Genomic DNA, 70,900 nt, shown 5'->3' on the forward strand with positions numbered 1-70,900 from the left:
TGGAAGCTTGTGACTAGCATATCCTTCAGCTTCTGCCACGATGTAATTGTTCCCGGCCGAAGAGAAGAATACCAATTCTGAACCACACTCCTGACTGCCATGACGAGGACTTTGCCATGACAGCAGTGTTGCCACCATATGATGATATGGTTGCTTCGTAGCTCATGAGGAATTGCTTCAGGTCGGAGTGTCCATCATACATGGGGAGCTGTGGCGGCTTGTATGAAGGTGGCCATGGGGTAGCCTGCAACTCTGCTGCCAGGGGAGAAGCATCATCAAAAGCAAAATTACCATGGTACAGATCATCATACCATCGATCATCGTTGATTGGAGTTTCTTGACGAAACTCTCTGTGTTGAGGCCCTCGTCCTTGATCGTCCTGCGCGATGTGGCACATTTCTTCAGTTGCTTCATCGATCTTCCTTTGAAGTTCGTCTAACCGAAGCATCTTTTCCCTTTTCCTCTGCACCTGGTGATGTATAGCTTCTAAATCCCTGATCTCCTGGTCCAACTCTTCCTTCTGAGGTGTTGGGCTGGTAGCCTTTCTCTTCTGGCTCCTAGCTTCTCTCAGTGAGAGCGTCTCCAGATTGGTGTCCAGTGGCTGCAGGGCAGTCCCTGGTGTTGTTGTCTTCTTCGGCGGCATGATGAAGGCTAACGTTTGCCGAAGGTTGTGGAAGTGAGTTCACCGGAGGTGGGTACCAATGTTGGTCACTTGTTCTCAAATGTTGTGAATCAAGAACAAGGCAACACAATTGTTAAGTATTAAGGACCTTCGTCTTCCGAAGCATCATCTCCTCACAGACATAATGATTATCAGACGGAGGTCATGAAGGACATGCCTTCATCATTTTATAGATAAGCGAGAATACAAAGAGACGAAAACAACAAGTATCCCATTAATTCATTCATATTAGCATTTCACAAAATCATACATGAATATTAACAAGATTTATATTACAATGATACCTTCGGCTTGCTCAAAGGTGTTGACGCAAGGGAGATTACAAACCAGCGTGAACAGTACGATGCTACTTTTCATCTATTTATAGGCACGGAACGCAACCCGGGTAAAAGTACATTTATGTCCTCAATATTCACTTATGATCGTAATACAAATCATTAAGGACTAAGTAGTCTTTTCCCCCTTCGGATGACATTATCATCATATTTTATCTCCATTACGAGCTGAAGCTGTCAATCTGGCGATAGCTTCGACGTTCATTCTTGTCATCCTTAGATCACATGTTCATCTTGTATGGCTTCATCATAAGAAAAAGACTTGCATCCTGAAGATGAAGCTCCCTGTAATAACTTATGCTAGAAACAACTGTTTAATTATATTTTTGAGGACCTTCAGAAGAGGAAGGCCCTAATAGTGGACGTAAAAATAACAAAACATAGAGACTTATTTGCAAAATGACCTTCTTCCTCCTCTAGCCAACATTGATTAGAGAACCTACCAGCAAAATTAGGGAAGCTCGACGTGGTCGAGGTGGATTTGGGGATCTTGGGGAAGTAGTCTTTGGTGCTTGGGAGGCTTAGGCCATCTGCAACAGTCTACCCATAGTTTACCAAAAACATTGTTTTGCACTGTTCTGCACTGCAGACTGCACTATTCGTAGAGTGGAGTTTGAATATGGGTATAGGGATGGGCAAGCTGTTGGAGATAGTCTTAGGAGCTTCTCACAATCGACGACAACATAGTCGCTCGGACTGGTGTTGTGGTGGCTAGGCTCGGCATTGACATGAGGAAGGGACGAAGTTGCTATTTATAGGGAAGAGGGTGGCGCCACCAACCAGGATAGGAAGAGTATGTGATGACTTAAATGGCCATTAAGAGCATCTCCAACAAACTAGCTAAATGACTCATCAAGCTAAATTTTGGTTATTCAATGGCAAAATAATTCTCCAACAGATTAGCTATCTAACTCGCCAAGTTATCCGACTCTCCAAATTATCTCCCTCACTAGCCAAACTTGGCTAGCTACCTGACTAGCCAAGCTAGATAAATAGTCTGTTGGATTAATGAGATGCTACATATAAAACGTAATCTTATGAAAAGACAAATAAAGAGTCGAATAGAGGACAAAAAATGAAGAGTCTTTTGAAGATGCTCTAAGGCGTTTGTTGGGGACTTGTTCTCAAATGCTATGAATTAAGAACAAGGCAACACAAAAATGTTAAAGGTTAATGCCTTTCGTCCTTCGAAGCATTATTTCCTTTAAGATATAATGATCTTCAGATGAAGGTCATGAAGGACATACATTCATCGCAGTATATGTTAATAAAAGAAGAAGCATATGAAATATGAGAAACAACATAAACAATCATATAACATTATTAATTCATCTTAATTATATTATCACGGAGAAATAGAAACAATATTGAATTATATTTGTACCTTTGGCTTGACAGAAGGTGAAAGTACAAGTGTGACGCACAAGCGAGTACAAATCATCGTGAACAGTACAGGGGCATTGTTCATCTATTTATAGGCACACGACGCAGCCTGTGTAAATTTACATTCATGCCCTTCATATTTTCTATTGACTTATGGACAACCCAATGGGGACTAGATAGCTTGGAAAGCATTGTTAAATCATGTTTTTGAGGACCTTCGGAAGACGAAGGCCCCCAACAGTATCCCCTCGCAGTATTAATTTGTTAATATAACGAATTCAGACTGCGACATGGACGAAGGTCTTAAGACGAAGGTTCGAACAAACACCTTCCCTTTGCTAGAATAGCAATAATCAATGACAGATGGGGCCCTCCAATTTGCAGCGCACTGGGCGTATAAATAGGAACTCACACCAGCTGCATTTGATACGTTGTTTGTGCGATTTGCATTATTTTCTCAATTTTATAGCTCTTGCTCACTAGCGCTTGCTAGATTTTCAAGCTCTCTGAGCTTCGGTTCAAAAGACACGTTTTCACCATGTCTGGAGAAAAAATATCTCCGGAAGAGAAGGTTGCTGTGGAGACGAAGCTGACTGAAGAGGCGAAGCTGTTTGAGGAGAAGAAGGCTGAGGATCCTTATATTGCTGGATTTGTTGAGTCGATGGCAAAAACAAATACAGAGAAAATTACTAAAGAGATACTAGAAGGCTTATCTGAAGACACTAGCGACAACGATAGCTATGATGTGGAAAGTGGGAACGAAGACTCTGAGGATCGGCCCTGGAGGCCAAGTCATTCAATCTTCGAAAAATCGACCATCAAACAGAGTCATCTTGAAAACATGAGAGGAAGGTACTTTCGGGATATGTCTATTGTGAGGGTTGGCGGAGACAACAACGTCCCTGCCCCTGAGGAGAACGAAGTTGTGATTTACCGAAGCTTCTTCAAGGCTGGGCTTTAGTTCCCTTTGAGTAAATTTGTAGTTGAAGTGCTGAAGACCTACAAATCTTCCTTCATCAGATCACCCTCGAAGCCATAATAAGGATGGGGATTTTTGTCTGGGCAGTAAGGAGTCAAGGGCTAGAGCCAAGCGCGAAGTGTTTCTGCAGTATGCATGAACTTCTATATGAGACGAAGGTCATGGGCAAAGAACAGTATCACAACAACTTTGGTTGTTATGGATTTATCGCTCGCCTCAACGCAAGCCACCCGGTGCCAACATTTCGGAAGAGATGGCCCGGAGCTTGGATGGAAGAATGATTTTGTGTGAAGAATGATTTGAAAGTGAGGGAAGACATTAAGGAAGTCATCATGCGCCCCATTTGGTCCCGCTTCGGCCTCCGAAGGCCGAAGATAGAAATTGATGAGACAGTTGAAGCATGTCAGAGGGCCTTCAGCACTGTTTGCTCCTTTATTGGAACAAGAGATTTAGTTCAAGAACATATAGCCTTCAGGGTATGGCCACTTGTAGATAGCTGGGAAATGCCGAAGGTGACCATTACTGACTCCAGCGAAGGTGGTTTGGTCCGACTGAAGTATACCTTCAGGTTCGGAGATAAGTTTGATGAGCCAAATGATGACTGGCTGAAGTGTATCGAGGCCACAAGTGACGAACTGCTTGGAGCATATTCCAAGGCGGAAGATAATGCGCTGTCCGCAACCTTTGGAGGTCGGGGAAAGAAAAGACCGAACAGACTTTTTGACGCCATCGGCTTCGTATACCCCGACTACCGCTACCCGCTGCGGGGACAGGAGGTAAAAAGAAAAATTGCTGCTTCTGGAAAGGTTGCCGCTTCAGCCATCACAGCTGAGCCGAAGGGCAAAAAAGATGAAGGTTTTAACTCACCGGCCGCGTTACATTGAACCTGCCGTGATTCCTGAATTTGGCGAAGGGGCCTCTTCGGCTGCCGAAAAAGAAATTGTTCCTCCTGCGTAGAGGACTGAAGAGTCGGCTATAATGTCGAAGTTACCTTCAGTCAAGCTAGTTGAAACGAAGGTTGATAAGGCTGAAAAGCCAAAAATTGAAGAAATAGTGAAGATGCCAGAGATTTTGAGCCCTTCAGTAGAGGCAACAGTGCCGAAGGCACAAAAGGGTTCTGCCGCAACTCCTAAGAGGAGAAGAATGGCGAATGTGCTAGATGTTGTGTTAGAAACAGCAAAAACCTTGAGTCCTGCTCCTACAAGAAAAATTGTCAAAGCTCCCAAGGCACAACCCAAAGCTAAAACGAAACACGCAGAACTTGAGGTTGCAACAATTCAGGCTGAGACCGAAGCTGGGCCTTCAGTGCCCACCGAGATGGAGCTTAATGACCCGATAGAAAAATCAATAGAGCAAATTGCAACTGAAAAAACCGAAACTCCTGGCCCTCAAGCACCGAACAAAAGTATTGACTACATTATTCGTCATGCTTCGGGGAAGGTATTATCCCTAGAAGAAATGTTAGAAGTGCAACATTATGCCCAAAAATTGAAGTATCTGAAGGAGGCACTAGTGTTCAATGGTAGTGGCGAAGAAGATTTTTTGTACTGTCTCCTGGATAACAAAGAAATATCCGTTTGCCGGGAGATAGGTAAAAGCATCGGATTCCCGAAGCTAGAAGATGGTCTTTCGATTTTATCGAACGACGAACTTGCTGACAGCGTAGCATACAATAGCTTAAAGGTATAAAAACTAACTCTAAATTTGAAAAATGAAGTATTTTATTTGTCATACTTATTCTTTCCTCCTCTCGCAGGGTTTGATTCTTAGTAATGCCCTTAGGGCACAGAAAAATATGGAGGATGAAGGCTATACAATGGCCCTGAACAACCTTCGTTCAGAGGTAATTGAACTCAGAAACGAAGGTATCGAAAAAGACAAAATCCTATTTTCTCTGGTTAACAAAGTCAAAGAATACGAAGCTAGCTTCAAAGCCCAGACCGAAGCTCAAAAAACTGAAATTGAAGACCTGCGAAGGCAGCTGGCCGAAGTTAAAGAAAAATGCGCACTCGAAGAGGCTAACCGAGAAATCAACGAATATTGAAAAAATCATTTAGAGAAAAACGTTGAAGAACTTCGCACATCCAAGGAAAGGTGCTTTGAAAAATCCTTGGACTACGTGAAGAAAATAAAGACTAGCTTCGCCATCGTGGGCGCCTACTCTTCCGAAGAAAACTTCATACGAGGCGACCTGAAGGCGTTATTGAGTGGATAAGTGGAGAGGCCGAAACCTTTGAAGAGATTTTAAGTGATCGTGGGGATGTTTGCGCGTTTTCCGGTGCGTGGAGAATTTCAGCCATCCTGGAGAAGGCGGGATGCGACCATATCAAGACCCTGGCCTAGGCCGAAGCTGCCTTCTCCATGGATGATACAAAGGATCCCTCAGCTGAAGCAAGTTTAATGGGCGAGAAATTTTACAATGACATCTGGGTAAATGGTGGCCGAGAGATGGCTCACGAAATTATGAAGAAAAGTGAAAAAGACATTCACGACGCCCGAGTAGAAGCAAAACAGGCTGAAGAAGCTGCAGAGCGTGAAAAACGTATAGGTATTGTTTCGTGGCCTTTGGCTTCGGCATTTGTTTTTATGGCTCCGGACTAATTAATTTTTTCCTTCTTCGGCTAAATTATCTCTGCTGCCGGAACCCTTCGATCCCCTGGACGATCCAGAAACGAAGGAAGCACTGGAGATCATTAATATTGCCGAATCTATTGTTGACGAAGTCGTCAATAAATTGCTCAATGAAGTTACTGAGAAAATCTTGAAAGAAGACTAGCACTTATTGTAAAAACATTTTTAAATGGTCGATGTAAGAGACAATAGAATAAATATTATGCTTTTATTGCAATGAAGCTATAACATTTGATGTGTGTAACTTTAGATCGAATATGTAAATTATTATATTCTATTTCTTTACGATGCATGAAACTTAGATACATACTGTTTTTAAGCCTTTGGCGAAAAAACACATTCCCTTCTTTTCATGCGTCGTGAAGAAAAAGATTCATGCTTCGTAAAAATATCCAAGCTTCGTAAACAAGGGATATCTTCTTTTGTAACAGGGATGATGAAGTTGTATTTCTCAACTCTTATTTTGTGCCTTAGCACATTTTCGTTTTTACGAAGCTTTCTCCGAAGATCACCTTTGTATCCGATTCATGTCATTGATGTGATATGATGTATGATGTGATGCTATGCGGAATGATGTGATGATATGATGCAAAATGATGCTGATGCCGAAGGCACACACTCACACTTCCACACTGGAACACAATCTCTGCATTCCGTTAGGAACGACTGAAATCTCTTTGCTGTTTATTTTTCGGCTTCACCGTTTATTTTTCGGTGTAAGTTCTGCATCCCCTTAGGAACGTCTTTTGAACTTCTTCGCCTTCTATTTCGGCGGTATAAATCTGCATCCCCTTAGAAACGTCTTTTGAACTTCTTCGCCTTATATTTCGGCGGTATTTGGCTCTGCATTCCCTTTGGAACGACTTTTGAGCAGAAAACTTACACTGCGCTCCTTTATGAACGACTTTTTTGTAGCTTCGGCAAAACTTACGCTGCGCTCCCTTAGGAGCGACTTTTTTGTAGCTTCGACAAAACTTACGCTGCGCTCCCTTAGGAACGACTTTTTTGTAGCTTCGACAAAGCTTACGCTGCGCTCCCTTAAGAACAACTTTTGAGCTTCGGCAATTTTTGAGCTTCGTAAGTCTGTGAAGAATATATATTTCATTCTAATAGAAGTGAAATTATTACAAGGAATTAAAACTAGATTTACATTACTTGTTCCTTATTGAAAAACAAAATGACATAGGATATAAAAGTATTTCAGATGTAGGATATCGCTTAATAAATGTGCTTTGATTCTGGCACAGTACTGTTGACTGTGCGAGCTTCGGAGTCCTCCCTGAATTCCCATTGTTGTTGGGAGTTCTGGCGCCCTTCTGGCTGCTAGCTTCGGGAATAGGTAGGTTGAAGTGGTGGTGGGGGTGGGAGCTGTGGCCATGAAGCCTGTGAATGGCTAGCCGAAGCAACAGAAGCTGCAGAATGATTGCCCACATATTCTGGTATGTAGGGAGAGTGACACGAAGTAGTGTGCAAGCCCTGCTTCGGCTGATTCTGCCGAGCTTCGGCTTCTGCGATCTCCTTTTGCTTCAGAATGGTGATTTGGTACATTCTTGTAGTATGGCCCTTGTCCTCACCACAGAATAAGCAGTAGATCTTCCTGGGCTGATCCCCATATCTTCCTCTGAAGCCCCTGGCGCCTCTGTCCCTTGGAGCTGGCGGCCTGAAAGAGCTTTATTGTTGCCCCGAAGATTGTGAGGTGTATTGTGGCCTCTGAAGCTAGCTCCCCTTGTCGTCATTCTGACTGGAGTTGTGGATTGACCTAACATGCCTCGAGTGGATTCTTCCTCCGAAGCCCCTGGTCATTTCCGAGAATCTGTAAGCTTCCTCCCTTCTTTGGCGGAAGTCGTTGTCGGCCCAGATGTACTCATCCATCTTCTAAAGCAGCTTCTCCAGAGTTTGTGGGGGCTTCCTGACAAAGTACTGAGCCGTGGGTCCTGGCCGAAGACCCTTAATCATGGCCTCAATGACAATTTCATTGGGCATTGTGGGCGCTTGTGCCCTCAATCGCAAGAACCTTCGGACATACGCCTGAAGGTATTCCTCATGGTCTTGCGTGCACTGAAACAAGGTCTGAGCTGTGACTGGCTTCGTCTGAAAGCCTTGGAAATTGGTCACCAGCATGTCCTTGAGTTTCTGCCATGACGTGATTGTCCCTGGCTGAAGGGAATAATACCATGTCTGGGCCACGTTCCGGACTGCCATGACGAAGGACTTAGCCATGACAACTGCATTGCCTCCGTATGAGGATATTGTTGCCTCATAGCTCATCAGAAATTGTTTTGGGTCTGAGTGCCCCTAGTACATGGGTAGTTGGGGTGGCTTGTAGGATTGTGGCCATGTGATAGCCTGCAATTCTGCTGCCAAGGGAGAAGCATCATCAAAAGTAAAGGTATCATGATTAAAATCAGCATACCATCCATCTTCGTTGAATAAGCCTTCCTAACAAAGCTCCCTGTGTTGAGGCCTTCGGTCTTGTTCATCTTGAGCAAGATGACGCACTTCTTCAGTAGCTTCATCAATCTTCTTTTGAAGATCGGCCAGCCGAGCCATCTTCTCCTTCTTCCTTTGCACTTGTTGATGGATGATTTCCATGTCCCTGATCTCTTGGTCCAACTCCTCCTCCTAGAGTGTTGGACTAGTAGCCTTTCTTTTCTGGCTTCGAGCCTCTCGGAGAGAGAGAGAGTCTCCTGGTTTGTGTCCAGTGGCTGCAGTGCAGCAGCCCCTGACGCAGCTATCTTCTTCGGCGGCATGACGAAGGTCAGTGCTTGCCGAAGGTGGTCGAATGAGTTCACCGGAGGTGAGCATCAATGTTGAGGACTTGTTCTCAAATGCTATGAATTAAGAACAAGGCAACACAAAAATGTTAAAGGTTAATGCCCTTCGTCCTTCGAAGCATTATTTCCCTTAGGATATAATGATCTTCAGACGAAGATCATGAAGGACATACCTTCATCATCGCAGTATATGTTAATAAAAGAAGAAGCATATGAAATATGAGAAGCAACATAAACAATCATATAACATTATTAATTCATCTTAATTATATTATCACGAAAAAATAGAAACAATATTGAATTATATTTGTACCTTCGGCTTGACAGAAGGTGAAAGTATAAGTGTGATGCACAAGCAAGTACAAATCAGCGTGAACAGTACGAGGTACTATTCATTTATTTATAGGCACAGGGCGCAACCTGTGTAAATTTACATTTATGTCCTTTATATTTTCTATTGACTTATGGACAACCCAATGGAGACTAGATAGTCTTTTCCTCTTTAAGTCGGTTCCTTTTTCCGCAGTTGCGCCGAAGCTCCCTTGCGCGTAGCTTCGGAGCAGTATCAGTCTTCGTCTCGGTTACGCCTTTCACATCGTATATGGTTTTGACCCAAGTCTGAAGGTACCTGTTCACGTGTTACACTTGGAAAGTATTGTTAAATCATGTTTTTGAGAACCTTCGGAAGACGAAGGCCCCAACAGCTTTATAATTCAAAAAATAGATGCACTCTTAATGAAGCTTGAGCAATTGTCATCGCCATGACTGTAGCGGGCCACGCCCGAGCGCTCCGCTCCGTGATGTGCCCTGCACAATGCGCATTAGCGGATGATTTGCCCTGGCCGCTCGACCAGAGAGGAAGATGACGATGATTTATTATTTATTATTTTTAATAAAACAAAAATAATATATATAAATAATTTTCAAAACGAAAAAATTCAAAAAGTATTATTAACATATTAAAATACATATTTTCCAAAGATAATATTTTAACAACTTATTATTATTTTATAAAATGGGGGTTTCTCACAAAATTAAATCCAAAATTGTAAATTTGAAAATCAAATCAAACAAATTGTAAATTTGAAAATCAAATCAAACAAATTATATGCTTCAACATGAATGCATGAAACATCTGGTGAAATTTTATCATTTCAAGAACTATTTTTTGTCTCCATTTCATTATTTGAAAACATAATTGTTTTTCTTTCTATTGGAAACTAATAAATTAAATTGGGTTATTTTTAGGTGATGGATTTTTGCAATCCTCCATGATGAATAACTACATAACTTTTCACAGTTTTGGAGGGTAATTCATACAAAATATAGTATAAGTAGTCAGGCTGCATTGATGTTTGAAGTTCTAGACTCTAAACAGGTCAAGAAGTTTTGTCTCAAGGGGCACCAACAATGGCTTATTGCACCATGATAAGACAATCTAATTAAAAGTTTCAGTTTTGGTGACACCACTCCGCATAATTTACCTCCTCAAACTACCCCCTACATGTAGGGATGAGCATCCTTGCATCTCAAACAGGGAAAACCAATCACATATATCCAAACAAGACAATTATCAAACATACATCTAGATATGGTTACTTAGGAAAGCAATAAGACATAGACAACATTGTGGTGCAATACTATGTTGTTTTTGTTGCCGCAGATCCGGACGCCAATCACTGCGTTGAGAACCTGTAGCGGTGCTCTCTGCGGAGGTGCGGACGGTCCGCGGCCAGGGGCCGGACGGTACACGACCTGGCGCAGAGGCTGGTTCCCTGCCTGACAGGCCGGACGGTCCGCGCCTGAGGCCGAACAGTCCGCGCGTACCCAGGGCGGCGGAGTTCGCCGGCGGTGCTAGATCTCGCTGCTGAGAGTGACCCCGTCTGGGAGGAGAGGTACTAAGCCTTGTCTAGGGTCGACAGGCCACCCTAGACACCTCTAATCGACGTAGAGCCGAAGAGAAGCAGAGAATTTGGGGTAGGAAAGGCTAATATAGAGCTAAATTAGAACTACTTCTAATGTCTAAGGTAAAAACGAGATGTAAACTGATTATTGATTCGATTGATGAAGATTAATCGACCGTAGTACTCTATGTATATATAGAGAGAGGGTCTGGACCCGCTACAATCCGTACCCGAGCTAAATCTACGATTTTAGCTAACTAATTCTGCACGCGTGTGGACCATTCACACCATTAGTGCGGATCGTCCGGCCCTAGGGCCGAACCGTCTGGCTGCCTATTTTAGCGCCCTTGTGTCACTCGTGACCACCCCTCGAAGTAGCTTCGCTTCTTCCAGCAGGTTTATTAAGAAGAAAGTACATGCATCGTTTACATCATCCATAGAAACAAGAAATGTAAGTATTATTATACATTTACATGGTCATAACTCCAAGAGAAGAAAGTGTCACAAAGCATATCGAAATAATAATCAAGGATTTTCTTGTGGAAACTGCTATCACCATGATGTGGGTACAAATTGTCGATCTTCCTTCAGCTGAGACGTTGGTGCTGTCATCTTCGCATTCTATATTTACTCTTTAAAAAATAATTTGTACGATATTAATAATATTTGTTTAACATCAGTTAAATCTATTTTGATCTACGTATTTATAATAATATTACATATTTATCTCGTTCTGTATTTATGATTAATCATGGATTTTGCCATCACCATTGTACTCACGCCACCTACGGTAAAGGCCATGAACCGTTAAAAGGCTTGTTAAGTTGTATTCTGCGGTATCGCACCTGACTAAAAATGATAAACATATTACTTAGGGGGTGTTTGGTTGCTCCTAGGGCTGACAATGGGCTGTAAATTTTGCACTATAAGATTTAAGGATCAAGTCGGATTAGGATCGAGCTTTATTTCTACTCATTTTTGAACTATAATTTATTTAGGGCCTTGATATTTTGTGAAGAACCATATGGATCACAATCCATTCCCACCCTTAGTTGCTCCTGCTAAAGTTTAGCCTGGGTCACATCAAGCGTTTGACTTTTAAATAGGAGTATGAAATATAGACCCAACCAACTGGATTAGATTCGTCTCGTCTTTTAATCTTCGGCTCACAAATTAGTTTTATAATCTGACTACATTTAATACCCGGAACGGAGGTTCAAACATTCGATGGGATATGGGCTAAATTTTAGCTGGGTGTAACCAAACCCCCCCCTTATATAGGTGATGTGGCATCGGTGAACATGACAATAATGTCCTTATTTTGGAGCTCGCGCCGCCCGCCGCCCGCCGCCGCGCCCGAACGCAGCCATCGATTCCCCATTTCTTTCCCGCCTCCTCACTCCCGCCTCTTCTACTCCCAAAATCCCAAAACCCTAGCTCGCTAACGACCCCAGGCAGACGCGCCGTCCTCCCCTCCCCCATGGCGCTCAAGCAGAAGGACACCGACGCCGCCGCCACCGCCACCGGTACCAAGAAGCGCCGCCGCGTCTTCTTCTCCGACACCGGTACCAAACTCGATCTACGCATCACCCTCTCATTTCCGGCGATTCGTGCGTCTGGCTGCGAGTCAGGCGCTGCAGATCCCATTCGTGTTGTGACGCGCCTGCTGTCTTGTTGGGTTCCGGCGTGTGTTCATTTTTATGTTTATTTTGGCCTGGCGGCTTCCGCCGGATATGCCTGTGGAGCGTAGCCGAGAGGCTGCTGCTTCTCATTTAGATGTGTCTGCCTTGCTTAATTTGGTGGTTGCGACATTGAAGCGTGGGGAGTTTATTCTCTATTAGTAAAAAGGAGGTGGAAAGAAGTTGCTAAATTGTTAGGCTTTGCCCTGTTTTCTGGATCGAGGCTGTGCATTGTCTGTAATTTATTGCTTGTCTGCTTGTGGAGCATTGGATCTAACCTTTTGTTTGGTTAAGCCCCTGATGCATTGTCTTTAGAGGATTTGGATAGTCACACAGGTTAAAGTGTGATAAGGAAATGGTGAACCTCATTCTATTCATCTTACATTTTTCTTCATTTTGCTTTCTTTGTGGAGTGCACTTGACATAATTTAAACTGTAGACCTGTTTTGGTTTCTGCAAACCTGAAGAGATATCATGCTTTTGGGGTTCTATCAGTCCCATAAGGATTGCTCTATGAGATACAATCATACAGGTTAATTGCGCTGTGTGTTCATCTGTGTGGATGTCCCTTGCACGTTTCTGTGCCTTCAGCCGTTTTTGTTTATTTCCGACATACAGATGAACTGGTTAAGCCACTTTCTATTTCCTATTGTTGTGCAGATGCTGGTGTTGAGGCAAATGAGTGTATGAAAGTGTTTCTAGGTATGGAATTACTTTCAGCATCCCTCTGCAGATTGTAATTTTTACAAAATTAGATGGTTGGTTCATTTTCATGCCATGGAGTGGCATGAAAATGAACTGCTTTCTTACTTTTCAAAATTGGAGTGTCATATTTCTAATCAACCCTTTTAGCAACTATTACACCCCTTCTGTATGTACTATGTATGCTTGTCCGTTTGTCTCATATTCCCACTAGTTTCAATAACTCTTTTCACATATATACTTAGTGAATTTAGTTCCTTCAGAAAGTTATTTTTTTTCTTGCATTGGTTTTATGGCAGTATGGAATCCAGGCGAGGTGAGCTCTGTAGACTGCACTGCTATTCAGCCATTTGACCTAAACCATTTTTTTGGTGAAGATGGAAAAATATATGGTTACAAAAATCTTAAGGTAAAGGACTGTTATTGAAATAATACTCTAGTCCTTTCTCCCACCAGCCTGACATGTTAGTTATCCCACATGATTGTATTTGATGTGTTTGTTTGTTACAGATAAATGTGTGGATAAGTGCGAAATCTTTCCATGGATATGCTGATGTTTCATTTGACGAAACATCTGATGTGAGTACTAGTTTATCAAAGAATATTCAAGTAACTACGCTGTTGTTATGATCCATTTGTGTAAAACTTTGACTTCTTTATGGGTATAGATGTTTTTTGAATAAAACTTTTATCATGTTCAGTTACTGTGTAAGATTGCCAACTGTAATTGATATTCCTTTAAAACGCTTTCTGAATCCAAACTGCAAAGAAGTTGCTGATACTTCTGTTCTTTACAAACTTATCCTTTGTAATTGTAACCTTCAACTTGTTTTGCATTTATGTCTATTTCTTCGATGTATCAATGACACCTCAAAGAAAACATCTCGAACCTTCAACATAATTCCTCATCTTTGATGTCTTTCTTTAACATCTGAATATATTTGCTTCCGTGGTTCAATGAGCGGTGAAATGCAGATTTTAAATTTTTAAAATTTCATCTGACATTTATTTGTTAACTGTAAGTAATCCTTCCTGATTTTCTCAAGTCAATGACAAAACATTTTTACTGATATCTTCCAGGGAGGGAAAGGAATAACAGATCTAAAGCCTGTTCTTCAGGTTTGTTTTATCCACAATGTCTTATATAACTAGAGACAGCCTCTGTGCATAATGTTTCCTATCTCCTAAGCCTTGTTTATTCTATAATAGAACATTTTTGGAGAAAACTTGGTAGAAAAAGAGGAATTCCTGCATACATTTTCGAAGGAATGTGAATATATCAGGTACTCTTGTTTCTGAACGAGTACAGTCGAGTAGTATGCTGCAGCAGTATTATTTGTTGCTTCAGGAAGCATGATATGGTTACTTTCTCTTACTGCTACAGAACTGCAGTGACAAATGGTAGTGCCATTAAGCATGATGGCTCATATGAATCAGATCCTGCAGTTGAGGTAATCTTTTTTTCCTGTAATCCTATGCATTTGTGATTTGGATTTGTAACACTTATTTAACTTTGTTCTATGATTTTAACTCATCCAATTAAATCTGTTCATATGTACCCTATAAACTTATGACTATATTTTCTCAATCAATATAAAGCCCAATCACTTACTCTGTTAAAACACATGCATTTTCCATGTTCAGAATGTTTAATCTGGTATGTAGTATGAATACGTTAGATCCATGAAAATTTACATTCAGCATGTTCTCTGTTCTAAATGTTTTCCCATTCAGTTCCCATCAATTTTGAGATTGTTTTGTATATAATTCCCAGATTGTTCGAGTTGAACTCCAAGGTGCTGCTGCATTTCTTTATTCTCGTCTGGTACCTCTTGTTCTTCTTCTGGTTGAAGGTAACTGAAGGTTTTGAAATATGATAGTCTGTTTTACTCAGGACTTCTATTTGCTTATATCATTGCACTCTAGGTTCCACGCCTATAGATATTGGAGAACATGGATGGGAAATGCTTCTGGTAGTAAAGAAGGCAACACAAGAGGCTGGTTCAAAATTTGAACTGCTAGGTTTTGCAGCTGTGCATAACTTCTATCATTATCCTGAGAGTATTCGCTTACGAATCAGCCAGGTTGGTCCTCTTCCAGCTTTACTTTCTGTTTATGGGGGGTGTCCTGTATTTAGTCAATTTCCTTGAAGTTATTCCATGGCACTGCTAGGTTCTTTTTGCTTTTGCACCCATGGACAGTCTGTTGTTTTAGATGTTAAACTGACATTGACAGAGTTGCATAACCATATATTTTGGAAAGTAAAGCACACTTTCTGTCTGTCTAGGTGTTTATACGATTTTGTTGTATTTTTCAGATACTTGTGTTGCCACCTTATCAGGGTGAAGGCCATGGTCTTGGTCTTCTTGAAGCAATCAATTATATTGCACAGTCTGAGAACATTTACGATGTTACAATAGAAAGCCCTTCTGATTACCTGCAGTATGTGCGATCATCCATTGACTGCCTCCGTTTGCTCATGTTTGATCCGATCAAACCTGCACTCGGTGCTATTGTCTTGTCTCTGAAGGAGACCAACCTGTCAAAAAGGGCCCAAAGTTTGAGAATGGTTCCACCAGCTGACCTGATGGAGACTGTCCGTCAGAAGCTGAAGATAAACAAGAAACAGTTCCTCCGGTGCTGGGAAATTCTGATCTTCCTAAGCCTCGACTCTCAGGATCATAAGAGCATGGACAACTTCAGGGCCTGCATATATGACCGCATGAAGGGGGAGATCCTTGGCAGTGCCTCTGGAACTAACAGGAAGCGTCTGTTGCAGATGCCAACCAGTTTCAATAAGGAGGCATCTTTTGCTGTGTATTGGACACAGGAGATTGAGGATGAGGATGAACAAACTGTTGAGCAGCAGCCAGAGGATCTCAAGACGCAGGAGCAACAGCTCAATGAGCTCGTGGACATCCAAATCGAGGAGATTGCTGGGGTCGCCAAGAACGTCACTTCACGTTGCAAGGATAAGATGACAGAGCTGGTGGTTCAATGAATCTGGGTGAGGTTCCTACTTCAAACGATGTTAAAATGCTGTCGTAGCTTATCTGGTGAGGTCTCTTTTATGGGTTGGCTTCTTGGTAGAAAGGGAATGTTTGGTTATTGCACTGTCATCGTAGTGTTAGAACCAACACAAGCATAGGCACTGAGTAGATTGTCACGGCAGATTATTATGTACTTCAATTCTGGAATATTTGATGGGAATGCTATTTTAGATTGCTTGGTAAGTGGTAACCGCCTCAAATCACAGAAGTAGAACCAGCTTCTGATTCAGCCGGAACCATTTATTGAATTTTATGGTGATCACTGATTAGTAATCTGTTTCCTGAGCCTATTTTTGCCTAGCTACAAGGCTACTACGACCTGTACTGTTTACTGAATGGAGTTTGAAAGGATGCTGCTGGAGATAGCCTAAGTAACTAATATTGTAGCAATTCAGTGCTAGGTTTAAAATAAGAGGGGAATTTTAGCCCTTCCAATCTCTTTTGGTTGTCTTCCAAACTAGATTAAAGGAATAACACTCTAAAGGATTCCGTCCTCTGTATCTATAGTCTCCTAAATTTCGTTCTCTATATCTACAGTGACGACAGACTTTTTGAACTACTTTCTTTATTCTGTTCCTCAGTTTGCGTTCAAACTAAATTAGAACATAGTTATTTAATAAGAAAACTTATTCGGATTTTTTTGGTACAATTAATTCTTTTGTCATTTGTAGCAAAATAGTTTAATGTCCTTTTGTATTATAATAATTATCCAAAACTAGCAAAATATATCCTGTCTACCGAAATTGGGTTATGGACTACGTAAGATAAATTAATATCATATTGTACATTACCAATCATTTTAAGCATGATTAAATGGTCTACTACTGTATGTTCTACATCACGTACGTATTCGTAACATAAAAACATCTGCCGTACAAGTTCCTAACCTCACACTACACCATCTGGATCCACCACCTCAAGCTCATGTCCCTCATCCAAGTTCCTAACCTCACACTTGCATTGTAGGGCTAGTTGATCGAGGTCGGGACTCGATGTCAACGAGAGCATGGTTGAACTCATGGAGTTCGGATAGATTCAAGGATGGAAAGCTCCATGCTTGATGGCGGCACATTGAACCTCAAGGGCGCGCAGCATGGCAGCCAGGCGCCAGGGCCTTTCGGTGCTTTTTCGTTCTTCAAATCCATAGGCTATATAAAACATAATACTCCCTCTATTTATAAATATATGACACCGTTAATTTTTTCAAAAAGATTTGATCACTCACCTTAATTTTAAAAAATAATGAGCTATCATTTATTTGAATTTTATATTTTAAATAAATATTTTGAATAAAATAAAGTTTTTGAAAAAAGTCAACGGTGTCATATATTTGTTGGAGGTGTATATAGTCTATTGTTGGAGGTTTAGAGGAGATCGTCCTCCATTGATGGCGTTTGGTTCAGCAAACACGGTGGTAACGATAACGTAAAGAAAAAACAACGCTATTTGTTACAATGTAATGATTAACCGATTTTGTTTGGATGGGTCAAGTAACGCAATGATGTTCCTTTACACTGTTTGCTTTCCTCGCGTAACAACAATGTATCAAGTAACACAATAGAAAAATGGATGAGTCAAGTAACAACAGATTTTTCACAGAATATTGTAGCACATAATCTGTTGATAAAAAACAGATCAAAGACAGATAACTCCTCCAGAAATTCCATAGAATCTTTATAAGCATCCATTGATCAAAGTATTTAAAACATGCATACATAAATAAAAACTTCTAGAAGTTCACTGCATACTGGACATCCACAAAATCAGGAGAACACTCTTCACCAAATGCTCTTGAGATTCTTGAGTGATAATTTGAAGTCACTTCCTTTGAGCTTCATCTGAAGAGAACAAGTATAACACATGAGTACAAGAACGATATGTAATATGCACATTGAAGATAATTATCTTTCTATCATTAGAGTGAAAGATAATTATCTTTCTATTATCAGAGTTGAACCGTACATAATTATCTTTCTATTATCAGTAATGTCTCATGTCACAGTGTAAAAGCACAGATAACTTGGTGCACAGGTAAAAGTAGCTGCAAAAGAACAGATAAACCATGGGAAAATCTTTTTTGCTTCTATGAATCCTTCTACTATTTGCAACTGCTAGTGATAATTATTTAGAAAATACCACTTCACCTATAATGTGAACTGCCTGAACCCGAACAAAACAACTCCGGTTGCTTATTACTGATGATGGATGATTTGTCACAAGACAATGGCTAATTGACTGACAGTAAGGATGCTGATTGACCGATAGTAAGGACGCTAATTGACTGACAGTAAGGATAATGTATATATTTATGTGAGCCACACAGATAGTAAGGATGCTAATTGACTGATAGTAAGGATGATGCTAATTGTGAGCCAGACAGAACTGAATAAAATAGCTAGCCTTACATGAAATTCCACAAGAAAAAGCGATAATTATATTTATTTCTAGGAAACTTCGATCAGGACGCCAATCAACAAAGGAAAAAAGTGAAATGTTTAGAGCTTGATATTGACACGAATGAACACCAAACTCCAAACAAGCATCATACTCAGTACATGCATGAAATTGTTCTTGGCACAAAATGTCACGCACACATGCATGGATGGTTGTCTAGATTCAAGAAGAGTTAGGTAGAGATCAGACTTGTTAGAGACTGGATAAATGACAGATTCATGGAGCAGATCGTGTAGTAAAGATGGGAGTAGCGGAGGTAAGGCTAACAAGCAAAGCAAGTGGCTGGAGCAGCATGTGTACCACAATGGGGAGAACTCGAAGAGGCGGCCACGACTGGAGAAGATGTGGCCTCTTCAAGAAACGACGCAGAACAACACGGGAGATTAGGGTTTCGGGGGAAATTTGGAGATAGAGCTGGATTCAAGAGGGAGGGAGGGGAGAGAGAGAGCGAGGGAGGGAGATGGAGAGGTTACGTCCTCACCTGTAGAGGCCGATGGTGCAAGGGAGGCAGCGGCCGGCGGCAATGGTGCCTGGACAAGGACGCGGGGCATGTTCTCACGCGGGGGAGAGGAGTCGTGGGAAAGGATAACGGCGGGAAGGCAGCGTTATCAGATTGGTTGGGAAATGAATGGAGCGGTATTTGATTACATGGTATCCCGTTATAGACTATACCGAAACAAACGGTTGTATAGATATCGGTTTACAAGCGTAATTGGATCACGTTATATTTTGTCTAACCAAACACCACCTAAAATTAGTGGACAAGACCTTTTACAGTGGAGATGGTCTAAGAAGTTTATATTGTATTATTGTGATATAACTTAGCCAGTAAAATGCGCAAGGAATAAAGTCATAATTAGGGCTACATTGGAAACCTCGAATCCCTTTCAAGATTGGAGGGGATTGAGGTGGAAATGAACTGATTTCCTCTCGAATCCCCTTTAATTCCGAAGGAGATTTGAGTTTCCAAACTAGCCCTCACTGTGGCATTGGGATATCTAAGGAAAGCTGTTGGAAATTGAACAGGGCTATGCACGGTGGAATGGGAAGGCTCACGCTCAATTTCTCGACCCCTCGCTTTAAACAAATCAATCCTTTATGTTATTATTAGTACCATGCAATTACATACAAACACGGAAAATCTTTGTCAAAGATACATACAGAGCATGTGGAGCTCATAATATCTGGATTCTGGAGAAGCTGCAAGCTACACCAAGACCAAACCTTGTGGCTGTTTGGTTCAGCTTCTCGCGGGATTCTGGCCGCCAGAAGCTGAAGCTCCTCCCAAACGCGCCGCTTCTGCTCCCGCTTCTCTCCGGCGCGCTTGGCTGAGAAGCCAGCCGACTACGCGAAGACAGAAGCGCCCCTGAGGTCGCTTCCGCGCAAAGCCGCATCAGTTGGGTAGGGTTCGCACCCGCGCCGCTCCTCAACTCTCTCGTCCCCATCGCTACTCCCATCGCCGCCGCAGGTGTCCTCCATCGCATCTCCCTCCGCCGCGCGGGTCCTCTTCGCAGGTAAGCTACCTCTCATCCATGCCGCCGTTCGTCCGCCGCCGCACTGGTTTTCATGGCTCCGTAACCCGTTCACAGTGCTAGGGTTTCACCGCGGACCCGCAAATCCTTCGTGACCTCCCTCTGCTGTCGTCAACCAGTGGACTCGTCCCCCCCTTTCCTATCTCGGCGACGACGCAGGTACAATCTTCCTCTTGGCAACTCCTATTGTGATTATCCGGATCCGTTGCATCCCCATGACTTCATTAGGGGTTAGGTTTCATGTACGGCCTTGGTTAAGATGTTACTGCCTCGTGTATTACCTCGTAGCAACGTCATGCACATATGCAATTAATCGATTGTTGGTTACGGTTGAGTGGAAATCATTGAAAGGTGTTCATGTTTGTTGCAGCCGACCCAATATTACATTTCAATAAGTGCATACTAGTAGGTTCACACCTTGTCAAGTTTTTGAGTACATCAAAACGGATTACCATCGACTTACTTACGTTTATGTTCTTCAGATTTCCCCAGCAACTCGGATTATTCGTCTGAGGATCCAAGAGCCACTTGAACCAAGGTATAGCCCTATTCTTTGGTCATGCTTTCTTTCATTGGTTTGTCAATGTAGTGATTACGAATTATGGTCATGTTTTGGGTAATCCATGCACAGTGTGCTCTAAGTTTTACTACTACACAGTTGCCTATTTAATTGTGGTAATTGTCCCCTACTTTGGTAGCAGCCTAGGCACAGGACATGGGACTACACCTTTTTTTGTAGATAGTCCCCATGTCTGCTATACTAACGACCTAACAAATCCACATCAGATGGACTCAGCAGACTCCATAGCCGACAAGGCAATTGGAAGGATGCAAGAGATTTCCGACAAGATATTTTCCGTAGCGAGGGAAACAATCCGGCCTGGACGCGGGTTGACCTCATTTGATGCTACCAAACTACGTGTAGCTTTGGAGGAGATAGCTTGCATGCTGGAGCAAGACTCCCTGGTGTTGCAAGAGCATTTGGACATCGTGAACAACTTTAACATCCCGGTTGACAGCAGCTATGAACCTTCTACCTTGTCGTCACCACCCCCATCTGACGACGACCTGACTCCACATTGGGACTTTACGGAGCATTTCGAAAACTTCTGGGGAGTTGAATATGACTCCGATCAGATGCCTTCGTTTAGTGACAATGATGTTTAAGGTAGTAGGGAGTGAACCTTGCAGTTAGGTCTTTGAATAACAGGGTTGAAGTCCCTTAGCTTTTGTGTAGTAAGGGCGTAGGAAACAGGGAATCAGTTTGTTCTTTTGGTTAATGGGCTGCTGTAAATGTGTTCCCTGTCATTTTGTGTCCAGTTCGAGTTTATTTAAGGTTCTAGTTCTGTAATTAAGGAAATTGGAATCTTCGTACGTATGGTTTTATCTTAACATAATGTGGCCAGTATATTATTCATCGTTTTGCTGTTTTTAATCCGACAACACTAGTACCCTATGTTGAAAACTATACACTTGTTATGCACTAGATGGACAAGTCCGGCAAAGTGATTGCTAAGTGGGATAGTAGAGCAACCAAAATTTTCACAGAAATTTGTGTAGAAGAGGTCAATGCTCGCAACAGGCCACAACAATTCCTAAATGCAGAAGGGTATGCTAACCTGATAAGGAAGTTTAAGGAACGCACTGGTCGCACTTACACCAGGGATCAAATGAAGAATAGGTGGGATTCGTTGAAGAGAATGTTCACCCAGTGGAAAACTCTTAATGAAAGGGCTACAGGTCTTGGTCGAGACCCTCATACTGGTTCAATCAGTGCGCCAGATGAGTGGTGGGCCAAGCAAAATGAAGTAAGTTCATATTTTTTTCGTAGACTAACATTAGTATTGGCCATCTAAAAGTAGGACTACGAATTGGTGCAGGCAATGCCAGGTTGTATTATGTTCAAAACAGCCCCCCTAGAGAATGAGGACGAGCTAAAGGTTATGTTTGGACCCATTGTCTGCACAAATGAAAGAACCCTGGTTCCTGGCGTGGAGGACGCTAATTCATCATCTGATGATCATTTGGACCACACTTTTGGTGGGGGTGAAAACAGCACACCTGACCCCTGCACAAATACAACTGGTAAGCGTAAGATGCGCCATGATTCCCCTAAACCAAAGAAGAAAAAAGATTCGAGGGAAGAGTACATGAAAAGACTTGTGGAGGCTTTTGAGTCCCGCTCAATGACCACGAACAAGTCCATTACCTCTTCTGAGAATGACCCGGTCCGATTAGAGATTAAAAAGCAGTTGCTTCAAGTAAAGGAAGATGGATCACCTGAAGGGAGCGAACTACATTTGTTTGCGACGCATCTTCTGATTCATAAGAAGTATAGAGATGTTTTTGCAAACTTGGAGACAAAAGAAGGAAGAATCGCTTGGCTTCGCAATGCTTACGAGTTAGAAACTAAGAAGACCACTTAGCTGCTGGACGTCCGACAAGAGTGTCCAACATGTTTACTATTGTCGTTCGTTGTTTTTTCATGAGTCATGTCGTACTTGGTACTGGTCCGACAACTGAGGCTTATTTGTTCAGTCTGTTAGTTCTGTCTGCTTAATGAGTCCTGTCGTGTCTGTTTTCGTTAGTACCATTTTCGCTTTGCAACAATTTTCCATAAATTCGAGTTCACCATGTATCAGAATAATATGAGTTGTATGTTTGTGAACTATGTGAATGTGTGAACTTCATATGCCTGTAAAGTCTTGCACTAGTTGAGTATGTGAACTGTGGTTGCATATGAAATTGTGGCTCTTGGTTGTCTCCATGCAGATGTCTCATCCTGATGAAATGGATGCACACTCATCTGATGATGAAATGGATGCACACACATCTAATGACGAAACGGATGGAGAATTTCTTGTTGCTCTTTATGCTGTTGACATTTGGGGTAGGCATTTGAGTCGGGCTCCTAGAAGAACATTGGTCGAATCTGGTATTCAATGGGTCCAAAGAACGTTGGAGATTAGTAACGACTGTTTTGACATGTTTCGGATGCGAAGGACTGTTTTTCGACGATTGCATGACACTTTGGTACAAAATTATGGTCTGCTACCAAGTAGGGGTGTGAGTACTATGGAAGCTCTTGGCATATTCTTGTGGGCATGCGGGGGTCCACAATCGTTTAGGCAGATCAGAAATAAATTTGGCCACTCATTGGAAACAATTAGCCGGAAGTATAGTGATGTCCTTAACGCACTTTATAAGATGTCATCGGACACAATCAAGCCAAAAGACCCACATTTTGTAGAGATTCATCAGCGTTTGCGAGAGGCGAGGTTTTGGCCACACTTCAAGGATTGCATAGGAGCAATAGATGGTAGTCACTTCCCAGCGGCAGTCCCGGCTTCAGAACAAGCGAAATATATAGGCCGACACGGTTACACGTCGCAGAATGTAATGGCCGTATGTGACTTCGATATGAGGTTTACATTTGTTGTGACAGGATGGCCAGGTTCCGTACATGACACAAGAGTACTACAGGATACTTTATTAACTTATGCGGACAGGTTCCCCCATCCACCGGAAGGTATATACATATTATGTTCATTAGTATGATACACTACTATTTTATGTCATATGTACGTAACATTTGTATTTTGAGTTTGTGCAGGTAAATACTATCTTGTCGATTCGGGTTATCCAAATAGAAAGGGGTACCTTGCACCTTATAAGGGTCAGAAGTACCACATTACGGAATGGCAAAATGCGAGGCAACCTATTGGGAGTAAAGAAGTTTTCAACTATGCGCACTCATCCCTACGAAATGTTATTGAGCGATCATTTGGGGTGCTAAAAATGAAGTGGAGAATTCTATTAAGTCTCCCTTCATTTTCGCTTGAGAAACAATCGAAGATAATTATTGCATGCATGACACTGCATAACTTCATTAGAGATAGTGCTCTATACGATAGAGATTTTGATGAAGTAGGACCTAATAGCCTAAGTCATGATGTACCTTCAGGTGAGAGTAGTACTAGCACATCTGATGAGTTAGACATGAGTGCTTTTCGAGATGCAATTGCAAATGCATTAGTGTCGTAGTTACCTTAGTGCAATTGTAACGGTACTTATGATGTAATCAACTCCACTAATTAGTTTGTAATGAACTTTATCTGCGTTATGGGTTTCATTGTATCGTTTGTTTCAACAGAATCTGCAACTTGAGAATCTGTATCCAAACACGTAGATTCTGACGAACAGCTTTTCTGCACAGCTGGCGAACCAAACACCTAAATTCTAACCACTAGCTTTTCCCAACAGCCAGCTTTTCCCCACAGCCAGCTTTTCAGATAAGCTGGTCAGAAAAAAGCCGAACCAAACACGCCCCTTATTACCCGGCTCACAAGCGCGGATTCTCAAATTCCATACACATACAAGCCACTGCAGACATTTATGTTATCTTCGGCAGTTTACCTATTCTCATATCCATATTAAAACTTCACTCTGCAAATAATACATTTTACAGTGCAAAATATTATTTTAGGTGACCATACACAGTTTTAGTAGGGACGTCAACCATGAACTGAATCCAGGTACAGGCATAGCTTCATCTTGCGAATGGACCAAGTGTGGACGCCATAGCTTCTATATCACTCCCTCGGCTCACCCTGTTGCTGCTGCCCTTCTCACGAGTTTCCTCCAACGCCAGGCTCTCCTTCAGCTGTACCACAACTGTGGCCATCGTTGGCCTCTGAGCAGCAGAATCCGCGGTGCACATCACAGCGGTGTCGATTACCTTCCACATGGAGCTGATGTCGTAAGCGCTTCCAAGTCGCGAATCAGCGATCGAGCCAACGTCGCCGGTGGCAACCTTCTGTTTAACGCGCTGAATGACGTGGCCTCGGCCTGGCACTGTCGGGGCCTCGCCTGTGGCTACCTCAAGCAGAACAACTCCGAAGCTGTACACGTCGCTGCTCTCACTGAGCCTTCCGGTCAGGTAGTACCTGAAGAAACAGCGACAAGAAGTCACAAGAGAAGCACTTCATACCAGGCACCAGCAGCTGGCAACGACGCCTCACTCAAACTCAAGCTTCGCTACATGCGCACTCGCAAAACACATTTTAGCACTCATCCAAAAATACCAAAATGTTAATAGAATACAAACGGAAAAAAGGAAACTATGTTGCCTGTATTAAGGCGAGTTTTACTCTTTCATTTAGCACTCATCCAAAAATAAGCTACATGAAAAAAATACCAAAATGTTAAATATAATACACACGGAAAGATAAGACATACTCAGGGTCCATGTAACCAGCTGTGCCAGCTGGAGTGACTGATATGTGAGTTTGTGTATCGCTCAAATATGTCTTGGAAAGTCCAAAATCTGCTATTTTAGCTTGCAGATTTTGACCCAGGAGAATGTTGTTGGTCTTCACATCACGGTGGACTATTGGCAAACTGCAACCCTTGTGCAGATAATCCAGGCCTTTATATATCACAGGAAATTCCAAAAAAGAAGAGAATAACAGTAAATGATCATATGAAGGATTTGCTTAACTCCAGTTTTTTTTTTCATGGGCTTTTATTGCGGCATACCTTGTGCAGCTTCAAGCACTACTTGCACACGTTTCCTCCAATTCAAGGCTTGGGAAACACCATTTTTACCTTCAATGTTTTAGCATAACAGAACAGTTTAACAGCTTGACGTGTCAGTTTCAGTAAATTTTATGGAAATTTTCCTTTTCCTAGTTCTGTTATGATCTTCTATAACGGAATTGCAATATATAGTTAATAAGTTAATAACCAAAGTAAAACCGATCCTTTAACATACACATTAGCTGAAGTCATTAAGTCAAAAAAATAAAGTGTAGGCAAGTGGTGGGGTTTTAAGGTAATTGGTTATAGACTTGTAGCTCACAGCATCCAGTCACCCCATCCCAAATGTGAAATGTTAAGATGGATTGACGATACAAGCAGGATTCTGACAAATATTTCGCAACCATTCTGTCAGGAAGGATTAGGCACTTAAGTAGGAAGATAGGTACCCCCAAAAAGGCCTTTTTTCCCGATACCAGAATCTATATATAAGTCAGTCAAGATAGTTTCTCAGATCCAAACCATGCATGGATATTTCAAAAGCAATTTGAAAACGGCAACGTAGCTGGTTATGCCTAAATCAATACTCAATAGACTTTCCATAGACAAACCTCTCAGATGATCAAAAAGACTGCCCTGAGACATGTACTCATAAACCAGTGCCAAATGATCTTTTTCCCAGCAGTAACCAATCAAGGACACTAGATTCCTGTGATGCACCTTTGTTAAGCTCTGAACCTATGTAACAAGGTATGGAATATATATTATTTTTTTTAAAAAAATAAATTGATAATACACCTCCAACTTTTCTAGGCCACTGAAATTTGATACCTCAGCTAAAAATTCATCAAGCCCATGTGACGATGATTCAGAACGCATCTTGACAGCAACCTCAGTATCATCTTCCAAGCGGCCATAGTAGACAGGCCCAAAACCTCCTTGTCCTATGAACTTCTTGAAATTATTAGTGAACTTCTCCAGCTCTTTGTATGTGAACTGACGATTCTCAGTTTTATTCATGTTGTAGCCATAACTTTTTTGGCTTCCTGAAACATTATCAGGTTCTGGATCTCTTGTTGGGCCATGTGTGGGTACTGGTTGCACTAGTATCAGATAAGAAAGGTCAAATTACTTGAGTCAAGTATTATAAACTGAAAGCATTAATACATATAAGTAAAGAATAGAGCAATAATATACACACCATTAGACTTTCTTTTCGCCCACCAGATGAAATATGTAAAAAGTAGTACAATTAGTACTAACACAGGAACCACTACTGAAATAGCTATTATAGCTACTTTATTTCTTGACGGGCTGGGGGAAGGTTTGTTGCATGCAGAGCCATCAAAATCACGGCTGGAAGTATATAAGATAATCAGATCTGAACTTATTTTCGAGGAAAAAAGGTCTTACATATTCACTTGTTTGAAGGTCACAGCAAGAAATACAATATAAAATACAGAAGAATATTAATGGAATGGATATTGAGAAGAAAATCAAAACCTGAAAATAAGTGGTCCAGTATAATTTTTACATAGGGATTCGTCACTCAGCTGGTTGCCAGATACATTTCTGTACAAAGTGAAATGTGATTGGTAACTCCCTTGGCTTGGTAATAATTTGCAACAAATATAAACTTACAGAACTCGTAGGGAAGGCAAACTTGGCAGGGAATCAGGTATTGATCCGATCAACTTGTTGTAAGATAAATCCCTGAAACATTTGCACAACTACAGTATGAAAAAAGTATATAGATAATTGATTCAAACTCTACATAATGGGTTTTGACATCTATATTTTATCATTCTGTAACGTGATTTATGGTATATGAAGCTACTAGTAGGAAATAAAAGCCTAATAGTTCGACCATTGGGAACATAGTCCTGACAAGTACGCTGTGGTGCAATTTTTTTTTCCTAATTGCACTATAAAAAATTTGCTGGAGCCCTTTGTTAAAAAAATAAAGAGCATGGTACACTAAATATTGATAGATTTAAACAAAAAAGAGAGATTTAATTTATCAACTGAAAAAATGATGATGCAGTTCTGGCAAACATGGTGTTACAAAAAAATCTCTCCTACTATAGCCTGATCAATTCAGTTGGCAACTACAGATGAAACAGAACAAGACATGCACCAAAATGAGGTGCAATGCACGAAAACAGAACAACTCTGCTTTATGTCCAATCTCCTCAGTATAGAGGCTTGAAGTTGAGGAAATGGTTTATGGTATTATAATTAAAGAGACCTGTGTAATCAGCCTGTAGTCTGGATTCACTAAAAAACATCTCTAGACTGATCCAACAAACGAAGTTCTTATCCCAGAACATGTGAGCAAAAGAAACTGACTTATCATCATCACAGGCAATAGAATGGGATCACCAGTCATGCAGCGCGAAATCTTGGGACATAAATGATGCAAGAGCAGATGACATTGGCCTGCAGTTATATAGCACTTACAAATTCTCGAGTGCTGTGAGCAGTGTAAAGTTCTTAGAAATTGTGCCATGCAAAGAGCTGTTGGAGAGGTCTCTGCATGAGAGTTTGCAATTGAACATAAATCAGTTATTTAACCTACCAATAATAAAGCAGCACATACGAGATCATGATGTAGGATCTCCTCAATGATGTATCAGATGCTCACAGTGATGTTATCCTCGATGTGTTACCACTTGCGTTGCTGCATTTCACACCGTCCCAAGCATATTTGATTGGAAAACATGGATCACCCATCCAGTTTCTGCTGAGTCCATACTCAGTTTTGATAGCCACGATGGCGTCAACTAGCATGCAAAGAAGAATTGTAGTCATGACTATGTTTGACAACTGGGTGTACAACCAGATACATACTGACTTAGAAAAACCATTGCGTGTACAAGAACAAGTGAGGAAGACGAAAAAAGTAGGGTCAATTCAAAGTAGAGTCTTTGACAAACCATTTTAATATCCTGGGTTTCAGACCCAGTTCAGTGCCATAGCCTCAAGCGACATTCAATCGAGCACCTGGGGGCACAGGGGCTGCATTGTTTATAGGCGCGCACAAGCACAGCTGTGTGTTGGACAGTTGGACTGCACTCGCAGTCGTAATAGAAATGCTATACTTGTAGTGTGCGTACGAAGAAGGCTAACAGCTAACTGAACATCCAATTCCGATCGAGGGAAAGGGAAAAGAGAGCTGGGCTAGCTTACAGTCTTGAGGGAGTGTCGTCGGACTCTCATAAGGGACACGAATGTAGATCTCCAGCGCATTGATCATCGGAGGCAGCACGGAGGCTTTGGTTGCAGCAAGAGTGACGTTGTACTTGCCGTCGTCAGCCCTGTAGGATTTGGTGTGCACATGGGTTGGAGTCAGGTACCACGTGTCGTTGTACGCCGTGAGCTTCGGCCCAGATTGGTTCTCGTTGATGAGGATATCAAACTGTCGAAGCTGGGTGTCCTGGAAGTCGGTGAAGTGCAGGAATATCATGAACGAGTACTTGGTTTAGTACTGCCAGGTCACGGCGGTGAGCGCCGCCGCCGTATCGTTGTCCGATGCCGCGGCGACGGCTGTCTGCAGGATGCGAGAGGGCACGGCGTAGGAGCTGGTGTCCGGTTGAATGGGCCGCGTGGTCGACAGGTTCACCCACCGTGGGCTAGCTTCGTCCATCGCCCACCAGAAACGGTCGTACGGATCGTCAGGATACCTTCAAGAGAAACTTGTAGGTTGGTTGTGAGAATCACAAACAAAAGAGACGGTATCCAGTGTAGGGCTTGTTCGGTTAGCTCTCAATCCATGTGGATTGAGTGGGATTGGATGAGTTTGAATCCCAAATAAGTCAAACTTCTTCTTAATTTTTTCCAATCCCATCCAATCCATGTGTATTGGGAATAACCGAACAAGCCCGTACATGGTTGATGGTACACAAAATACATATATTAAATCCTGCTCTTTCATGTCACATCCAATGGCTCACACGTATCCCACCTCTCTCACTGCTTTTTGCTAAAATCCCCTCCCACCTCTCTCGTACGCGGCATCCTTCATGTAACATCCAATGGCTCACACGTATCCCACCTGCTCTTTCATGTAACATCTAATGTCTGTGGCATCCTGTCTTCGTTGCATCGTACGCAGAGATGCCTCGGACCAAGGCAGCCTCCAAGGGTGCTGCTTCTAGGGTCTCCCATAGCAGCTCTAGGAAGCCGCCGCCATGGAGGTGTGGCGAAGGTCCATCCATGGCGATCGTGCTCAGGGAGAGAGCCGAGGATACGAGAAATCACGGAGATGAACAATTCATCTGGGTTTTTTTATAAAAGAACACGTGCAGGTATGAGAGAGGTGGGAGGAGATCTTAGCAAAAAGAAGTGAGAGAGAGTTAGGATACATGTGAGCCATTGAATCTTAAGATGGAAGAGCAGGATTTAATGTGTATTTTGTACACCATCAACCTATGTGCACTGGATATGGTCTCAACAAAAACACCACGAGTCCTACAGCCAGAGGGCGAAGCTAAAATTTAGCTACAAAAGTGAAAAAGGAGCTAAATAGATATATGCAGTAATAGCGAACTAGATATATGATAGGTTAGAACTTTAGTTACTTTTGCTTTAGTTTCAAACAACCCTACTCTTAGAGCTTGTTTGGAAGCAAGCGAAATAAAAAAAATTGAGGGGACTATAATCCCTTGCTATTCACTATTCAATTTTAAATAACAATGGATTATAGTCCCCTCAATTCCCTCAATTCCACTTGCTTTCAAACAGGCCCTTAAAATGTCTATTTTTTCCCCAAAATTACTATTCGTCTCCAAAATAGATTAACACAACTTACCTCTAAAAACAGTTGCATCTAAGAATAGTTTAAAGCTTTTTTATATTAAGTTGGATGAAGATAATTTTATACTAAATTTATAGGCCCGATGTAATCTTCAATTTTATACATAGTTGATTTTTTAATTTACAACGACTTAAAGTCCTAAAATATTGTTCTAAGATCTTATAGTTTAAAATGCGAATGTTTTAAACAACCTTATATGTTGAAGTTGTAGTTCTCAATACAATATACAATACTGTAGCGGAAATATTTCAATTCGAAGTTATTTAGAGTTTCAAATGTGTGTTTTAAGTTCTTAGGTTTTGAAATTTAACATTTAGAATTTCCAAACTGTTAGAGAATTTGGGTCTCGCCCAAATAATAAATCCTATAAATCCCAAAGGCCCACTCATACATGTACCACATTGCTACTTCAGGTGAAGTGAAGTCAACTTAAATAGTTGAGTTGCCTTCACCTAGTTGAAGCTATTGAGGAGAACAGGGGAGACCACACGCGCTCGCTAATTGGGGCGGGGCAATGGGCGCGGGCACACTGCATGCGCGTGAATGGTTCGTCGATTTCTCGCCTCCGCACTTGCGGGTGCGCGACTACCTTTTGCTGCTCGATATTTTTGCATGCATGGAGAAAATTGTGTTGGCCTATTCCGGCAAGTAATTATTCTCACATTAATCGTTATTGATTTAATTGATTGCGGGTCAATCACGTTAGTGATGTGATCACGCGGCTAATTACTTGCCTTAGCTACATCGTGTGCATAAATGGGGCGAGACATTGTCCCTAGCACATATCAGAATACAGACTCCTCCTTGTTCCAAATTGCTGTGATTCCTTCGTCTTCTCCATCCCACCGCCGACGTGCCATCGGGGTTGGGAGAGCAGGATCTCCGAAGCCTACGTCCCCCAGTGTCCCTGCACGGGGTAGGGGTCGTTTAAGGTTTTTGGAAAGCGCCTTCGCGGCTGCTCGTTGTTCGTCTGCTTCCTCTACACCAACGTCGATTTGATCCGTCTACTATTGCGCTATTCTATCACCGACAACCCCATTGTAAGCATGTGTCTATCTGTATTCCTTCAATCACTAGCACTACAAGTGGATTATAGATATGTGAAACATGTTGTTGTTCCTTTTATTATTATCGGAATCAATTTGTTCATCACTAGATTGCTATTATTTCCAACAATCCAAAAACCTTATAGGGATTTAGTGACGGGAAATTACTCTTATGCAATGAAACCATATAAGTTCACTGGTGTGAATTTTAAGAGATGGCAGACGAGAGCCTAGTTGTGGCTCTTGGCTATGGGAGTATTTTGGGTCGTGAGTAATCCTCCCGCACTACCTCTCGATCTGAGAAAGAGGTGCAAGAGTTTACTGTGGTGTTGGGCACCAAAAAGAGAGGGCGGACGGTCCGCGCGCGCAGAACAGATTAGGGTTCCGAGTTTCTTGTCGTGTTTGTTGACGAAATTCGTGGGATTAGCTCGGGGAGTTTGTTTGTAAAGGGTCCATCCCCCTCCTCTATAAATAGAGAGGTATACGGCCGATTTGTAATCATCAATCGAATCAATAACACTTCTATTTCACATTTATTTCCTGTACAATTAGTAGTAGTTCTAGTCTAGTTCTAGTTTAGCCTCTCGATCCCCAAATTCTCCGCTTCTCTTCGACTATACGTCGATTAGAGGAGTTTAGGTCGGCCTACCCGAGCCTAGACATCACCTAGGATCTCTCCTCCCCGACGAGGTCCCTCCCGGGAGCGAGATCCAGGCGTCGCCGGCGATCCTCCGCCGCCCCTGCGCACGCGCGGACCGTCCGACCGTCAGGCAGGGGACCCTAGCCTCGTGCCAGGTCGCGGACCGTCCGACCCTGTGCCGTGGACCGTCCGCGCCTGACCAGAGAGCACCGCCGCTGGTTCTTGTTGAGTGATTGATGCCCCAAAAAGGTGCCAACATACTTTTTGGCGACTCCGCTGGGGACAACACATCTAGACCCATCAAATCGGCCCTCAATGGCCGGTTCAAGGAATAGTTCTGAAGTCTCCCCCAGCAATATTATAGAGCCGACTTGGGAAACCTTGCCGGTCGACGAACAACTGCAGTTCGAGGAGCACAAGGAGCGGATGATCCAGGAGGCAAAAGCAAAGTTCTTGGCCAACTTCAAAGTGGACAGGAACAACAAGGTCGTCCGACAACGGGCGACGGATCCGGCTTCGCTCCGACCCACACCAGATATCCCCAATGTAAGTAATAAAAACGAGCTACAATCTCTTAAAAATTATGTAGATGAACATCGTGAACAAATGCAAAATATCATAGGGGGTATGCAAAACGATTATAGGAGACTAGTACGTGCATTTGATAAATCTAATATCGCAAATTTTCCTTCACACGATGATGAATTAGGGGGTAACACGCGTAATACATCGACTATAGGTTGTCACCACCAGTCACAACCCCTTTATGGGATGCCGATGGACACATACCCTGAGCAACCACAAATCGGTAGTAAATCAACCGATCTGCACATGCCCGGACCGTCCGCACGTGAGCGCGGACCATCCGGGCCAGCCACGGTCGGGCCCACTTTTAATGAGTTACCCAGACATGCACCCGAGCCACAACATATGGCACATAATCTAAACTACCTAGTCGGACCGTCCGCATACAACGACGGACGGTCCGCATACAATCACGGACAGTCCCGACCAATGTCTAGACAGTCCGCGCATGACTTATTTGAGGAGGATTGTTACCTGAATCCTCACCTGTTCCAACAACACTTCCCATCACACTATGCAGTGCATCAGCCTATTAATACAAAATCCAGAGCCCAGGAAAGCTTTTCGGCCCCGCCTAGAAGGCCGAAAAGGAACGATCAATCCTATGAGCCATATAGGGAAAATTGCAATGCACCACATAGCTCAAACCAATGGGGGGAAGACAACATGCCAATATCCAGCCAACCCCACCTATGTTTGACCAAAGAGCCAGTGGTCTCGCACCGGCTGCCATTGATATAGTGAGGGAGGAAATAGCTGGGGCATTCCGAGATAAGCTCGGAGTAAGCATGGTCCCTGGGGGCAATCATATCGGAAACCTTATGACAGCCGATTTGATCAACACCCATACCCACAGGGAACCAGGATACCCGAATTCGCAAATTTTTTGGGTGATCAAGGAAAAAACACGAGCGAACACATAGGCCAGTTCTTAGCACAATTAGGAGAATTGGCCGACACGGAAGCATTTCGCGTGCGTTTATTTTCATTGTCCTTAACAGGAACCGTGTTCGCATGGTACGCCACTTTACCTCCTAATTCTATTTTGTCATGGGGGGATTTAGAACAAAAATTCCATGATCACTTTTTCTTCGGTGACTATGAGTTAGATTTAGTAGACTTAGTGGCCCTGCGACAAGCGAAAGACGAATCAGTTAATGATTACATCCGGAGATTCCGGGATACGAGAAACCGATGCTTTCAAATTTATTTAACAGATAAACAATTGGCGGGAATAGCCTTTGATGGATTGCGCTATTATTTAAAAGAAAAATTAGAAGGCATCCAGTTCTTTACGCTAGCACAATTACATCAGAGAGCTTCAGCTTGTGAAAGCCGAAGCAAAGAAGTAGTCAAAACAGTTCATCATAATGTCCACATAGTAGAACACAATCAAAGTAGTTCGGACGATGAACCAAAGGAAGTTTACACTGCCGAAATAGTTTGGTCCGAACAGGCCAAATCTTCGGCTTGCTCCTCCTTGCAGTCAGTTCAAAAGAAATGGCAGGAGGAGATTAAGTTTACATTTAATGTTGGCAAATGTGATAAGATATTCGATGAATTACTAAAAAATGGTAACATTAAGATTGATTATATCATTCCACCCGCCGACGAACTAAAGCGTCGCGCATATTGCAAGTGGCACAACTCATTTTCCCATGCCACTAATGATTGTAATGTGTTCCGACGACAAATCCAATCGGCCATTAACGAGGGATGGTTGAAATTTCAGGAGGACACGGAGCCCTTTCCAATGAATATGATCGACTTCAAGGGCAAAAGGGTCCTAATTCGGCCTAGCATAGCCGATAAGGTCAAAGACAAAGAAGTCATCATCGGCAACTCACGGGACGCCGATGGAAACAACAAAATCTCTTGCAGAAAAGTGGTGGCCGAGAAGACTCCTGATGGAGGAGAGACATTGAAAGTGACCATCACAAACTCTGGCACTGGGGGGGGCAAGCGCAGACAATGGGATATGCACGAGAACCCATACTAAGCATCGAGGACGGTCTGGTGCCCAGGCGCGGACGGTCCGTAACATCGCTAGACGGTCCGGAGTATTCCAGCGGACGGTCCGACAATGCCAAGGAGCCACGGCGACCACGTACCTTCAAACCACGACGACCAGAAATAGGTACGTGGAAAACTAACACGTTCAAGGCAGCTGGTCGGTTGGTAAAATCCAGCCCGACCTTTGATCAATTATTGTCTAAATATGTGAAAAAGAAGGCCGACCCCAACGACCGGCCACCAAAGCGACCTCGCTTACCCACCTAGGAGCGACAACAGGTTAGGCCGATTGGACCACCTCACCAATCGGAAAAGACGGGAGGTCATAATGTTCAATTAAGACCTGACGTACCTGCGTGGACACCTACACCTCCACATACACCCATGTCTTATCATTATAAATACATACCACCGCTACCATATATCTGGAATCAGATGTGGGGCGCGCCACCATATCCATTCGGGATACCACAATACCCCGCCTGAGGGGCACCTCAATCACCTGTTTTTGACAGGTTGACACCTCCAGTATAAGACCGATTGAGAACCCCTCAATCTGGTCCACGAGCACAGGCCCAGCAAGATTGCCAAACAACTCGGCCTCAAAGGTTAACTAATCCAGCAGAGGGGCATACAGCTACAGCCTCCAACAGTGTGATAAAAGGGGATGTCATTAAAATAGGAATGACAGATGTCGTCATACAACAAAATAACGAAGGGCCAATGATTTTTGGTGAATCGGCCAACACAAACGAAAAAGAAGGTACGACTGTCAACAAAATAGCCGATCCAAAATACTCCATGCCCCGATGGTGTCCATCGGGATTGACACGATCACAAAAGCGAAAATTACAGCGCCTCAGAGCAAAGGAGAATCAGGAAAAGAAGGCGGAAAAAATATTCAATGACACGCATCCGCAGTATCCGCCACCACAAAAGAGATGGAGACCAAAGGTCGTTGAGAAAAATCAAACGACCACAAAGGTAGAAAATAAAACGACAACTGTGCAGCTCTCTGCAGGTATGATAGACAGTCCGGCTATAAAGACCGAATCATCTGCATAGGACGCAGACCGTCCGACCCCTGAGGCCAAACCATCCGCACTACACCAAGACACCTCCAACGACGTACCGACGCCCATGGAGGAAGACGACCTGCAAGGAGAAGACCTGATCGACTATGGAGCTACGCCAGAACACTTAGAAAATTAGGAAAGCGAGGTGACGAATTGGTCAGGACCAGTATGACGCTCGACGGTGTGGGGACTGATAGTTCGATCAAAGCTAAAGGGGTCACGTCCGTTGAGTCAACCATCAGGACCAAGGCCACTGTGTACCATCCTAGTAAGTGGCAAGATGCCTAAGAAAACCGATGTGATACATCGAGTTAGTTGCTTTTGGTTCGCTCAGCTCCACCAAAAGGCAGGGGGCATATGTTGGGCACCAAAAAGAGAGGGCGGACGATCCACGCCTGTGGGCCAGATGGTCCGCGCGCGCGCAGAACAGATTAGGGTTCCGAGTTTTTTGCTGTGTTTGTTGACGAAATTCGTGGGATTAGCTCGGGGAGTTTGTTTGTAAAGGGTCCAGCCCCCCTCCTCTATAAATAGAGAGGTATACGACCGATTTGTAATCATCAATCGAATCAATAACACTTCTATTTCACATTTATTTCCTATACAATTAGGAGTAGTTCTAGTCTAGCCTCTCAATCCCCAAATTCTCCGCTTCTCTTCGACTCTATGTTGATTAGAGGAGTCTAGGTCGGCCTGCCCGAGCCTAGACATCACCTAGGATCTCTCCTCCCCGACGGGGTCCCTCCCGGGAGCGAGATCCAGGCGCCGCCGGCGATCCTCCGCCGCCCCTGCGCACGCGTGGACCGTCCAGCCCTAGGGCGTGGACCGTCCGGCCGTCAGGCAGGGAACCCTAGCCTCGCGCCAGGTCGTGGATCGTCCGACCCTATGCCGCGAACCGTCCGCGCCTGACTAGAGAGCACCGCTGCTGGTTCTTGTTGAGTGATTGGCGCCCCAAAAAGGTGCCAACATGCGGCTATGATGGTTTTTGTTAGATGCGTTCTTAGCGTTCTCTCTGACCAGCTATGTGATGTTTATATGAACATCAAAAGTGATGCTGAACTGTGGGAGGTGCTCGAACACAAGTTCTCTGCCTCAGACGTTGGGTGTGAGCTGTATGTGATGGAGCAGTACCATGACTTTAGAATGGTTGATGACCGTTCTATCGTGGAACAGGCTCACGAGTTCCAACTTATTGTGAGGGAACTCGAACAGCATGGACACATCTTGCCTGATAAGTTTCTAGCGGGTGGTATCATTGCCAAGTTGCCTTCATCATGGAGGAACTTTGCTACAACTCTGAAGCATAAAAGACAACAAATTTCTGTTGAGGATTTGTTGGCTGGTCTTGATGTGGAAGAGAAGGCTCGGGCAAAGGACGCGTCAACAAAGGCACCCAAAGGGCAGTCCAGCGCCAACTTGATGCAGCATGCTGGAAAGAAGAATTATAAGATTGTGTGCTTCGTTTGTGGTGAGAATGGGCATTTCGCAAAGAACTGCAAAAATCGCAAGGGCTAGAAGAATCAATCGGGGCAGAAGTCTGCCAACGTGACTATTAGCGATCCTAGCAGATCTGGGTACGGTAATTCATCATATGTATTTTCTGTATTTCAATCTAAAGATTGGTGGATAGACACATGAGCCAATATTCATGTTTGTTATGATATCTCTATGTTTTCATCTTACAACCGTCTTGATGGGGAACAACTCGCATGCTACTGTTCTTGGTGTTGGTAAGGTAGATCTTAAGTTTACTTTAGGAAAAATCGTGCAGCTGAAGAATGTACATCATGCACCCTCAATAAATAAGAACCTCATTAGTGGATCCCTCCTATGTCAAGATGGGTTCAAACTGGTATTCGAGTCGAATAAAGTAGTGATTTTGAGATATGGCCAATTCATTGGCAAGGGTTATGATAGCGAAGGCTTGTTCCATTTTTCTCTATCCGATTTTTTAATAAAGTGGTGATTCATGTGTGTGATTCAAACAATTCTGTGGTTGATATATGACATTCTCGTTTGTGTCACATTAATTTTGGTTGTATGTCGTGTCTATCGAGTATGAGTTTGATTCCGAATTTTAGTATTGTCAAAGGCTCTAAATGTCAAGCGTGTGTGCAAGCAAAGCAATCTCGTAAGCCACACAATGATATAGACAATAGGCACACAACACTATTAGAGCTCATTCACTCTGATCTTTGTGAGATGAATGGTGTGTTGACAAAAGGAGGCAAAAGATACTTCATGGCTTTAATTGATGATGCAACTAGGTATTGTTATGTGTTTCTTCTAAAAACTAAAGATGAGGCGCTAGAATGTTTTAAGACTTATAAAGCTGAGGTGGAAAATCAATTGGAAAAGATAATAAAACGTATTAGGTCTGACCGTGGTGGGGAGTATTTTTCCAATGAGTTTGATCTTTTCTATTCGGAGAATGGAATAATTCATGAATGGACACCTCCATACTTGCCTCAATCTAATGGGGTTGTCAAAAGAAAGAACCAGATGTTAATGGACTTGGTGAATGCCATGTTAGGAATGTCTGGTATGGCAAAGGCATGGTGGGGGAGGATGTTTTAACAGCATGTCATGTTCTGGATTGAGTTCCCACTAAAAATAGTGAGGTAACTCCATATGAAGGATGAAAAGGAAGGAAACCATCACACCATTACTTGTGTACTTGGGGCTGTTTGGCCATGGTTAGTGTACCAATTAATGAGAAACACAAGCTTGGACCTAAAACAATTGATTGTATCCTTTTGTGCTATGCACACATAGCACGACTTATAAGTTCTTGGTGACAAAATCAGACATGCCTGATATTTTAGTGGATTCACTTATGGAGTCACGGGATGCCACTTTCTTTGAGAACATATTCCCGATGAAAGAAACTTACTCTTTTCCTAGTGTTGCAAATGAATCTAGTCCTGAACCCACACTTACAATTGAGCCAATTGAAAATCCACTTGAAGACAAAGAAGGTAATAGTGAGTTAGCACCTAGAAGGAGTAAAAGACCGAGGATCGCAAAGTCCTTTGGTGAAGACTTCATTGTGTACCTTGTCGAGGATACTCCCACAACCATAGCAGATGCATATGCATCGCTCGATGCAGAATATTGGAAGGATGCAGTCCATAGTGAGATAGACTCCATCACTGCAAATGGAACATGGGAGGTCATAGATCAACCTATGGGCTGTAAGCCAGTCAGTTGTAAGTGGGTATTTAAGAAGAATCTTAGGCCTGATGGTACTATTGAAAGTACAAAGCAAGGCTTGTTGCTAAAGAATATTGGAAGGATGCAGTCCGTAGTGAGATGGACTCCATCACTACAAATGGAACGTGGGAGGTCATAGATCGACCTATGGGCTGTAAGCCAGTCAGTTGTAAGTGGGTATTTAAGAAGAATCTTAGGCCTGATGGTACTTTTGAAAAATACAAGGCAAGGCTTGTTGCTAAAGGGTATACACAAAAGGAGGATGATGACTTCTTTGATACCTACTCACCTGTTACCAGATTAACTACAATCAGAGTACTGTTATCCTTGGCTGCTTCCCATGGTCTTCTTGTTCATCAAATGGATGTGAAGATGGCTTTCCTTAATGGAGAGCTAGAGGAAGAGATTTATATGGATCGACCTGATGGATTTATAGCACAAGGACAAGAGGGCAAAGTGTGCAGGTTAATCAAATCCTTGTACGGCTTAAAGCAGGCACCCAAGCAATGGCATGAGAAGTTTGATAGAACATTAACATCCGCTAGGTTTGCTATAAATGAAACCGACACTTGTGTATACCATCTCTATGGTGGGGGCAAAGGAGTAATCCTATGCTTTTATGTCGATGACATACTGATTTTTGGGACAAGTCTCAATGAGATAAATGATGTAAAGTCATTCTTATCTCAAAAATTTGACATGAAAGATTTGGGGGAAGCTGATGTGATCCTTAAAATTAAACTAACTAAGGGTGAGAATGGGATTACTCTTTTGCAGTCTCATTATGTGGAGAAGGTGTTGAGCTAGGAAAAGATCATCAGAGATACTCCCAGATTGTTGGCTCTTTGATGTATTTGGCTAGCGCAACCTGCGCTAACATTTCATTTGCCATAAGCAAGCTGAGTAGATTCTCGACTAGTCCAGGAAATGATCATTAGCATGGTATCGATCGTGTAATGCGCTATATGAAGGGTACGATGAGTGATGGAATTCACTATTCAGGGTACCCAAGTGTACTTGAAGAATATAGTGATTCAAATTGGATTATAGATGTTGATGAGATGAAGGTCACTGGTGGATATATATTCACATTGGGTGGTGGCGTGCCTATTGGAGATCATGTAAGCAGACAATACTTACAAAGTCTACCATGGAGGCAGAGCTCGTGGCTCTAGACATAGTTTCTACAAAAGCTGAGTGGTTAAGAGAACTATTGATGGACTTACCTATGGTTGAAAAACCAAATTTTGCCATTCTCATAAACTGTGATAATCAAACGGTGATCACAAAGGTGAAGAATAGTCAGGATAATATGAAGTCCAACTAACATGTAAAATGTAGACTGAAGTCTGTCAGGAAACTGAGAAGCTCTAGAGTAATAAATGTGGATTATATCCAGACAACCAAGAACCTAGTAGATCCCTTCACAAAGGGACTATCACATACTATGGTTGATAATGCATCAAAGGAGATGGGAGTGAGACCCATGTGAGCTAACCTCAGTAGTAACCCAACTTATGTGATCGGAGATCCCGTGAATTAGGATATGGGAAGAACAAGCTGTCGGTTAACGATAGAGTACACCTTACTTTTAACCCACTCCGTTGGAGATGCAGTACTCTCATTTCTATAAGGCAGGCTGACTTAGTCTTATTATGTTATGAGGCTTTATAACAAGATATTGTCCTACAGAGTACTCTTGCAAGAACAAACTTATGTGAGCCCAACTGTTGGTCGCAGTTTGTAGGAATTGGGAATTCCTTACGAAGCTCATGAAGAGAGACATGAGTATGACCTATACGCTCCACTCGCGGGGTAGGCATTTGGTAGCCTAGTATCAGTCCAGACGTCAAGTGAAGCTTGTTCACACCAAACTGCCAATTCAAGGCCTAGTCCATTGTGGAGTTGTGGATGAGTCTAGCTAGTTGCTCTAGGTGGATGTTCAACCTTAACCTGTCTCCACTGAAAAGATGGTATATTAACAGTACTTGGTACAGGGAGGATGAAGAGTGCCTCTCAGATCTGGTGGGGGATTGTTAGAGAATTTGGTCCTAGCCCAAATAATAAATCCTGTAAATCCCGAAGGCCCATACATGCATGGTATGGTGGTAGCTTTAGTACCACATTGCTACTCCAGGAGGAGTGAAGTCAACTTAATTAGTTGAGTTGCCTTAACCTGGTTGAAGTTATTGAGGAGGGGAAAAATGGAGAACGCACGCGCTCGCTTGCCTTGCCTCGCTAGGCCGGGGCAATGGGCGTGGGCACACGACATGCACGTGAATGGTCTGGCGATTTCTCGCCTCCGCCCTTGCGGGTGCACGACTACCTTTTGCTGCTTGATATTTTTGCATGGATGGAGAAAATTGTGCTGGCCTATTCCGGTAAGCAATTATTCTCACATTAATTGTGATTGATTTAATTAATTGCAGGTTAATCATGTTAGTGTTGTGATCACGTGGCCAATTACTTACCTTATCCGCGTCATGTGCATAAATGAGACAAGACGTCGTCCCCAGCACAGATCAGAATACAGACTCTTCGTTCCAAATCGCTGTGCTACCTTCATCTTCTCCATCCCGCTGCCAACGTGCCATCGGTGTTGGGAGAGCAGGATATCTGAAGCCTACGTCCCCTCGTGTTCCTCCACGGGGTAGGGGCCATATAAGGTTTTTGGGAAGCGCCACCAGCGACTGCTCGCTGTTCGTCTGCTTCCTCTACACCGACGTCAATTTGATTCATCTACTATTGCGCTATTCTAGCATCGACAACCCCACTGTAAGCATGTGTATATCTGTATTCCTTCAATCACTAGCACTAGTTTATGAACTGCTAGTGGATTATAGATATGTGAAACATGTTGTTGATCCTTTTATTATTGTCGGAATCAATTTATTCATCACTAGATTGCTATTATTTACAACACAAACCACCTTGAATGTTTATATGGTTAATATGAAAGTTACAGTGGCCGATCAAACCTACAAATCCATTGTTGATAATTTTTGGCTTGAAGATATTTAAAATCTTAAATAATTGTTTTAAATCCATATCTTTTGAGATTCAAATTTTGATTTTTTCCCACACGATCAAATTTAGAGCTTGATGCGGTCTAAAACTTCGTAGTTGAAACTTTTTTGATTTGAAATCATTTAGGGGATAAATTATCCAATACAAGATTATGAAATGTTGATAAAACAGAGAGATATCTTTATACACTCACAAATGAGTGTGTAGTCTAATGGTAGAGAAGTATTGCATGTGTTGAAGGTCCTAGATCTTAAAGACATTTTTTTGGTTTTCTAAAAAAACAATATGACAGAGAAGGCTGACCATCTCTAAAATATATTTACTTTTTAAAAGTTTTCTACACAATCCATTTTTATCACTGGTTGTATAGATTTACACAAATACGAGATTTCAAGTCTATTGAAGTTACTCTAATTCCTAAGTATTGAGATCCAAGCTACCAGTAAGAGCCATTTGTCAAAAAAGAAATACAATCACATATTTAGGAGAAGTCAAAATTTCTTAAGTTTGACAAAAACTAATATCAATAGTTATGTTTCTAAATAGATTTACTATAAAACGTGTGTTGATGCTGATTTGTTACTAAACACTAGAACCACCTGGCGGTGCTCTCTGCGGGAGCATGGACGGTCCCCGTCCTCGTTACAGGAGCGGGTCTCCTCTTCTCGCATGCCAGATGGTTCGCGTGTGCGCATGGGGTCTTCTTCGTGAAAAACCCTAGAATTCGCCCTCGGGAGGGACCCTGTCAGGGAGGAGAGTTTCAGGGGTGCTCCGATATTGGCAGGCCACCCGGAACTTCTCTAGGCATCATAGAGTCACATAGAGATGAAGTAATAGGTCGAGGAAGACTAATACTAGGGCTAAGCTAAGGCTAGATTACTCCTACTCCTAATGAATGGAAAGAACAATGCAAATAAGAGGTAAATATGATAAATAGGTTTGATTTGATCGATTGTGGGGGCATCAATCGGCCGTACCCCTTTGTTTATATAAGAGGGGAGGTCTGGAACCGTTACAGACTAAACAAATCCCATAGAGTTTGCTAACAAAATCCTACAAGAAATCAGGAACCCTAGCTGATTCTATTCCCCCGCGGACCGTCCGCACTGCCATGGCAGACCATCCGAAGCGCAGATCGTCTAGCCTGAGAACCGGACCCTTCGGTGGCACTTTTGGTGCCCAACACATGCCACTGCCTTTTGGTGGAGGTTGACGAACCAAAAGCACATGTATTGCAAGCACCCTTCGAGAAACAATAGATCTTACAAGTCATTTTGTTACCGAAGTAAGAACTAAGCCTGATGCAAGTTATCGGCTTTTTCAATGCAATAGGATGATCATTTAATAGAGTCCTTATGCATAAATACCATTTATGATTGCATCTTTCTCGGTCATAACTACTTGATCAATGGGCAATAAGCACAAAATTATGTTGCCCCTAGCCTAAATAAAGCAAAGGGATTATACATGTAATAAAGGTTCATCGCCGCACTACTCCATGTTTGGATAGGACAATATATCAGTGATGAATAGGTAGTAAAAACTACCATGGCATCACTGGATGAACATGTGTAACTTGTTGCATTGCCTTTTAGGCCATTTTATTCGACAGTTTTGCCTTTGCGGGTGACCGGGGTTGCTTTGTTGGCTGATTGTGCAGCATGGCTTTCTTACTAGCATATTTGGAGGGTAATCGATCAAAAGCAGGGACAACTTTAACTAGTCGGCCATATGTTTTAGATGAATTTTGTTTCGATGTACCTGTTTCTGGTTACTGACACTTGAAGGCGCGTGGACACTATAGCCTCTGGTTGCTGCTGGACCATCCGCTCGCAGGCATCGCACCGTCTGTGATGCACATGACATGGAGATTTAATCGGCTGTCCGATCGCACTTGCCCCCCGGCGCCTTTGGTCTTACTAGTCCTTTTGTCTAGAGCCTTCTGAGTAACTTGCGATTTTTTGATGTGCGAGGACTACCAACGATAATACTTTTTCTTTTGTCTTTATCAGCCACATCCGACCGAACTAAGACCTTTTTATCCATCAGCTCTATTATATTGATAGGACATGGATGTTTGTCAATTTGCATCTCCTGGAAACTCAATCGACTCTCATTTATGGTCGATTGTATCTGTCAACAGGAAACATTACAATCATTGGTGGCATGAGGAAAAAAATCATGCCCCTTGTAATAAGCACATCTTTTTAGTTTATCTAGAGGAGGAATATTATGAGTCACTTTAATGTTGCCACTTTTTACTAGTTTGTCAAATATTTTGCAACACTTGGCAACATTAAAGAAAATTCAAATTATTCCTATCGATTCTTTTGAATCGGCTATAAAGAAGAGCATGGCAGAGGTTTGGCCTTCATCGGCCTAGTATATACATAAGTGGATTCATCATCTAAACTACTTGGGTCGCACTCCACTAGATGCACATTATGACCAACCGATTTTGATGCTTCTTTACATCGGCTTTCACAAGCCAAAGCTTGTTGGTGCAGTTGTACTATTGAAAAGAACTGAATACCATCTAATTTTTATTTTAAGTAAGATCATACCCCATTAAAAGCCAACACCGTTAGCTATTTGTCCATGACATGGATTTGGAAGCATCGATTTCTAGTGTCTCGGAACCTCTAGATATGGTCATTAACCAATTCTGTGTGCCCCTGGTGGACTAAAGATAAATCTGCTAATTCTAACTCATGCTCTTGTGAGAAAAAAGTGTTCATGAAATTTCTGCTCTAATTCCCCAAGAGTTAATAGAGTTAGGTGGCAGCGTTGCATACCATGCGAATGTGGTACCAGTAAGGGACAACGAGAATAAATGGACATGGTAGGCTTTCCTATTAGCCAATTCTCCTAGTTGTACTAAGAACGGACTTACGTGCTCATACGTGCTTTTTCCGCCTTCATCGAAAATTTAGAGAAATCTAGTATCCTGGTTCCTCGTGGATACGTCATGACGTCAAATCAGTGATTATAAGGTTTCCGATACGCTAGCCCCATTCCTGACACACTAACATCGAGTTTGTCTCTGAACAACCCGGTTACCTCGTCCCTAATTTTTCCCACCTTGTCTGGCGATCATCCATCAAGTTTGGTGGTGAAATCCTTATGTTGCTGGACATTATTTTGTCAGCTTTTCCTCCCAGTGATGTTCAAAATGCGTGTTAGGTGTCCTATTAGTGCCATCCCCTCCTGGCCTATATCTCTCGGGCTCTCGGGTGGCTGAAGAATATTCATCCCTATGCTTATGAGGTGGCATGGCATGGTTATAATATGCTACCGGTGGGATATCATAGTGCTGCTGTGATGAGTGCAAAAATTGTGCATATTGTGCAGCTCCTTGTTCTGCGTAAGTGTACCCAGACGGTTCGACATAAGGGGACGGACGGTCCACGACCGGGCCAAACGGTCCGAGGTTATACTCAGATGGTTCGATCATATATGGCGCTACCTGGGTGGTCTACGCGTGGGCCTGTGCAGGGTCAAATAGTTCGGCAAAATATGCCAGGCGATCTAAGATGACTCTCGGATGGTTCGACTATGTGCAGAGTTGGTCATGTGCTAGGCTGCTACGACTGTGGTGGTGTTATGAACGTATTTATTGGCATAGCATACAATGGCTGGGTGCAGGATGACCCATCAACCAATATGTTAGGTGATGGTGGCTCCATATTAGGTTCACGTAAGGGAAAACTAGGGGCAATAGATTTTTCATATGAACGCGCCCATCCTTTAACAGATTCATCTATATATTGTTTTAACTGACCCCCGTTGTAATACGGAACCCTTAAAAGATTGATTTGGAATACTTATAGTGGGACCGGTTTGTAGTACGTAACCCTTAAAGATTGATTTGGAATACTTATAGTGGGAGCCTAAGGTGAAGGCAGGAGAGATGCCATATCGATCTCCTCTTGACGGATGATCTTCTGGTGGCGATCCATCGTAAAAGTATGATATATATATTTTTTCCTTCACCCTCTCGCGCCGTTTGGTAGTTGTTGCAGCACCTCTTCCTCCTCGCGCCTCATGAGGTCATTAAAGGGCTGTTGATCATCAGTCGGGAGTGCTTCCAGGGTTGGCTTGATGATGTTGGTGGCGGAGATGTCAGTGTGATCTTTAAAACTGGCCATTTGGAGGCCGATTTTTAGTAGATCTAAACACCCTTGTGTCCCAGCGGAGTCACCAAAAAGTGTGTTGACGCCGATTTGACACCAAACACAAGAAAGAACCACCTGGTGGTGCTCTCTGCGGAAGCGCAGACGGTCCGCGGCCTAGGACCGGACAATCTGCGACCTCGCTGCAGTAGCGGGTCTCCTCTGCTCGCGTGCCAAACGGTCCATGCGTGCATAGAGGGTCTTCTTCTTCGCGAAAAAGCCTAGAATTTGCCCATCGGGAGCGACCTCGTCAGGGAGAGGAGAGTTCCAGAGGGTGCTCGGGGATCGCCAAGCCACCCGGAATGTCCTTGGGCGGCGTAGGGTCATCTAGAGATGAAGTAATAGGTCGAGTAAGACTAATACTAGGGCTATGCTAAAGCTAGATTACTCATACTTCTAATGAATAGAAAGAACAATGCAAATAAGGTCAATCGGCGACACCCCTTTGTTTATATAAGGGGAGGTCTGAACTCGTTATAAGTCGGTTTCTAAACAAATCCCGCAGAGTTTACTAATGAACCCCGCAAGAAATCGAGAAGCCTAGCTGATTCTGTTCCCGCGCGGACCGTTCGCGCTGTCACGATGGACTGTGCGGAACGCAGACCATCCAGTGGCACTTTTGGTGCTCACCAACGTGGTTTATAGTTAATGATGATACTTATATGACATATTTTTTATATATAAACTTGCCTAAATTAGAATTTATTTGACTTTATTGGAAGTGCGAGTATTATTTTCTTTGGAATTTAGAGGGAGCTAGTTTTTTTTATAATACTTCCTATAGGTCCAAATTATAAGTCCTTTTAAAATACAGTTTTGACCAATATCTTTTTAAAAACAAATGAACTCTTAATACATTTATACTTTTGTAAAAAAGTACGTTTTAAAACAATCGGTGCATTTGACTATTAAGTTTTAAAACTAAATATCAGAACGGTTATTTGTAGTTAAATTTTTGTAAGTTCGACTTAAATCTTATCTAAAATAACTTATAATATGGACACGAAGGGAGTAGGCTTTTAAGGTGTGCTACACTACAAAATTTAAACCGAATTAGATTAGGATCATACTCTCTTATTTATTTTTAAATTTATTAAGAGCCATAACTTTTTGCGAAGAAATATTTGTATCACCCCTATTCCTACGGCTAAAAGGGTATCCACAGTGAAAGTTTTTTTTGCGCACCCGGCCTTTAGCTCGAGACTTGAAAGAAATTAGCTAAGCCACGAAGCAAACATGATACAGAGGTCCGTTTAAAACATGGTGGTCCTCCCACCTCCCTATGGGTCCCACAATAATGCAAGAAAACATACCGCGTCATTGAAACGCTGCCCCCCATGTTTATGCGTGCAAACATGGATACGACCAGGCCGGGTGTGACCAGTGGGTATAGCTCGGCTCCGAGCGGCCTGAGCTCCAAGACGGACACGAACGGCGTGCCGTGGCCGGTGTTGACGAGGCACCACGGCGCCCACCCGGCCCACGCGACGAAGACCGCCTCGTACACGTCGCTGCTCCGCGCGTTCGGGTAGACCGTCTGCCAGTAGTTGGCGCCCAGGTGCAGGTCGAACTCCAGCGCCGAGCTGTTCTTGCCGTCGTAATTGCCGTACGCGAAGGTGGCCCGCGCCAGGTACCTGGTCCCAGCCACGGTGGGGAGCAAGTAGCAGTTCCGCTGCCCGGACGGGAAGCTCCTTAGCGTCTGAGCCCTTCCCTGGAACGAGCCCTCCAGGTCGGGGGCTATCCTGTGGTTCTCGCCGGCGTCCACGTAGGAACCGTCGGAGACGTAGACGATGCCGGTGACCTTGTCCTTGTACCCGCTGTAGCTGGCGTCCAGGCCGCAGTCGATGCTCAGGAAACCTGTACGCCACACGATGTACGGCTCATCATCCAGTTCCGATCGAGGCCATATATGACTATGCATGCAGTGAAGCGAGAGACTGGTACCTTGTTGGCTGACGGCAACAGGAGCAAATAACAGCAGTAGAACCAGGAACGCGAGCACCATATTGACGGTCGTCGTCTGAGGAACGACGATCATCGCATCGCAGCACTAAGAGTAAGAGGCAAGGCCCTGTCTTCGTAGTATTTATAGAGTTATTACCGTCACATCGTACAGAAAATAAATCCTTTTGCACCTTGAGGAATACCCCGGCTGCCCCTTTTGACCCTAGTTATTGGTTACTGGATCGGACTAAAGTTTAGTACATATCACATATGATATTTCAATGGTAATTACAATTATTAAATATAGTCAAATTACAAAACTAATTACATAGATAAAGAGTAAATGACTAGACGGATTTATTAAGTCTAATTAGTTCATGATTGACATAAGTTTATTATAGTATCACATGAGTGAATCGTAGACTAATTAGGTTTAATAGGGCTCATCTTGTTATTTAGTTCTCATCTGTGTAATTAGTTTTATAATTAGACTATATATATTTAATACTTATAATTAATATTTAAATATCTGATATGATAGAGACTAAAATTTAGTTCGTGTAAGCAAACACCCGTTAGACGCTCTCCAAACGTTTGCTGAAGCCTCCGCCTCCCCCTTACGAGCATGCATTGTTCATCCCCGAAGCACTCCAACGGTGCTCCCTTTCTTCCCCCTCTCCCTCGCGAGCATAGTAGTCCCCCCTTATGCAGCGGTTCTCTCACCCTCAGTACTCGGTCGATCATTGGCTCTCGCGGAAAGGGAAGCTTCTCCACGCGCGGGCGGAGATCCGGCACCGGCTTTGGACAACGGCGACGCGTCAGGTCGATGACGAGAACCGTCGTTGTTGTTATGGCCGTCGGACGAGTTGCCATCAGTGTTTAAAATAGCGGGCTAAGTCATTTATCCCCAGTCTTTTTCAACAGCTAGAAAAGGTTATATCCGGATACCGCCGCAGTTAAATGTTTTAGCGGTTTTCAGAACATATAGAACAATCGAGCAGCATTACCTCTGTATAACTAATAACCAAAGCAAAACTGTGAGATACATGCTCAAATCCAATTGGCTCCTGTGTTCGTGAATCGTGAACCTCGTCCAAAACCTAGCAATTTCGAGCAGTTGGTCAGACCATTACCATCACACGCATGTACTCACCATTGGAGGTTGTGGAGCACGTAGCACGACATCAGTCTACAGTGGAGCTCGCGCCACAGCCGAGCAATCAGTGGCGCTGGCGGCTGGCGAGATCAGTGGCGCGGAGACACCTCCCACGCCTGGCATTCTTGAGCTCCGCGGGCCGCGACGACGCCCACGACCTTGGCTTGGCGGCGGCGCACACCTCTTTAACCGCCTCAAGCTCGCTCCACTGAGAACGTCGCCGCTGCTCGAGAGTGGATCAGAGGACGAGTCCGGTTGGCTAGGGTTTTTAATGTTTGGTGGCTATTGTTTTTTGGGCCCAAATTCATTCGACCGGATCGGCCCACATCTCTTGCTTGGCAGTTCCAAACCTTAATTTAGCGCGCTAAATAATACCTAGTTTAGCTGTTTTAGCCGGCTAATACCGGATATTAGCGTCTATACCTGTTTAGCGCTAAAATGTGAATATCTTATCCCCACCCTTCTCCAACAGCTATATCCGGATATAGCGGCAGCTATATCCAGCTATTTTAAACATTGGTTGCCATCCCTGGTCCCTGCCCCGTCGCTAGCAGATCAAGCGACGACAGTCGAGGAAGCGCGGATCTAGCCGAGTCCATCGGTTCGCAGGCGTCTGCCACACCTCTTCCTCGACACCGACACTATCGTCATCCACGTCTGCGACGATGGACCGTAGAAGAGCGAATCACCGATCCACGTGTTGACGTCCTAGATCCCCTTCCTCCACCGATCAACGCGCTCTAAAGCAACACCATCTTGATCGATATGACCTCTGCCCTCTGCTTGCCTAATATTGTATATTTATGATGCGGACTTCGTTTGATTCATGGTGCCCAAACTAGGGTTCCATGATTTAGGGTTACAACATTGATCCTCGATTTGTCATCGGCTTGGTGTGGATCCAGGTCTGGTGTATGTTCTTTCACAGCTTTCCATTGAAAACAAAAACCTTCTACTGATTGTTCTTCATCGGTTTAGGGTTTAAGGTTAACCATTACCCTCTGAGATAGAGTAGACCTGTTCTTGGTTGATGCATTTCTAAGGTTTTCATGTGTGCAATTCGATGAGGTTGCCCCAATATTGTTGTCAAGGTTATGTTTATTACGTATTGGTCACCTGATTGGATATGATAGTAAGTGTAAAGTGTTTAAGCTTGTGAACATATTGCCATGCTAGGTTGTGGCGGAACCACCTAGATTATTCTAGCTTAAGTGTCCAGTCCCGCCTTAGAGGCGATGACACACTTAAATCGGAATAAACTGTCAGTCCGTCGGATCTAGTCCGATAAAACCACTTACACTAGATCGAATACCACTTGATCACTCAAAGGTGAGACACATAGAATACAATAAAGCATAATACCACAAATTTAAGGAGTACCATAAGTTATTACATCATCAGAGTTCAAAAGTAGCAAACCATAGTTTTTAATGCAGCGGAAATAAACTAACGACAATAACTGGGGAGTATGGCGAAGCCTGGCCAACTACTCCTCCTATCCTCTCATGCAGAGGCAGCATCCCACTCGACCGTCCAGCACGGTGGCAGGGTGGAAGGCCAAGTCACACCATCAACTATCTCTTGCAAGATACCTAAAAATTTTGGTGCCACAAGCAAGGCTGAGTATACCAATACTTAGCTAGACTTACCTGATGCGATGAGTCTACTCCTCTACCTCTAGACCATGAAGTTGTTTGGTTTGCTAAAAGCACTAGCTTAGTCTAAGTCAAGTTTTAGCATTTCAAATTCTAGAATAATACCTTAGACTACATGAGCACCTAACTATTCACACATGGTATCAAGCATTAAGTCAATCAACATCTTTTTGCAAGTAACTTCATTTCCATTTTGTCGGGGACCATAATTAGAGGTACCCCCAAGACTCCTAAACTCGGCTTGTAACCACCATCAGCACAAGCTGCAAAGGCCTGATGGGCGCAATACAGGTCAAAGCTCCGTCCACTCAAGGGACACGATCTCCCCTCGCCCGAGCCCAGCCTCGGGCAGGAACAGTAGACCCAGGCGGATTCACGCCTCGCCCGAGGGCCTCCTCATGCAACGGGCGCACCTTCGACTCGCCTAAGGCCCAGCTCGGGCAGGCTTCGCAGTGAAGCAACCTTGGCCAGATCGCCTCACCAACCGACCGTATCGCAGAAGCATTCAATGCAAGGATCGCCTGACACCTTATCCTGACGTGCGTTCCTCAGTCGGCAGGGCCGAAGTGACCATAGTCACTTCGCCCCTCCACTGACTGACCTGACAGGAAAACAGCGCCGCCTGCCCTGCTCCGACTGCTGTGCCACCCGCCAGGGTGAGGCTGACAGCAGCCGAGTCCAGCCTCAGGCGCCATAGGAAGCTCCGCCTCGCCTGACCCCGGGGCTCGGCCCCCGCCTCGACCTCGGAAGACGGTCTCCGCCTCGCCCGACCCTAGTGCTCGGACTCAACCTCGACCTCGGAAGACGGTCTCCGCCTCGCCCGACCCTAGGGCTCGGACTCAACCTCGACCTCGGAAGACGGTCTCCGCCTCACCCGACCCCAGGGCTCCGACTCAGCCTCGACCTCGGAAGACGGTCTCCGCCTCGCCCGACCCCAGGGCTCGGACTCAGCCTCGACCTCGGAGGAGTCACCGCCTCGTCCGACCTTGGGCTTGGACCGACCACGTTACAAGGGGGCACATCATTACCCTACCCCTAGCTAGCTCAGGCTACGGGGAACAAGACCAGCGTCCCATCTGGCTCGCCTCGGTAAACAAGTAATGATGGCACCCCGCGTGCTCCCATGACGACAGCGGTTCTCAGCCCCCTACGGAAGCGAGGAGACGTCAGCAAGGACCCGACAGCCCCGACAGCTGTGCTTCTACAGGGCTCAAGCGCTCTTCCGACGGCCACGACATCACATGAACAGGGCACTAACACCTCTCCGACAGCCACGTCGGCATGTACATAGGGCTCTGGCTCCTCTCTGCCGGACACGTTAGCACATTGCTACACCCCCATTGTACACCTGGACCCTCTCCTTACATCTATAAAAGGAAGGTCCAGGGCCCTCGTACGAGAAGGTGGCCGCGCGGGAGGACGGGCTGACGAACAGGCTCTCTCCCTCCCTCGCGGACGCTTGTAACCCCCTACTGCAAGCGCATCCGCCCTGGGCGCAGGATAACACGAGCCGCGGTTCCCCTTTTTTCCCCCTTGTGTTCCATCTCGCGCCGACCCATCTGGGCTGGGACACGCAGCGACAATTTACTCGTCGGTCCAGGGACCCCCCGGGGTCGAAACGCCGACAGTTGGCGCGCCAGGTAGGGGCCTGCTGCGTGTTGACGAACAGCTTCCCGTCAAGCTCCAGATGGGTAGTCTCCAGCAACCTCTCTAGCTCGGGGCACTGCTCCGTTTCGGGAGTCTCGAGTTCATGTCCCTCGACTGCGGCTACGACATGGTACTCCTTCCTCCACCGCGCGACGACGACAACGACGACCGTTAGCCCACCCGACGGCGGCGGAATCGACGACGTCTTCCCCCCATGGCGGAAGAGTAGCATCCGGGCCTGTCCCGTCACCTTCCCCGCCGCAGGAGGATGAGGCGGGGCAACCATGGCCAAGCAGGAGGCGGCACCTCGTTGGCTGTCGAGCGAGTCAACGACGCCGGCGCCCCAGCGGGGGACACGTCGGGCGTTGACCTCGCGTTTGAGACGAAGACGAGCGTCGTTTCCCCGCAACACGCCAACCCCAAGCGGACGGATGACGCCAGCACACTCGTGAAGGACTTGCTGGGCGTTAGCCTCGTACCTGATATAACGGTGCAGTCCGTCCCCGACACGACTTCGTCACCATCCGTCGATCAAGAGGTACCGTCCGTTTTTCACCCTGTGCCTTTTAGATTCAGCTTCGACCCACCAAGCGACCCCGCTTCGGTGGACGCTTTCATAAAGGCATATCCTAACCTTCCGGGGTACCATATGTGGTCAACCTAGGATCGACTGACGGCTGTCTCGACCTACGGGCCCCCGGGTTCCGAGGAAAATGACGAGCCTGACTCTGGTTGGGATTTCTCCGGGCTCGATAACCCCAGTACCATGTGAGACTTCACGACCGCATGTGACTACTGCCTCTCCGATTACTCCGATGGTGGCCACAGCCTTGACGACGAGGACTGTGGCCCAAGTCGCGAATGTTTCCACGTCGATCTAGGGGGTCTCGACGAAGGCAACCACCTTGGTATGCCGGAGGACGGCAATCCCCCTAGGCCTGCGCCTCGCGTTGACATCCTTCGGGAGCTAGCTGTGGTCCCAGTCCCTGTGGGGGGTCAGGACACACAGCTCGAGCAAATCCGCGAGATGTAGGCCAAGCTCGACGAGGAGGCAGGACAACTTGTGCAGCTTCGGTAGAACATCGGGCAGGAGTGGGCAGGATTTGCTCGCGGAGAAGCGCGTCATCTGGCCCAGGACGTCCTCAACCGCATCCCTGACGATGCCAGGGCAAGGCTGCCCCCGGCTTCCAGTGGGGTCAGCCAGAACCTGGCAGCAGCAGCAATACTACTCCGAGCGATGCCGGAGCCATCTGCCACCGAGGGGCGGCGTATCCAGGGAGAACTCAAGAATCTCCTGGAGGATGCCGCGGTCCGACGGGCCGAAAGCTCTGCCTCCCGAAGGCAAGGGTACCCCCCGGAGCATCGCGTCGCGACTTCCCGATTCATGCGGGAAGCCTCGGTCCACACCGGGCGCACGCGAGACGCAACGCCTGCAGCCCCGGGTCGCCTCGGCAATGAGCACCACCACCGCGATCGTCGAGCCCACCTTGACGAGAAGGTGCGCCGAGGCTACCACCCCAGGCATGGGGGACGCTACGACAGCGGGGAGGATCGGAGTCCCTCGCCCGAACCACCTGGTCCGCAAGCTTTCAGCCGGGCAAAACGACATGCGCCGTTCCCGACCCGGTTACGAGCCCCGACTACCATCACCAAGTACTCGAGGGAAACAAGGCCGGAACTGTGGCTCGCGGACTACCGGCTGGCCTGCCAGCTGGGTGGAACGGACGATGACAACCTCATCATCCGCAACCTCCCCCTGTTCCTTTCCGACGCTGCCCGGGCCTGGCTGGAGCATCTGCCTCCTGCGCAGATCTCCAACTGGGACGACCTGGTCAAAGCCTTCGCCGAAAACTTCCAGGGCACATACGTGCGCCCTAGGAACTCCTGGGATCTCCGAAGCTGCCGCTAGCAGCCAGGAGAATCCCTGCGGGACTACATCCGACAATTTTTGAAGCAACGCACCGAGCTGCCCAACATCACCAACTCAGATGTCATCGGCGCGTTCCTCGCCGACACCACTTGCCGCGACCTGGTGAGCAAGCTGGGTCGCAAGACTCCCACCAGGGCGAGCAAGCTGATGGACATCGCCACCAAGTTCGCCTCTGGTCAGGAGGCGGTCGAGGCCATCTTCCGGAAGGACAAGCAGCCTCAGGGGCGCCAGCAGGAAGACGTCCCCGAGGCGTCCGCTCAGCGCGGCACGGAGAAGAAGGGCAAGAAGAAGTCGCAAGCGAAACGCGACGCCGCCGACGCAGATCTTGTCGCCGCCGCCGAACACAGGAACCCTCGGAAGCTTCCCGGAGGGGCCAACTTGTTCGACAAGATGCTCAAGGAGTCGTGCCCCTATCATCAGGGTCCCGTCAAGCACACCCTTGAGGAGTGCGTCATGCTTCGGCGCTACTTCCATAAGGCCGGGCCCCCGGTGGAAGGTGGCAAAGGCCATGAAAACGACAAGAAGGAGGGCCACAAAGCAGAGGAGTTCCCTGAGGTCCATGACTGCTTCATGATCTACGGTGGGCAAGTGGCGAACGCCTCGGCTCGGCACCGCAAGCAGGAGCGCCGGGAGGTCTGCTCGGTGAAGGTGGTGGCACCAGTCTACCTAAACTGGTCCAACAAGCCCATCACCTTCGACCAAGGCGACCACCCCGACCGCGTGCCGAGCCCGGGGAAGTACACGCTCGTTGTCGATCCCGTCATCGGCAACGTCAGGCTTACCAAGGTCCTCATGGACGGAGGCAGCAGCCTCAACATCATCTACGTCGAGACCCTCGGGCTCTTATAGATTGATCTGTCCACGATCCGGGCCGATGCGGCGCCCTTTCACGGGATCATCCCCGGGAAGCGCGTCCAACCCCTTGGGCAACTCGATCTACCCGTCTGCTTCGGGACTCCCTCCAACTTCCGAAAGGAAACCCTCACGTTCAGGTGGTCGGGTTCCGAGGAACCTACCATGCAGTGCTGGGGAGACCATGCTACGCCAAGTTCATGGCCGTCCCCAACTACACCTACCTCAAGCTCAAGATGCCGGGCCCCAGCGGGATCATCACCGTCGGATCAACGTACCGACACGCGTACGAATGCGACGTGGAGTGCGTGGAGTACGCTGAGGCCCTCGCCGAATCCGAGGCCCTCATCGCCGACCTGGAGATCCTCTCCAAGGAGGTGCCAGATGCGAAGCGCCACGCCGGCAACTTCAAGCCCGCAGAGGCGGTTAAGTCCGTCCCTCTCGACCCCAGCAACGACGCCTCCAAGCAAGTCTGGATCGGCTCCGAGCTCGACCCCAAATAGGAAGCAGTGCTCGTCGACTTTCTCCGCGCGAACGCCGAGGTTTTTGCGTGGAGTCCCTCGGACATGCCTGGCATACCGAGGGATGTCGCCGAGCACTCGCTGGATATCCGAGCTGGAGCCCGACCCGTGAAGCAGCCTCTGCGCCGATTCGACGAAGAAAAGCGTAGAGCCATAGGCGAGGAGATCCACAAGCTGATGGCTGCAGGGTTCATCAAAGAGGTATTCCATCCCGAATGGCTAGCCAACCCTGTGCTTGTGAAAAATAAAGGTGGGAAATGGAGGATGTGTGTAGACTACACTGGTCTAAACAAAGCATGTCCGAAGGTTCCCTACCCTCTACCTCGCATCGATCAAATTGTGGATTCCACTGCTGGGTGCGAAACCCTGTCATTCCTTGATGCCTACTCAGGGTATCACCAAATCAGGATGAAAGAGTCCGACCAGCTCGCGACCTCTTTCATCACACCCTTTGGCATGTACTGCTATATTACTATGCCATTCGGTTTAAGGAATGCAGGCGCGACATACCAAAGGTGCATGAACCACGTGTTCGGAGAGCACATTGGCCGAACGATCGAGGCTTACGTCGATGACATCATAGTCAAGACGAGGAAAGCCTCCGACCTCCTCACTGACCTTGAAACGACATTCAAGTGTCTGAAGGCGAAAGGCGTAAAACTCAATCCCGAGAAGTGTGTCTTCGGAGTCCCTCGAGGCATGCTCCTGGGGTTCATCGTCTCCGAGCGGGGCATCGAGGCCAACCCGGAGAAAATCGCGGCCATCACCAACATGGGGCCTATCAAGGACTTGAAAGGAGTACAGAGGGTCATGGGATGCCTTGCGGCTCTGAGTCGCTTCATCTTGTGCCTCGGCGAAAGAGGCCTACCCCTGTACCGCCTCTTAAGGAAGACCGAGCGCTTCACTTGGACCCCCGAGGCCGAGGAAGCCCTCGGGAACTTAAAGACGCTCCTTACAAGCGCGCCCATCTTGGTGCCCCCCGCTGCCAGAGAAGCCCTCTTGATCTACGTAGCCGCAACCACTCAGGTGGTCAGCGCCGCGATCGTGGTCGAGAGACGAGAAGAAGGGCATGGATTGCTCGTCCAGAGGCCGGTCTACTTCATCAGTGAGGTACTGTTCGAGACCAAAATCCGCTACCCGCAAATTCAGAAGCTACTGTACGCGGTAATTCTGACGCGGCGAAAGTTGCGACACTACTTTGAGTCTCATCCGGTGACTGTGGTGTCATCCTTCCCCCTGGGGGAGATCATCCAGTGCGGAGAGGCCTCAGGTAGGATTACAAAGTGGGCGGTGGAGATCATGGGCGAGACAATCTCGTTCGCTCCTCGGAAGGCCATCAAGTCCCAAGTCTTAGCGGACTTTGTGGCTAAATGGGTCAACACCCAGCTTCCAGCAGCTCCGATCCAACCGGAACTCTGGACCATGTTTTTCGACGGGTCACTGATGAAAACAGAAGCGGGTGCGGGCCTGCTCTTCATCTCACCCCTTGGGAAGCATCTCCGCTACGTGCTGCGCCTCCATTTCCCGGCGTCAAACAACGTGGCCGAGTACGAGGCTCTGGTTAACGGGTTGCGCATCACCATTGAGCTAGGGGTTCGGCGCCTTGACGCTCGTGGCGACTCGCAGCTTGTCATCAACCAAGTCATGAAGAACTCCCATTGCCGCGACCCGAAGATGGAAGCCTACTGCGACGAGGTTCGGCGCCTGGAAGACAAGTTCTACGGGATCGAGCTCAACCACGTTGCTCGACGATACAACGAGACTGCGGACGAGCTGGCTAAAATAGCCTCGGGACGGACAACGGTTCCCCCGGACGTCTTCTCCTGAGACCTACATCAACCCTCCGTCAAGACCGACGACACGCCCGAGCCCGAGGAGGCCTCGGCCCAGCCCGAGGGTGAGGCACTGCGCATCGGGGAAGAGCGGAATGGGGTCACGCCTAATCGAAACTGGCAGACCTCGTACCTGCAATATCTCCACCGAGGAGAGCTACCCCTCGACAGAGCCGAAGCTCGGCGACTGGCGCGGCGCGCCAAGTCGTTCGTCTTGCTAGGTGACGAGAAGGAGCTCTACCACCGCAGCCCCTCAGGCATCCTCCAGCGATGCATATCCATCGCCGAAGGTTAGGAGCTATTGCAAGAAATACACTCGGGGGCTTGCAGTCATCACACAGCACCTCGAGCCCTCGTTGGAAACGCCTTCCGACAAGGTTTCTACTGGCCAACCGCGGTGACCGACGCCACTAGGATTGTACGCACCTGCCAAGGGTGTCAATTCTACGCAAGGCAGACACACCTGCCCGCTCAGGCCTTGCAGACAATACCCATCACCTGGCCGTTTGCTGTGTGGGGTCTGGACCTCGTGGGTCCCTTGTAGAAGGCACCCGGGGACTTCACGCACCTGCTGGTCGCCATCGACAAATTCTCCAAATGGATCGAGGTCCGACCCCTAAACAGCATCAGGTCCGAGCAGGCGGTGACATTCTTCACCAACATCATCCATCGCTTTGGAGTCCCGAACTCCATCATCACCAACAACGGCACCCAGTTCACTGGCAGGAAGTTCCTGGACTTCTGCGAGGACCACCACATCCGGGTGGACTGGGCCACCGTAGCTCACCCCATGACGAATGGGCAGGTAGAGCGTGCCAACGGCATGATTCTGCATGGACTTAAGCCAAGGATCTACAACGACCTCAACAAGTTCGACAAGCGATGGATGAAGGAACTCCCCTCGGTGGTCTGGAGTCTGAGGACGACGCCAAGCCGAGCCACAGGCTTCACGCCATTTTTTCTAGTCTATGGGGCCGAGGCTATCTTGCCCACAGACTTAGAATACGGTTCCCCGAGGACAAGGGCGTACGACCGAAGCAACCAGACCAACCGAGAAGACTCAGTGGACCAACTGGAAGAGGCTCGGGACATGGCCTTACTACACTCGGCACGGTATCAACAGTCTCTGCGACGCTACCACGCCCGAGGGGTTCGGTCCCGAGACCTCCAGGTGGGGGACTTGGTGCTTCGGCTACGACAAGACGCCCGAGGGCACCACAAGCTCACACCTCCCTGGGAAGGGCCGTTCATCATCGCCAAGATTTTGAAGCCCGGAACATACAAGCTAGCCAACAGCCAAGGCGAGGTCTACAACAACGCTTGGAACATACGACAGCTACGTCGCTTTTACCCTTAAGATGTTTTCAAGTCGTTCATATGCCTCGTTCTCTTTACATACACAAATAAAGTCTAACCATCAAGGAAGGGTCAGCCTTGCCTCGGCAAAGCCCGACCCTCCCTCGAGGGCTAGAAGGGGGGAACCCCCTCTGCGTCAAAATTTTCCTCGGAAAAAGTCTTCCACCAAAACGACTTTCGTGTTTCCCGGTTATATTAGTAACAGAACCCCGCGAAACGAATAAGAGCGCATGTAAGCGGCAAGGCCGACCGAGCCGAGGGACTCCTACGCCTCCGGGATACGGATACCTCACTCGTCACCTTCCGCGAAAAATAACTCTTACTCGGATAAGTGATTCTGCTACTGATGAACAAGTCCGAATACTCGAAATAGGAGGAAAAGAAACGCAGCTTTATAACACGACGATAAAGTGTTCAGGCCTCGGCGGCCGCGAAAGACACATACATGTTCAAAACAAACTGCTCCGGCAGAATCAGGCATCGCCCGAGGGAGGAGCGGCACCCTCGGCTTCGTCTCCACCCTCAGCGCCGTTTCCACCCTCGGCGAGATCTGCCTCGGCCTTGGACGGCGACGCAAGCGGAAGGATTTCCACCTCGAAGGAGGACGCCAGCACCGCGCTTGGGCCCGCGGCGGCCGCGTCAAGCCTCTGAACTTCGGCCAGGGCAGCTTCATCTTCGTCGGGAAGACAGTACCCCTCGCTGACCCGTTCTAGATCCACATCGTAGTGGGAAGCGAGCACGGCGAAGGCCCGCCTAACACCGTGATGCAGCGCCTCGCGGAGTCTGCCACGCACATGGCCGCCCAAGGCCTGCAGGAGACTCTGGGGGAACTTCCCGAGGGGACGTCGTCAAGACCAAAGACCTGGCAGAAGGCTGAGATAGCTTCGGACATGGCCACGCGGTCGGCCTCCTTCTGCTTAGCCTCCTGGGCAAGTGCCTTGGCGGACTCGTTGAGGGCAGACTCGAACTCTGCAAACAGCCAAAACAGAATTCTTCAAACACGAGTTGAAGAATGAAGCTGAATCAAAATCTCAAAGCAGCCAAGACATACCTTCAGCCCAGGCATGCTGCTCCAAGGCTGCGGCTTGGGCGGACTGGGCAGACCCGACGGCCACGACCAGGTCCTCCGCAAGGGCTTCGGCCCGAGCAGACACCTCGGCTAGTTGGCCCCCAATGGCCTCAGCCCAGATTTTAGCCTCGGCAGCCTGGTTCCGAGATTGGTCCCGCTCACCGACGACCTGGCTAAGCTCCAACTGCCGCCGCTGCGCCTCTACGCGTGCCGCCGCTGCCTCCACCCCCAGCTCGTTACAAAGCAACCGAAGGTCCGCCGCCTCGGCGCTCCGTTGGGAGAGACGCTCGGTAGCCTCGGCAAGTGCGGCCCTCAGGAACCACAGCGAACCCCAGACGTCAGCCTCGCGGCAGATGAACGACGACTTGGCGATGCTCAGATCCGTCAGATCCTGAGGAAGGGAACAGGGCGTCACAAAGAATGCCTTGATCACGTGAAAGGTATGCCTGAAATCCTTACCTGGAGGATCCTGGGAACGTTCCTGGAAAGGACCTCCAGGGTCGACCGAAGTGACCCCATCGCTGCCTCGGCACACTCACGGAGCTCGTCCCGAGACTGCTCCTCCCGCTCATCGTCAAGAACGAAGAGGGGTTTCGAGGCACCACGGGTCCAGAACCGGAGCGCCTGCCCACGCCGCTCATTGGGATCGTGCCGCGCGAGGACGAGGTCGCCGCTCCCCAGGACGGACCGCGGTTCTGCGCCCCTCCTCCAAGGCGTCGGCACCCCCTGCAGTCGGCGCATCGGGTACCTCCTCGGCTAAGGGGGCAGGCTTCCGATCACCGGCCTCGAGTAGCGGCGCCTCAGCCATCTCAGCATCGGTGGCGACGGGTGGCTTCATGGCCAAAACGACAACAGCCTCGGGAGAAGCTAGTGCCGGCGCCAGGAACACGTCAGGTGGGCTCATGGCCGCGGCCGCGCCAGCAGTCTCCCTCAGCACGACGGCCGCCTCGACGGAGGGGTCAGCCTGGGGAGCTCGCCCCACGGCAACTCGTGCCGCCTAAGCCCCCTGCTTGGGGGCATCTTGTGTGGAGGCCAGCCGGCCGGCGTGGCCCAGTGCGACACCGGCTGTAGAAGCCGGCACCATCTTAAGGGCCTTCCGGGGAGCTAGACCGGTCAAACCGTGCCTCCGTTTGCTGGGAGGAAAAGGAAAAGCAGGATCAGGACACACGAAGAAGGAGCCGGGACAGAGGTATCCTCAGATACTTATCCACTCCGGACCAAGGCGAATCGTGCCTATGGGGAGCCCCCTCGGGCCTCGGCCCCCGCAGGCGCTGCCAAGGTTTGCCCCGCTGCCGGCTTCGGCACCATCCCCGCCTCGGGCGCCCGGGGCGCCAAAGGGACGGTCCGCCCAGGCGCAGTCACGACGACCTGAGGATCAACCTCCTGTGCGGCCGGCATGGGCGATGGCTCTTGGGGGATAGGCGGGTCGGCTTGACTCCCCAGGGTCACCTCAACTACCTTGACCAAGGGGTCAAGTACCCCCTCAGCCTGCCCCTATTCTTCGGACCGGGACCCTGATGTCCCGGCCTCGGATACCGACGACGCTAGCCCACTCGGGGGCTGGCTCGACGACCCCTGGCCCAGCCTCAGATCCGGGCTGAGACCAAGGCGGGTCGCCATGTCGTCGTCTTCGTCATCATCATCGTCATCGTCGTCGTCAGGCGTCTCCGGCGACGGCTCCCTCGGGAGTCCGTCCCTCTCTTGCCTCCGACGGCGCCTCTCCAAGGCGTCCCGAGCCCGCATCCGCTCGCGAGCCTGAGCCTTTTTCGCATCCTTCTTTTCCTTCTTCTTCTCCGCGACGACTCTCCGCGCGGCTCGGTCCACCGCGTCCTCCAGGACCGGTGGCAGGGAAGGCTTGTGACACCCCAACTCCTGGAGACGGACGGAAATCTCGGCTGTGAGAACCAAGGGCAATCTGACACAAGAAACAAGAAGGAGCAGACACTCACCAAGGACATGCACCCGCGCTCGGGACGCATCAAGGGCTGGGTAAGGGCGCCGGCGTCCAGCCTCCCTACCGTGCCAGCTACCCGCCTGTGGAGGTCATCGGTGGAGAGGGGGACAGAGGACATCTGCGAACCCTCCAAGTCGACCCCGGCGTCATCTTCGAAAGCAGCAACTGCCGCTCCGTCAAGGGAAGCACCCTCCGGCGATGGATGACGACAACCACCCCCGCAGCGGTAAGCCCTCCGTCTCGCAGCTCCTGCAAGGCCTCCAGAAGGGGCTGGAGATTCGTCTGTTTCTCGCGCGCGGCCCCATAGCGCCAGTTGCTGCTGGCGGTAGTCACCACTCGTTGAGAAAACGACGGGAGCCTCCCATCGTCATTCCGGAGGTAAAACCACCGGCGCTGCCACCCCTTGTTCGAAGACACAAGGATGGCAGGGATGTACTGTTGCGCGCGCGCCTGCCTCAACTGGAGGATGCAGCCACCGGCCCACACCGCCATGTAGACTCTCTTTTCCCCCGTCGTCGAGGCAAAAGGCTTCGCGGAGAAGAGATGGGTCCACAGATCCCAGTGGGGGTCAATCCCCAAAAATCCTTCGCAAACCGCCGCGAAGATGGCCGCTTGCGCGATGGAGTTGGGGTTGAGATTGTGCAGCTCCACCCCGTAGAAATGCAGGATCGCCCGCATGAAACGGCTTGCTGGCACTCCGAACCCCCGCTCATGGAAGGAGACGAAACTCAGCACATACCTCGGCGGCGGGGTCGGGGCGGCCCCGCTCGGAGGGACCATCCACTCCGGCTACGGGTCACCAGAGAGGGGACGGAGCAAGCCATCGGCGACAAGGGCCTCCAGATCGTCCACCGTGACGGTGGAGAAAGGCCACGGGTCACGCGGCGGAACGACGGTTACCCGGTCGGCCATCGCCAAGCGAAGGGGGTGGCGGCGGAGTGGACAAGGTGCGTGGCTTCCTTTCTCTGGCTATTCCCTTGGGTTGTGGAAACCAAAGCAGGAGGCTAGCAGCAGAGTAAAGAACCACCACCGGTCCCTCTTCCGGATATATAAAGGCCCGGGCAAGACCCGTTCAACACTTCGCCCGAACCCGCTGCGAAATTCAAACTCGAAGGCGAAACGCCCGTTCCTCGAACGACTCACGCACGCACAACGGCTGTGCCGTGAACCACTTGTCCCATTGCATTAACTCCGCGGTAGGGCAGGCGACACCTTTGGTAGGCGAAGCGAGCGACGCTTCACCTCCGCCATGATGACCGCGTCAAAAAAGGTGCGCCACATCGTTCAATTTCGTATCCTTTTTCTCTTCCCCTTTCTCTCTCTTGCTACAGGGACCGGGAAAGGGGATACTCCAAAAGGGATCCTTCTCCACGAAGGAAGCGGGCCCCGAGCCCTCCTACTGATCAGGGGTTCGAAGGCTGGCCCCTCGGAAGGGTTCGACAGCCGCCCCAGAGCACTCGGGCTTCAGGCTCATTACTGATCAGAGGTTCGAAGGCTGGCCCCTCGGAAGGATTCGACAGCCGCCTCAGGCCACTCGGGCTCCGCACCCACTACTGATCAGGGGTTCGAAGGCTGGCCCCCGAAGGGTTCGACAGCCGCCTCAGAACACGTAGAGCGAGGGATGACTCTGGGTACGTCCGATACATGGCCGAGGCTCAGGCTACGCTCCCGAGGTACCCTAGGACATTTCCGAGACCAGCAGGAGCGATTCTGTAACGGAATCCCATCAGAGGGAGGCATCGAGCCCTCGGACCCTATCAAACGGGACCGGGTCCGGCAAATCACCTGCAGGTACTTTTGGAGTGCGCCTCTGGGCCACTAGCCGACCCTTATCGAACGGGGCATGAGCGTCCACTCGGATCACCTGTTAGCAACTCACTGGAGACACCATGTTCGGCGCCCTCCGAGGGCAACATGGCGCTTCCCCCCTCCTCCTTGCGGAAAGGCGATGAAGGGGCGTATGATAAAAGCCGAGTCAGTACTTGACCGTCCTCTCGCTCTGTGCGGAGGCTCGGGGGCTGCTCTCGCAAACCCGACCCCGGCCAAACCGTTGACTGCGTCAACATACCAGCCCGAGAACTCGGAACCTGACCATGCACCCGGGCTACGACCAGATCGCATGAGGGAACAACCAGACCGGCCGATGCGTCATGAAAGGCACTAAGACCTCGGAGGAGTCAAACCACTCCACCGAGGCCTCGGGGGCTACACCCGGCGGGTGCGCTCGCGCGCACCCACCGGAACAAAATGTAACTGAGAAAGGCCGGTTCCCTTGCAAAAAAGTGCGACAAAGCCTCCAAGCGAGTACCAACACTCCCTTTGAGGCTCGGGGCTACTGTCGGGGACCATAATTAGGGGTACCCCCAAGACTCCTAAACTCGGCTGGTAACCACCATCAGCACAAGCAACAAAGGCCTGATGGGCGCAATACAGGTCAAAGCTCCGTCCACTCAAGGGACACAATCTCGCCTCGCCCGAGCCCAGCCTCGGGCAGGAACAGTAGACCCAGGCGGATTCACGCCTCGCCCGAGGGCCTCCTCAAGCAACAGGCGCACCTTCGACTCGCCCAAGACCCAGCTCGGGCAGGCTTCGCAGTGAAGCAACCTTGGCCAGATCGCCTCACCAACCGATCGTATCGCAGGAGCATTCAATGCAAGGATCGCCTGACACCTTATCCTGACGCGCGTTCCTCAGTCGGCACGGCCGAAGTGACCACAGTCACTTCGCCCCTCCACTGACTGACTTGATAGGAAAACAGCGCCGCCTGCCCTGCTCCGACTGCTGTGCCACCCGCCAGGGTGAGGCTGACAGCAGCCGAGTCCAGCCTCAGGTGCCATAGGAAGCTCCGCCTCGCCCGACCCCGGGGCTCGGCCCCCGCCTCGACCTTAGAAGATGGTCTCCGCCTTGCCCGACCCCAGGGCTCGGACTCAACCTCGACCTCGGAAGACGGTCTCCGCCTCGCTCGACCCTAGGGCTCGGACTGAACCTCGACCTCGAAAGACGGTCTCCACCTCGCCCGACCCCAGGGCTCGGACTGAGCCTCGACCTCGGAAGACGGTCTCTGCCTCGCCCGACCCCAGTGCTCGGACTCAGCCTCGACCTCGGAGGAGTCACCGCCTCGCCCGACCTTGGGCTCGGACCGACCACGTTACAGAGGGGCACATCATTACCCTACCCCTAGCTAGCTCAGGCTACGGGGAACAAGACCAGCGTCCCATCTGGCTCGCCTCAGTAAACAAGTAATGATGGCACCCCGCGTGCTCCCATGACGACAGCGGTTCTCAGCCCCCTACGGAAGCAAGGAGACGTCAGCAAGGACCCGACAGCCCTGACAGCTGTGCTTCTATAGGGCTCAAGCGCTCCTCCGACGGCCACGACATCACATGAACAGGGCACTAACACCTCTCCGACAGCCACGTCGGCATGTACATAGGGCTCTGGCTCCTCTCTGCCGGACACGTTAGCACGTTGCTACACCCCCATTGTACACCTAGACCCTCTCCTTACATCTATAAAAGGAAGGTCTAGGGCCCTCGTACGAGAAGGTGGCCGCGCGGGAGGATGGGCTGACGAACAGGCTCTCTCCCTCCCTCGCGGACGCTTGTAACCCCCTACTGCAAGCGCATCCGCCCTGGGCGCAGGATAACACGAGCCGCGGTTCCCCTTTTTCCCCCTTGTGTTCCATCTCGCGCCGACCCATCTAGGCTGGGACACGCAGCGACAATTTACTCGTCGGTCCAGGGACCCCCCGGGGTCAAAACGCCGACACATTTATTACTCAATGGAGTACAATGGATTAAGCAGTCTCATTAGCTGTGAGAAGTAGACGAGTCGAATCGATTTTTAACCTTGCAAGGTAAATCTAAACACACGACATGTAGGGGCACTCCGTTCCCACACACATCAACCGTCCCCATCGATTCCCAAGCAATAGATCGACGCTCACTGCCTTGAATATAATGCCCAACTGTCGCTGGCCACCACCTTGTAGCGACTGCCTTTGTACCCACCATTGCTAGCATGGGAGACCAATCTCAGGACAAGCAAGAGGGTGAAAGGAAAATGTTCCCTTGGGCCATTTCCAGTTGTTTTGGTGATTAAATGCTCAACACAATACTATGAACTAACACTACTCTTAAGGGCATGAGCACAAGTGTTATTGAGGCAATCAAGTCCGAAAGATTGAGGAAAATAAGAAAAGCACTTTTGGGCTTGAAATTGGGCATACTGCAAACCTCTATGAATCAAAAAGATAAAGGTATGTTTCTAGCACTTAGTCATTTGTTTTAGGTGCTAACAATGTTCATCTAAGTGCTAGGGAACTTCTCAAGTCGAGCCAAAATAGAGTGAGTGCTTCCCAAATGAAGAAGTTTGGCTAAGTTTGGCCAAATTTGGGCTAGTCTTGGCCTTACCGGATGTGACAGAACCTCCCAAGTCATTAGGCCCACCTACAGTTGTCCGTGTCCAATGGACCTCAGACAACCCTACAGGTGCCCTTGATCACTTGACAAGTTCGGTATCTGTATTCTTTACCTTTCCCAAGAGCATTTCACCCGTCATGCAGACATTACAATACATCGGAGGTATGAAAATGCGGCAGCAGTTATAATAACTTACTTTATTGAAAAGTAAGATAGAGTTTTATAGTTACAGACCAGAACAGAATATATGAGTGCAGAGTATTATTATTACATAACCTAGGAGGCAAAAACCCCTCCCGAATAAACAGTAAAAAGTTTTTCTTAACGGAGGACCTTTCCTCCCGCAGCTTTAGTCTTGATTCTCTTCTTTTGGTACCACCTTGGAAAAGAAGCAACAAAAGTTGGCTGCTTCCTCACCTAAAAACAACATGGGACAAAGCCCTGAGTACGAAATGTACTTTCGCAAGTCTTACCCATCAAATAAAAGACTCTCAAGGATATGCGGGCTTTTAAGGGAGTCAAGGTAAGGCTTATCAATAATTAATGACTCTATTTGCAGAAATGCTTACTAATAGTGGATCCTTAAAAATCCAGTTTTACTTGTCAGGTTAGGTAAAATTACGTGCATCTAGAGTTCTTTCTATCCTAGTTCAATCACTTGACCTATACTAGCCAATTTCTTATCAACCCTTCTTATTCACTGGAATGCTACGTGTAGGTCAGTGACCAAGTCTTCATATCCGCGAAGTTACGGCGATCCGAATCGATTATACTCAGCTGAGGATCTCCAATCACATGACATATGTAGCACTTAACCCTTGCATATGTCAACACCGGGGTTCTTAAGACCAGATCAGGTTCACGCCAACCGAGAGCACAGATACACCACCGTCCAGCCTCTTGCCACGGAGGGTACACGCTACTCTCGCCATCTCTCCACTCCCATTGCGTGTTATATTATTCTGGTATTAGTCTGCCCGAGGCAAAGCTTACCCATGATGAGGCATGTGACCAGTTAAAGGGTCCTCGATCATCAAGCCTACATTGACACGGTCCTTAATCGACTCAGACGAAGACACTACACTGAGACTCTCTTCTCGTGCAAGTCACCTGCGCGGTCTTAGCTTAATCATTTCAAACCCAAAGTTTGGTACCTGGCAGAGGTACATCTTTTCCGAAGTTTTATTTTCGAAAACATCCCACCCGCTTTGAAGCATCATCTTTGGTGAAAACAGAACATTTTGTTTTTCTAGAGCCAAGCTAAGCATAAGAAAAATCTTTTTGTAAATCAGGGATTAAGGAGAAATAATCAAATTCCAAGGAAGGAAATGCAGCAACTGGTTTAACACACAACTCCTATCACCTAATGCAGCAAGTAAGTGAGAAAGATTTTTAAAAACAAGGGGGGTGGCAGATGCACCGGGGCTTGCCTTATGTGATAGGTGAATCAGGCTCGGTTTCGTAGATATCAAAATAAAAACAGTTGCCTGCCTAAGGTTCTTCAGGTGGTGGTGGTGAAGTCCTTGCTTCTTCGACTTCTACTTCCTCCTCGTTTTATAAATATAGCCATATATAATCATGAATGCTTATGTAATGCTCATGAAAATGCTAAGATAATAAAAGTTTATTATCTAATGTCTTGAATATAACTTTCCTTCACGGATCTCCGAGAACTTAGGGTTTTTGGAGTCTATAGTGAAGTTCATAAGGCAGGGGGCTAGGGTTTTGGGTTCTAAGTATCAAACATAGTCCAAAACATACCAAATTTTACCCAAAGCTTCTAAATAATATTTAAAGTTTACCTAAAAAGTTTGGTGAATTTTGGGATTGTAAATTACTCTATAAAATTCTAGAAGTATGTATTTTAACTGTTTAAAATACCCCAAAATTCCCTATTAGAACTAAAAATCATGAAACTATTTTTATTAAATACTATAGGAAATTAGAATCCTAGCAAAATTGGTTTGGTATTTTTAGCATTTTTCTGTAATTTTCTAGAATTTCTTTAGCTCTGGCAGAAAAGGAAAAAGAAAAATAATGAACAGTTCTGGACCGCAACCGGCCCAAGTCGGCCCATCAACAGGCAGAAGCGCGCCCGCGCTGCTGGTTTTGCAAAAACGCCCTTCTCGATTTAAATAACTGGAAAAGGGTCACGACACTATTCCTATGTCTCACTGACATGTTACAAAAATGTTGGGGACTTGTTCTCAAATGCTATGAGTTAAGAACAAGGCAACACAGAAAATGTTAATCGGTAAAGTCCTTCGTCCTTCGAAGCATTATTTCCCTTAGGATATAATGATTTTCAGACGAAGGTTATGAAGGACATACCTTCATAAACACAACATACGATGACGAAGAATGAATTATAAGGAATATGAAGGATAACATAGACAATTATATATTATTATCAACTTATTTTTGCATTATTATTATGAAGAAACAGAAATGACATCGAATTACAAATGTACCTTCAGCTTGGAAGGAGATGAAAGTACAAGTGTGACGCAAAAGCAAATGCCAAATCAGCGTGAACAGTACGGGGGTACTGTTCACCTATTTATAGGCACGGGACACAGCCCATACAAAATTACATTCATGCCCTTTACATTTGGTAATAATACTATAGTAATCCACCGAGGTCTGAATAGCCTTTTCATCTTTAAGTCGGTTTCATTTTCTGCTACCACGCCGAAGCTTTCTCGCTCACATCTTCGGCGCTGTATCAACCTTCGTATTATTTTGGGCTTCTCCTACTGTGATACCGACTCGAGTCCGAAGATACCTGTTCACACATTATACTCTAGAAATACTGTTAAATCCTGTTTTTGAGGACCTTCGTAAGCCGAAGGCCCCCAACAGTAGCCCCTCGCAATATTAATTTGTTAAAATAATAAATTTAGATTGCGACATGGACGAAGGCTTTAAGCCGAAGGTCCGAAAAAACACATTCCCTTTGCTAGAATAGCAACATTCACTGACAGGCGGGGTCTTTCAATTTTCAACGCACTGGGCGTATAAATAAGATCATACCGCAAGCTCATTTGGCACGCTCTCTTGCCATCTGCTCTCGCTCACTCAATTTTTAGCTCTTGCGCACCAAGATTTGCTTAGCTTTTTAAGTTTTGAAGCTTCGGCATTGAAAACAGTTTTTTAGTGTTTCCGAAGATGTCTGAAGATAAGAAGGCTGCTGCCGAGATGAAGCTGAGTCTCTCTGAAGAGAAGAATCTGGGGTTTCTTATAGCAATGTCGAAGACCAATACAGAAAAAATCACCAAAGAGATTTTAGAAGGTTTGTCTGAAGATACTGATGACAGCGACAGTTATGATGTGGATAGTGGTGGTGAAGACTCCGAAGATCGCCCTTGGCGACCAAGCCATGCGGTTTTCGGCAAATCAAGTATCAAAGAAAATCATCTTGTCAACATGAGAGGAAGGTATTTCCGGGACTTGTCCGTTGTGAGGGCCGACGAAGGAGAAAAGACTTGTCCGAACCCTAAAGAAAATGAAGTCGTAGTGTACCGAAGCTTTTTGAAAGCTGGACTTAGATTTCCCCTGAGCAACTTTGTCGTAGAGGTGCTGAAAATATTCGAAGTCTATCTTCACCAACTTACCCCCGAAGCAATCATAAGGCTGAATATCTTCGTGTGGGCCATGAGAAGCCAAGGTCTGGAACCTGATGCGAAAAGTTTCTGCAATATACACGAATTATCATACGAGACAAAACCTTGGGGTAAGGAACAGTATCACAATAATTTTGGCTGCTACAGTTTCGTTTCTCGGTCTGGGTCAAGCTGTCCCGTGCCAACCTTTCGGAAGAGATGGCCCGGCGACTGGATGACAGAATGGTTTTATGTGAAGAATGACCTAAAAGTACGGGAAGATATCAAAGGTATAATTATGCACCCTATTTGGCAAAGCTTCGGCCTGCGGAGGCCGAAGGTTGAAATGAATGAAGCTGCCGAAGAATGCCAGAGAGCCTTCGGTGTTATTTGTTCTTTTATTGAAACGAGAGATTTGGTACAAGAGCATATTGCCTTCAGAGTATGGCCGCTTGCGGAAAAATGGGAAATGCCGCAAGAAACCATAAAGGAGGCTAACGAAGGTGGACTTATCAGGCTGAAGTATACTTTTAAGTTCGGAGATAAATTCGTTGAGCCAGATGATGACTGGCTAAAAAGCATTGAAAATTTAAGTGATGAACTGCTTGGGGCTTACTCGAAGACCGAAGATACTGCATTGTCAGCAGCCTTCGGAGGCCGAAAAAAGAAAAGACTGAACCGGGTGTTTGTCGCAATCGGGTTCGTCTACCCTGACTATCGTTATCCCATTCGA

The 70,900-nt window shown here is 46.7% G+C and overlaps 3 protein-coding genes and 2 long non-coding RNA genes across 6 annotated transcripts; 3 read left to right on the forward strand and 2 right to left on the reverse strand.

Moving 5' to 3' along the window:
* The first annotated feature begins 11,997 nt into the window (after positions 1 to 11,997).
* Positions 11,998 to 17,633, forward strand: LOC542083 (histone acetyltransferase 1). Of its 2 annotated transcripts, XM_008653624.3 has the most exons (11): positions 11,998 to 12,253; positions 13,028 to 13,069; positions 13,369 to 13,478; positions 13,580 to 13,648; positions 14,150 to 14,188; positions 14,279 to 14,352; positions 14,454 to 14,520; positions 14,844 to 14,922; positions 14,996 to 15,153; positions 15,387 to 16,076; positions 17,086 to 17,633. In XM_008653624.3, exons 1-10 carry the CDS (start codon positions 12,169 to 12,171, stop codon positions 16,068 to 16,070), a joined length of 1,407 nt encoding a protein of 468 aa, XP_008651846.1. In that variant the 5' UTR covers positions 11,998 to 12,168; the 3' UTR covers positions 16,071 to 16,076; positions 17,086 to 17,633. The 2 variants fall into 2 exon arrangements, with proteins under 2 accessions (XP_008651846.1, NP_001105187.1); NM_001111717.1 differs by lacking the exon at positions 17,086 to 17,633 and having other exon boundaries at positions 12,114 to 12,253; positions 15,387 to 16,365.
* A 52-nt stretch (positions 17,634 to 17,685) lies between these two features.
* Positions 17,686 to 19,229, reverse strand: LOC103632618 (uncharacterized). The gene is made up of 2 exons (XR_556065.4): positions 19,055 to 19,229; positions 17,686 to 17,957 (listed from the first exon to the last, which is right to left on the reverse strand). It is a non-coding gene; the product is annotated as an uncharacterized lncRNA (long non-coding RNA).
* Positions 19,230 to 20,166: 937 nt separating this feature from the next.
* LOC103632619 (uncharacterized) lies at positions 20,167 to 21,694 on the forward strand. The gene is made up of 3 exons (XR_556066.2): positions 20,167 to 20,264; positions 20,588 to 20,643; positions 21,593 to 21,694. It is a non-coding gene; the product is annotated as an uncharacterized lncRNA (long non-coding RNA).
* A 1,268-nt stretch (positions 21,695 to 22,962) lies between these two features.
* On the forward strand, positions 22,963 to 24,237 carry LOC109940884 (protein ALP1-like). Its single transcript, XM_020541237.1, has 2 exons — positions 22,963 to 23,634; positions 23,719 to 24,237. Exons 1-2 carry the CDS (start codon positions 23,091 to 23,093, stop codon positions 24,147 to 24,149), a joined length of 975 nt encoding a protein of 324 aa, XP_020396826.1. The 5' UTR covers positions 22,963 to 23,090; the 3' UTR covers positions 24,150 to 24,237.
* A 176-nt stretch (positions 24,238 to 24,413) lies between these two features.
* LOC103632620 (receptor-like protein kinase At3g21340) lies at positions 24,414 to 48,286 on the reverse strand. The gene is made up of 13 exons (XM_008654370.3): positions 48,173 to 48,286; positions 47,542 to 48,085; positions 28,833 to 29,326; positions 28,288 to 28,426; positions 28,104 to 28,175; positions 27,285 to 27,356; positions 27,147 to 27,215; positions 26,845 to 26,999; positions 26,475 to 26,746; positions 26,255 to 26,381; positions 25,644 to 25,712; positions 25,344 to 25,533; positions 24,414 to 25,051 (listed from the first exon to the last, which is right to left on the reverse strand). Exons 3-13 carry the CDS (start codon positions 29,107 to 29,109, stop codon positions 24,655 to 24,657), a joined length of 1,839 nt encoding a protein of 612 aa, XP_008652592.1. The 5' UTR covers positions 29,110 to 29,326; positions 47,542 to 48,085; positions 48,173 to 48,286; the 3' UTR covers positions 24,414 to 24,654.
* Positions 48,287 to 70,900: the final 22,614 nt, after the last annotated feature.

Source organism: Zea mays, chromosome 7, assembly GCF_902167145.1.
Source record: "Zea mays cultivar B73 chromosome 7, Zm-B73-REFERENCE-NAM-5.0, whole genome shotgun sequence".
Classification (NCBI taxonomy): domain Eukaryota; kingdom Viridiplantae; phylum Streptophyta; class Magnoliopsida; order Poales; family Poaceae; genus Zea; species Zea mays.

What these genes read in the sequence shown, in the direction of transcription:
- LOC542083 (XM_008653624.3), top strand. Translation starts at nt 12,169, where the DNA reads ATGGCGCTCAAGCAGAAGGACACCGACGCCGCCGCCACCGCCACCGGT. An exon ending in AAGGAATGTGAATATATCAG is followed by an intron (nt 14,353 to 14,453) that starts GTACTCTTGTTT and finishes TTACTGCTACAG; the next exon opens with AACTGCAGTGACAAATGGTA. An exon ending in TTCGCTTACGAATCAGCCAG is followed by an intron (nt 15,154 to 15,386) that starts GTTGGTCCTCTT and finishes TGTATTTTTCAG; the next exon opens with ATACTTGTGTTGCCACCTTA.
- LOC109940884 (XM_020541237.1), top strand. Translation starts at nt 23,091, where the DNA reads ATGTTTCGGATGCGAAGGACTGTTTTTCGACGATTGCATGACACTTTG. An exon ending in GTTCCCCCATCCACCGGAAG is followed by an intron (nt 23,635 to 23,718) that starts GTATATACATAT and finishes GAGTTTGTGCAG; the next exon opens with GTAAATACTATCTTGTCGAT.
- LOC103632620 (XM_008654370.3), bottom strand. Translation starts at nt 29,109, where the DNA reads ATGATATTCCTGCACTTCACCGACTTCCAGGACACCCAGCTTCGACAG. An exon ending in GACGACACTCCCTCAAGACT is followed by an intron (nt 28,427 to 28,832) that starts GTAAGCTAGCCC and finishes TTTGCATGCTAG; the next exon opens with TTGACGCCATCGTGGCTATC. An exon ending in TCTTTTTGATCATCTGAGAG is followed by an intron (nt 25,713 to 26,254) that starts GTTTGTCTATGG and finishes AAAACATTGAAG; the next exon opens with GTAAAAATGGTGTTTCCCAA.